The sequence below is a fragment of the Adiantum capillus-veneris genome, chromosome 26 (genome assembly GCF_014529385.1).
Source record: "Adiantum capillus-veneris isolate H3 chromosome 26, ASM1452938v2, whole genome shotgun sequence".
Classification (NCBI taxonomy): Eukaryota; Viridiplantae; Streptophyta; class Polypodiopsida; order Polypodiales; family Pteridaceae; genus Adiantum; species Adiantum capillus-veneris.
In genome coordinates, this window is record NC_140956.1 from 124209777 (window position 1) to 124281865 (window position 72089).

Here is a 72089-nt window from a genome sequence, read left to right on the forward strand (position 1 = left end):
GATCTTGTTCGATGATGACAAACAAGATGGAGACAACTGTCCATTGGGGGCTTTCATGATGCGGCATGCAACATATTTGTTTTGAGAATACAATAATGACCAAAACAAACTCATCGATAATGAACCAAAATACTTGACACTCAATAAACCATCTGTCAAGCAACCAAATGATCAAATTAATGGTGTAGTTGTAAACCTTTTTAGTATATTTTTGCTTGATGAGATATTTTTTTATGGGATATGTCTATCCACAAAATCAATGCTTATAAAAAGCACTTCTGGGATAGTGTCAACAAGAGTTGGAAAACCATTGACCTTATGATTGCCCAGTACCAACTCAATAGCTTGGAGGTCTTGCTTGTCCACAAAGTGATGAAAGAACTTGACAATCTAGTGATGCCAATCTGTGACTCGGAGTTGGACTAGAAAGCCTGGAAATGGCCCGGAAGCAGTCTCTTGGGGAAACCCCATACCAAAATCAATTATCAGACAATGATGCAAAAGAAGAATTGGTCTAGCCCCCTTAATAAGCTATGGAAAAAGCAATGGCCGGAGGAAAGGTGGGAGCATGTAATGGAGAACATATGGAAGCCAAAGGTTCCACAGTACATGAAGGTGTTCTTATGGAAGGTTATTTGGGGTGCTCTACCAACGGGGGTGAAGATTCAGGAGAGAGGGATTGGGTCAGATCGATGCTATTATTGAACTTTTCATGGACTGCCCAGCTATAAAAGGCCTCGCAGGGAAAGTATGCAAGTGGGTCCAAAGAACATGGAAAATTAGGTTTTTCAAGACTGACCTATGCTTTGGAGGTAAAAACTCGGGTAGTCCTGCACTCCTCGTCAGCACCCAGATTGTCAGATACTTCTTCTTTCATAATGTATGGCAAACAAGGAACCGCCGTATTTTTGAAGGATGATTTGAGGTGGCAAGCTTCGCAGAAATTATACAAGAAAGCAAAGTGCTAATATGGGCACTCGGGCGCAAGCATCACTCGGAGGATTGGTCTAGGACTACTTGTGCCTTGTTGTCAGCAGACGGAATACCCGGGACGGGGGCAAACCTTGGCCATCGGTAGGAGTGGCTACCCTAATAGCCGTTGTAATTATGATTCCTGGATGTTGTCATGGCTTAACATGAGCATGACAAAACCTTGTAATTTTTTTGGCTGCTTAATATAATTCACTCACAATTGTGAGTTATGCTTTTTTTTTTTTTTTAAAGCATCATGGGGCTTTTGTGCTTATCTATGCTAGAAGAGGCAATGATGTTGTGATCTTGAGCACACTAATGATTAATTCCTTATTGCTAAGGTTACCTCCCATGAAGCCAACCAACCTACTCTCTTGCTTCCACCATTCCATCCCCTCTTGGTGATAGTTTTTGAAAGATCACCAAAGGATATCTTGTTGTAACTTATGGAATTAGATTTGGAACATTTTATAAGCTACATGTATCTAGTGTTATGAACCATATGATTTGAAGCTATATTGAAGAATGACAAGATTAATTGGGAGAGAGCCAAGCAATCTTAGATGGATTATTTCAATAGGAATCATAGTTGGGGCTTAGAACCTTTGTAGAAAGGACTGGATGTTTTGCCTTGTAAATGGGCTTATTAGTTGAAGATCGTGTCCAATGATGCTAAGCCTCACTATAAGGCTAGATTGATTGCCAAAGGTTTTAAGCAAGAGGAGGGTGTCAACATTGATGAGATCCTCTCAGATTGTCAAGATGACTACTCTTTGGTGTATCCGTGCTTTGTTAGAGAGGAATTAAAATTTATCCAAATGGATGTTAAGACAACATTTTTACATGGTGATCTTCACGAGGACATCTATATGCAATAGCCAAAGGTCTTTGGTATGAAAGGCAAAGAGATTTTGGCATGTAAGCTTAAGAAAGGCCTATATGATTTCAAACAAGCACAAAGGGAATGGTTTCATAAGTTCGATGCATTCATGCAATGTCAAAGATATATAAGGATCAAAGAAGATCATTGCCTCTATACAAAGAGATCTAAGGATGCTAGTGTGCTGTTTTTAATCCTTTATGTGGATGGCATGCTTATAGCTAGAAAGAATCGTATGACATGGATGCATTGAAAAAGTTACATGAGAACCTTGATATGAAGGATTTGAGAGAAGCTAGTATGTTATGCGAGATAGATATAAACCGTTGCTTTACTTATTTCAAACAGAGGCTTGACTTTGAAATATCAATGTCGTGTTTGGGCTCTTGAAAGTTTCTTGGGCTTAATGAAGCTAGAGCCAAGGCGGACTTTTGTGAACATTTGAGGAGAATGTGCAAATCGTTGCAAATGATTCTACCTGAAGTACCCAGACAGTTGGAAGGCCTGAACAAATGGCCGAGGCCTTCCGTTGGGTTTGACACGGTTTGCTTACCATATATGAAGTGTGTCTATTGTATTGGATTCAAACTCCAAAAATGGGAGATAACAGCTGGAACATTGGTGTGGAGAAACTAACCATGAAACTGCAAATGACCTCAAAAAGGAAGACGTCGATCGCAAAGACAATGGTTCTGTCTCTCTATTAACATTGTAACGAATGGTAAAATTGACCACATGCATGAACAGAGCTCAAAGGAAGTATGGGAAACCTTAGAGCATTTGTAATTCAAAAGCCTAAAAGCTTCAACTTAAGAACAAGATGAGCAACATGAAGAAGGTCAACAACATGCCTCTGCAATCTGAGTAATTTGAAAAATAAAGATACATAATTTGAGCTACATACAAAAGTGCATGTGGACATGTGGGGTTTTGTGGCATAGTGGGCAGTTCAAATTTTGAACTAACATTTGCTCTTCAAAAACAATTCAGACCATACAAGCATAAAGATATGTTTGCAACTCTGAAACTATGTGGCCAATCCTTCGGACCACATCTCCTTCAAATCATCCTGTTGACATCCTGTTTCGCAGGCACAGACAAGTTCAAGAAATCTTTGAGCTCATCAAACAGATCCAAAGTCACCACACCCCATCTCCTCAAACATGTTAGAAAGCGCTGAGTAATTGAATTTTGGACGTAAAATTGTTCTTACAAAAACAATTCACACAGACTGTACAAGTGAGAGCATGTGTTTGACACGCCGGATGACGAGGCCAAATTTTGCCCCTCGTCTCCTTCAAATCTTCCTTTTGGCACTCTCTTTCACAGGCACAGACCAGTTCATGAAGTATTTGAGCTCATCGTAAAGAACCAAGATCAATGCAGCTCCGGTCCCCCGAAACATGTTAGACACAGCACCCCGGTAGAAGGAGCGGACACCTTCCGTCTTGTAAATCTTCTTCCAGCAATCCAAAGTGCTCAAATACATACGTCTATCCAAGCCTGCCTGCATCATCATGCGTCTACGTACAGTATCTAGGGGGTAGGAAATCAATCCAGCTGATGTTGTGACTGCTTGAGCAGCTAGCCACCGTTTCCAAATCGGAATGCTTGGTGACTCTTTCAACATGACATCTTTGGCTGTATCAAACCCCCCAAAATATACGCTACGGTGAACTACCATACCCTGGATCGATGCTGGTAACCCTCTATATAGACCCCGCACACCATCCTTCTTGTAGATGGTGCTCATAAAATGTAGTAAACCTTTAAATTGTCGGGCTTCAGTTCTACCCATATCAGCTGCTAGTCGGGTGTGCGCAATATCCAAAGGATAAACTACCACAAGAGCTGTGCAACCAGCTGCAGCTCCTGCAATAAAATTATGCCGCGCTGACTTGAGTATATCTGCTGTACCTTGCTCACCTGAAGAAAGTAGTGTTCTATACAGATCCTGAAAAAAGAGGGCATAAGACTTTTTCAAAATGATATATGGGACAAATCTAAAGAAGTCAAATGTGTTTACTGTATTGCTGGGAAATGATACATATAGCTTCTCTGCCATTAGTATATGTTTCCAAAAACCATTTTATTAGCGAGTACATACAGACGCCTCACTTCCCGGCAGTGCTTTCGATATTAACCAAAACAGAAACTAAGGATCACAAAAAATGACATATAACCCGGTTTCATTTTCTTGGATTCTTCCAGGTTCTTTCTTTGCCAGAGCATATACCCACCCTGCCCAAAAAAAAAAAAAGATCAGCTGTACTAGCCTCTATTCCCCAATGCTTAAGCTGAGAACCAGCATTTTTGTATCCATCCTTGGATCCGATTTATCTACTCCAAGGCCACCTAAAAGCAGTCACACAGTTTGTTGAGTAGCTGGAAAGCACCACCGCCATTCTCTCTGGTCCATTGATTAGTCTTCATCGAATGTACCGACGTACCGTCTTCAATGCAGATAGGGTGGGTTAAGACCCCCACTGTGATGGAGAGTGGACAAACAAGAAGTAGGCAGGGCACACGGAAGCCCATAAACATCTTCAACTAGCAGGACAAATAGATGACCAAAGGAGAGAGCCAACAACGTAGCTTGCGTAACTATCTTTACAGGACAACTCGATGAAGAACCATTCTTGCATGTACATCTTCAACCCCACAGGAAAAGACTTCGGGAGAGAGAGACCCTCCTCACACTCCCCACAACCACTGAACACCCACCGTCCCTAACCTCAAGCTCCCACGAAAACAGGGGAAAACAGAAAAAAAAAGCAAGCAACTCAAGCAGGCAACAAAGCAAGCACACACGCACACCACAGGACAACCAGGGAGAACCCACAGACATGCACAAGCATAAGACAAGGGCACGAAACTTCTTTGATAAAAAGTCTGAGAGAGGTCCTTTGGGTTCTTGATTCTGCTTCAGTTCCGATTCTTTCCTGAAGCCAAAGCACGTCCAGAGCTTTGATACCAATGTTACAAGAACAAGGGGAGGCTGGACAGGCCCTTCTTTCTTGGGTTTCCTGTAACTCTTCAAAAACACGATTGCCCAAGAGGACTTGGGTTACGTGTGACACAGAACACTGCCAAAGCTCTGATACCAATGTAAGGGTGCAGGGAAGTGAATGTTGAACTTTGCTCAAGATGAGTGCTCCGAACTGTGCTCAAGGGTTCCTTTTACTTACGGAAGGGAGAGCCTTCCGTTCCTTTAGTGAGAGAGTGCAAATGATCACAAACAAAGTGGTAAACACTGAATGAAGGTGCGGAGACTGAGAGATAGAGAGAGAAGAATACGACACCAGAAAAGTTGTCAAACCCTCCTCCGAAGGCCCAACTCTCTATGGCAAGCGGTCTACTATTAATTGCACAAATCTCTACAATGCAATGGACTTGCCGACGATGTTGACGATAATGAGGACAGCAACGAGACGGGCTGAAATCTGAAAACGCTAAGGGCTGAAATCTGCAAAACTTGTATCTGCTGAATTCTAACTCTTATGTCGGTAATGACGACGACGCGACAACGATGCGCTGAAAACGCAGATGATGAAATCTGCGAATAGCGGGCTGAATCTACAAACTTTGGCTGATCTAACCGTGCGGCGAGAATCTGTTGCGGGAAGGTGAGGTTTGCGAGGTTTGGGGCTGCTCTGCGGTGTCTATATGCTGAAAATGCAAAACGCTGATGCTATGGCTGAATCTGTCGCCGGGAATCTGCAAAACTTTGAGGTTGGTCTGCAATTGCAAAAACGCTAGGCCTGTTGCTGTGGTTCTGCTAACGCCAGGGCTGATTTGTGATCTGTTGCAAAAACGCTATGGGTTCTGATGTTGCCAGGCTGATCTGCACTTGGTGAAAACGCCAGGGTGATTCTGATGGCTGAAAACGCTAGGTGTTCCGCCGGGAAGTCTTGCTAAGAACGTGCTCTGTTGGACACTTGATCCCTGCTGCCTCTTCTGCCAGAAAGTGCTAGCACTAGGTTTTCTTATATATTGCCCGAGTCAAATTGCCCTACCCAGTTTCCCAACAAAGTCACTTATTAATAATAAATGAAAATTGGCTAAATACGTATGTGCACTGTAAAAATGCTCCTGATGGGTTCTAATGATGGTAATCCGATGATCATGCTGTGTGCAACCAGAGGATATGCATCTACTCTAAGTGCCTGGACATGCACGGTTTGTGAACAGACTCACAAAAGTGCCAGAACACTTCCTAAGCTAACTGAAGTGAACCCTTGTCATGAAGTCGCTTGTCCACGTACACATAGGGTTAGATGTGCACGTGACACCACAGGTACAGATTTTGCAGATATTTTCACTCGGATACGGAATGGGGAGGTAGTAGTGGTATATTCCATTCGGGATGGCTACTTGATAAAGAAAACCATGTTGTGCGTTACACAGCCATTGAGGAAAAAGGTTCTAACCGAATGCCATTGCCCACCTTTTACGGGTCACCGCGGCATTGCTACCGCCTTGAAAGGTGTGGAGAGATAACTTCTTTTAGCCGAGACTCAAGAAGGACGTGGACGATTTTGTACGCAATTACTTGGTATGCCAGAAGGTCAAGTTTGACGGGCATAAAGCACAGGGATTGTTACAGACTTTACCCATACCCTCCTGCCCCTGGGAAAGTATTGCAATGGATTTCATTTTTGATCTCTCGAGAGCACATAGTGGTCATGATGGTATCTGAACTGTTATTGAAAGATTTAGCAAGCAAGCTCATTTCATTCCAGTGAAGAAAACAATCAAGCCGGATCACTTAGCGAGACTGTTTGTGGCCCAGATCTTCAGATTACATGGCATGCCTGAGACGATCGTCTCCGACAGAGACCCTAGATTCACGAGTTTGATTTGGAAGGCTATTTGGGAGAACATTGGCACGCGGTTGCAGTTCTCGTCATCGTTCCACCTACAGACTGACGGGCAATCAGAGATTGCAAATTCAGTGGTACTAGATTTATTGAAGTCTTACATCTCATATCAGAAGACTCAATGGGAAAAGTACTTACCTTTGGTGGAATTTGCCTACAATAACACGATACACTCTTCGACAGGGAAGGCACCATTTGAGATTATTAAAGTTGCTACGAAAGTTCCACCCTTCCTAAGCACGAAAGATAAAATTTTTGAAGCCGCCGAGTACACACGGGACTTGGATACGGCTTTTGCCAAGGTCAGCAAGGCTTTGCAGAAATCTCAAGAAAGACACAAAAAGATAGCAGATCGACATCGTCGCGATTTGAAATTAAAGGAGAACGATTGGGTGCTCTTTCGTTTTGAGAAGGCACGCCTGAGAAAGAAAAAAGGAAAGGAGCGGCTTTTTCCAAAGCTTAGCATGAGATACTATGGACCTTTCCAGATTTCCGAAAAGATAAATGATGTCTCCTTTCGACTGAAGCTGCCCAATACTTGAGGATTCCAATGCTTTTCATGTGAGTCTCTTGAAGCCTTTAAAGGCGATGTGCCCGATGATGGGGAGCTTGATGAGCAACCCGAAGTGGAGAAAACGAGGAGATACTCGTTCCAGAACAGATTTTGGCACATAAAGATAGAAAGGTAAAAGGTGAAATGATAAGGCGATATTTGGTTAAATTCAAAAACTATCCCGCATTGGATACGAAGTGGATGGAGCAGGAGGACCTGGCAGGTACTCCTCAGATTGTGAACCTTTACCTTGATGCATTTGGTTTAGCATAGTCTATTCCAAAATTGAACCCTGAACTCAGTTGGGCGGAATTTGGTGCAGCGGATATGCACAAGAGGAGAGTCGCTCCTTTGTCAACAGATTGCCCCGATTTTTGAAACTAAAGTCACTGATGTCTCTTTTGATGCATTTGGTTTAGCATAGTCTAATCCAAAATTGAACCCTGAACTCAGCTGGGCGGAATTTGGTGCAGCAGATATGCACAAGAGGAGAGTCGCTCCTTTGTCAACAGATTGCCCCGATTTTTTAAACTAAAGTCATTGATGTCTCTTTTGAGTTTCAGGTATACTGTGTGGCAGATACTCCTCAGATAGTGAACCTTTACCTTGATGCATTCGGTTTAGCATAGTCTATTCCAAAATTGAACCCTGAACTCAGCTGGGCAGAATTTAGTGCAGCAGGTATGCAAAAGAGAGGAGTCGCTCCTTTGTCAACAGATTGCCCCGATTTTTTATACTAAAGTCACTGATGTGTCTTTTGAGTTTCAGGGACGAACTAATAGACGAAAGGACTGCACCAATTTGGTCTGAAAGATCTCGATAGACGTGATTGCAAGAAGGATTGGTTAATCAAGCATCTACGAGGTCTCGAGTGGATCTAGATGCAATTGCTAAATACGTTGCCGATTAATCATGGTCTGAGATCTGAATGAATTTTGAATGTGATTTGTCATGTGATGTCCTGTGATGTCAAGACTCAAGTGATGTCCTGTGATGTCCTTTGATGTGACTTCGATTGGTACATGTGCTAGATGTGTTTTCCTAGTGCGTCGGTACTAACAGTCAGTGTCTACTAAGACAGTTTATGGCCTTTGTCTGTTTTGCAGGCGTAATCGAGGGCGATTACAATACTTATAAGAGAGGGGTATGTCACAAATTGGTGACGTGGCATGGCCTGGACAAGGGGCAACAGAGCACCCACACACACACACACCCGGCTGGCAGACCTGTGAAAGGCGGCAGAGACGCGTGGCAGAAAATCCGAAAATCACGCTGAGTGGTGATGTGGGATGTTGTACGGAATTATTCCGCGTTTTGCGACGTAAATCACAGTAGCTGTACATACAGCTTTTTCTACGCAAAAAGCTGGGCAAAATTTTGCGTGGGCTGATATTCTACGCAAACTTTTGGAGAGGCTTGGGATAAGATGCTTTATTTTAAAATTGCTTTAAACTTGGAAGCTTTTGGTGCTCTGCTTTTAGCATCCCTTGTAAACCTTTATATGCGTGGACAGGGCTCCCACTCTGCAGAGCATCTGGACGCAGAGTCTGAGAGTGAGACCCCTCCCACTCCTTGTACTTTGAGCACAGACTTAATACAAAAAGAAATACCGAAAGGGGCGCCAGTCTTTGGGGCCAATATCTCGAGGCACGGAACTCCGCCGGGCTGTGTCGAATCAATTGTGAACTGTGAACTGTTTTGAAGTGAATTCCTGTCGTTTCGCGATAGAATCTTGACTTGGAGTGTCCAAGTTTGTTACAGCAAGTTATGTCTTGAGATTTTTCCTTGCTCCTACTCTTGCCCTTGCCCCTATTAGCCACATTGTTCCTTTTATCTTACCTACCCCTTACATAATAAGTTGTGCCACTGCCTTCACCATTGGCTTTTCTCCTAATCTCCTCATTGAGAATGGAGCCTCTTACACCATCATAGGTTAAAGAAGCATTGTTTGACAATGACACAACAAGGCTTCCCAACTGTCAGGCAAAGTCAACAAACGAAAAACAGCTTTCAACTTGTCATCAAATGGCTGCAGCCCTGAATCCTGAAGCTGACTCAAAACACCTATGTACGCATTCAAGTGCTCAGATGCATGCTTTGCCTCATCTAATTCCATGTTTACAAGCTTCCACATGAGATGAACTTGATTCACAAGAGTTTTATTCTTATACGAACTAGTCAACTTCTCCCAGATAGCATGTGCAGTGTCAAGACGCTTAATGTCAGTAAGCACATCATCTGACACAGCCATTTTGATATAAGCAATAGCCTTTTTGTTCAGCTTTGCCCAATCTGTATCTGTTAAGTTTTCAGGTTTTGCCGCAAGCAATGCATCTTCGCAATCTTTAAGGAATAGAATATCTTGCATTCTTTCCTTCCACAAATCAAAGCCTTTGCCATCAAATCTTTTGATTTCCATCAAAGACTTTGACTCACTACTACTGTAGATGCATTTGAAACCATTTTCAAGGCAAAACACGCAAAAATATGTTGCTGAAATTTTATGACAGCATATAAATAGGTGAGAAAACAGCCTATTTACTGCCCAAAAAACAGCACAAATAAGCCAGGAACAAAGGCACTGTATAGAGGACAGTGTAAATATATATAAGCAGCATAAAACAGGGGTAAATTTCAGCTATAAATAGAGCGAAACCACCAATTTTGTGGGTGAATTGGTGTTGCCCAAAGTGTCCCAAAAGTGCCTGTAATACATGTGCTTGCTGTAATTAACAGAAAAACACCTGCTTTCGAGGAAAAACAGCCCAAAATGACCTGTTTTCAGCCTGTTTTCAGGGTTTAAACACCTGTAGGCTGAGGTATCGTCGTTCTCGAGTTCAGGGAGGAGAGAGAAAGTACCTGCGCTGCTGTTTTTAGAGAGAGAAAACTGTGCAGGAGAGAGAAAATGTTGATTCTTCGCGAGGGGTTGCGCCCAGGAGTTGGCAACCAAGCTCTGATACCAGTTTGTAGGAAGGAGAGGGGCTAGCGATGGATGTTGGGAGGTCAACAAGCAGAGAGAGAGAGAGAGAGAGAGAGAGAGAGAGAGAGAGAGAGAGAGAGAGAGAGAGCTGTACCAAGAGAGAGGAGAGAAAACTTACGCTCAAGTTTCGTGTGATGTTCGGCACACTTATCAAAATGTTATGTCTAGGATACAACTTATAAGGGTCACTTAAGAGACCCTAGGGATGGTTCACACCCAAAGTATAAAAGAATAAAAATATGTGTATGAGAGGTGTCCAGAGGGCCTTTAGACCCAACATTGTTCAGCATTAGGTGCTAAGAGGGGGTGTTAGATTTACACCACTCTGCTGCTTCACAGGTCTAGGGCATGCATGTACGGCTAGTGTGCCTTCGGGCTGACCACCCATAGCATATGCATATAGGTTGCACTTTTGTCCAGACACCCAAGTTTGGGGCGGCCGCCCACCCGGTATGGGCTCCCTTGGGCACCTATATATGGAGCCAAGGGGGTACCCATTTCATACATTGTATTTGCACGTCTTGTGGTTGATGGTAGTCATGGGGGATCTCTCTCTCTCTCTCTCTCTCTCTCTCTCTCTCTCTCTCTCTCTCTCTCTCTCTCTCTCTCTCGCTCTCTCTCTCTCTCTTCTCTCTCTCTCTCTCTCTCTCTCTCTCTCTCTCTCTCTCTCTCTCTCTCTCTCTCTCTCATGCGTGAGTTCCATCGTGAAGAAGTGCGTACGGTGGTGCAGCCAATGTGTGTCGATCCTAGCAGAGCGCGCAGACGATGATGCGTATGCTTACAGATGCATCGCAGAGGGCTAGAGCAAATGGGAAAAGCTGGGCAGGCAAGTGGCAGTGGAGGTGTATCTTTTATATGGTTACAGGCCATTTCCAATCAACAGCTACAACGTGAAATGTGGGGGTTCCTGCACCTGCAAAACAAGGTGTGTGTGTGTGTGTGTGTGTGTGTACATTGGGCAGCCACGTCACATTCCTGCGCCTGCAAAACAGGGTGTGTGTGTGTACACTGGGCAGCCACGTCACCAGTTTGTGACACTGCTCTCTCTTTCTCTCTCACACACAAAGGCCCGAGGAGGCACACACATCTCAAACACCAACATCATACAATTGGAACAAAGCAAAGAGAACAGGGGAGAAAAGGGGAAGAAACGGCAACAGATTCGGCTATGGTTTGCTTCAATACTGGCAAAACCATCCTCTGCTACAACAATCCAAAAACACCTGCTACCATCCGGCTCGGCATGAAACACTGTCGAGCAACAACAAAATACCAGGCAATCACAGGCCCCACCCTCGTATGACTCTCCTCGCTCAGAGCGACAAGCAAGAACTGTTTGATGGCGCCCTTGTTGGCTCCGATCCTCTCCTCCAAAGCTCACCCAAGCTGATGCAAGAAGCCCCTCCGAGAGCCCTTTCTTGGCCTCTGCCCTCTCCTCCAAGGAAGCCTCCTTCTTCTTCCCCGGCTCCAAAAGGAAGACCCCCCACCTCTATTCTCGTCCACATCCTTCCTTTTCTTCGCATGGCGCGTGAAGGCCGTCTTCTATTCTCGGCTGGCTTGAGCCTTACGTTACCACGCAAACTCACCCTTAAGAGGGGCATCGACAGCGTCGTCGGTGCTCTCTCTCTCTCTCTCTCTCTCTCTCTCTCTCTCTCTCTCTCTCTCTCTTCAAAAGTATTGGCGCCGGGACACGACCCCATACAGGGTGCCACGTCACCACTGTCGCGCAAGCCACCGCCGCCCAAAGTCGCCCACTACCGCCAACGGCCGCTCAAAACCAGCGCGTTACCGCCTGCCAAGGCAAGGCGCGCCAAGAAGGCCGCCAAAGCAACGCTAGGATTCGCTACGCCATAGCCATAGAGCTCCAACGTGAGCTCCCTCAACTCTTTGCGGCGCTGAGTTTGATGACGTGGCTAAGTGTACGGAAAAGCCTACGCAAAAGCAGCGCGCAGATTTACGGGCCAGCTTTTTCTTCTACGTAAGGCTTTTACGTAAAGGTTGGACTCTACGCAAGAGGAGAGAGGGCTTTTATTTTTTTTTAAGGCTTGCTTTATGTTTGCCAAGCTGTGGCTTGAGAGAGAGAAACCTCTTTTGCTTTTAACTGGAAGCTTTTTATGAGAAAGAGCTTTTGGCGGTTATCCATGCTCTTACTCAGTGGCGGCACTACCTACTCGGAGCGGATTTTACTGTCTTAACAGACCACCCGAGTTTACGCTTCTTCTTGTCACAGAAGCAGCTATCGGAAAAGCAGATGCGGTGGGCGAACATCTTGTCACAGTTTCACTTCTAGATTGTCCATGTTCAGGGACAGAAGAATTTGGTGGCAGATGCTTTGTCTCAGAAGCCGCTGGTTCTGGCTATTTCCGCGATACACCATAGGAGCTTAGAGGATATGGTCGACCAGTATGCCACAAATACGGATTTTGCAGACAGTTTCACACGGATACGGATGGGGGAAACAGTAGCGGGATATTCCATTCGGGATGGCTACTTGATGAGGAAAACCATGTTTTGTGTTACACAGCTGTTGAGGGAAAAGGTTATGACTGTGTCACATGACACATCCAACCCTATGTGTCCATGGACAAGCTACAGCATAACAAGGGTTCAATTCAGTCAAGTCAGTCTAGAATAGGAAGTAATCTGGCCCTTTTGTGAGTCTGTTCGCAGACCGTGCATGTCCAGACACTCAGATTAGATGCATATCCTCTGGTTGCACACAACATGATCATCAGATTTCCATCACAACCCATCCGGAGCATTTTGACAGTGCATAGACCTATTTTCCCTATTTTTGACATTTTTCACTTATTATTTTTAATTGACTTTTGTTGGGAACTAGGTAGAGCAATTTTGCTAATGAAATATATAAGCAACCTAGCACTAGCACTATCTGGGAGAGGAGGAGAAAGGGCATAAGGCAATTTATCGCAATACGATTCTCTCTCCCACTCTCAGCACAGAACAAGGACCCCCTCAGCCTGGCGTTTTCAGCAAAGGACTCCAGCGATTTCAGCAGCGTTTCCACAAGCAACTTCAGCCTGCAAGTGGCGCTTCCAGTAGCATGTGATTGCAACAACGATTACAGCCTCAGCCAGCGTTTTTATCAGCAGCAAACTCAGCGTTTTTAACAGCAGCCTATTCAACGTTTCTGGCCAGCGATACCCAGCATTTTGAACAGCCCTATTCAGCATTTCTGGCAGCCCCGCTCAGTGTTTTGAACAGCAGTACAACAGCGTTTTCAGCAGCACTTAAGAGAGCAGCAGATGGCGTTTTTGAAGGAGCAGAATTCAGCCAGATCAGCGTTTTCCTTCAGCACCATTTTCAGCAGAAGGTAGAGTCAAGTCGTCGCCGTCGACTTCATTCTAGTCACACATTGCATCAGCATCTTGTACTAGATTGTGCAATCAATATCATAGACTTCTCTCGCCATCAAGAGAAGGGCCTTCGGAGGAGGGTTTGACAACTTCCCGGTGTCGTATTCTCTTCTCTCTCTATCTCTCAGTCTCAACACCTTCACTCACAGTGTCCATTCACTTTGTTTGTGACCATTGCACTCTCTCATTAAAGAACGGAAGGCTCTCCCTTCCGTAAGTAAAAGGAACCCTTGAGCACAGTTCGGAGCACTCATCTTGAGCAAAGTTCAACATTCACATTCCGCTGCACCTTACAGACTAAATGCCACTGTCCGCCTTTTAGGGGTCACCGCGGCATTGCTACCACCTTGAAAGGGGTAGAGAGATACTTCTTTTGGCCGAGACTCAAGAAGGATGTGAACGAGTTTGTGCGCAGTTGCTTGGTGTGCCAGAAGGTCAAGTTTGACAGGAATAAAGCACAGGGATTGTTACAGCCTTTGCCCATACCCACCCGCCCCTGGGAAAGTATTGCAATGGATTTCATTTTTGATCTCCCGAGAACACAGAGTGGTCACGATGGTATCTGGACTGTTATTGACAAATTTAGCAAGCAGGCTCATTTCATTCCAGTGAAAAAAACAGTCAAGCCCAATCATTTAGCGAGACTGTTTGTGGCCCAAATTTTCAGATTACATGGCATGCCCGAGACGAATGTCTCCGACAAGGACCCCAAATTTACGAGTTTGTTTTGGAAGGCAATTTGGGAGAACATTGGCACGCGGTTGCACTTCTCCTCATCTTTCCACCCGCAAACTGACGGGCAAACTGAGATTGCCAATTCAATGGTTTTAGATTTATTGAAGTCTTATATCTCGGATCAAAAGACTCAATGGGAAAAGTATCTACCTTTGGTGGAATTTGCCTACAACAACACGATACACTCTTCGACGGGGAAGGCGCCATTTGAGATTATTGAAGGTGGTGCGAAGGTTCCACCCTTCCTAAGCACGAAAGATAAGATTTTTGAAGCTAATGAGTATACGCGCGACTTAGACACGGCTTTTGCCAAGGTCCGCGAGGCTTTGCAGAAATCTCAGGAAAGACGATTAAAGGCAGCAGATTGCCATCGTCACGATTTGAAATTGAAGGAGAATGATTGAAGGAGCACCATTTGTCTGAGAGCCGCATTCGGCGATGTGGTCAGATTTTGCGTGGACGTTATGATACCTTTTGGTCAGCTGCTTTTGGACCTGGAGGCATCCAGGGTGGGGTATGTATGACTATTGCGGACTCATTGCAGCAAGCCATTGTGGGCAGAGGGATTATTGTGCCAGGCAGGGCTCAGTGGATTACTATGCAGGTTCAGGGTGGCCTTGTGGGCTTCCTGAACATCTATGCGCCCAATGTGGCGAGTGCTCGTGCAGAGTTTTGGTCACAGATTGTTGAGTCTTTGCCACAGGTTGACCATTGGTGTGTAGGAGGGGACTTCAACATGTTGGAGGACCCTGCTAACAGGATCAGAGGCAGCCATGCTACTGTGCATGGAGTCGAGTTAGCAGCTTGGGAGAGGTTGTGTATGACTTTGAGGGTCTCGGATACATGGCAGCATTCTGGCTTTGTGAGGCCTCCAGAGAGTCTTGCCTTCTCTAGATCGGACCGCAGAGTGGGAGGAGTGAATCTATCGCGGATAGATCGCTTCTACACTAGTGACCACTTCAATGACTTGGGGGGGATCAATGGGCATCTTGGCAGGGACATCCTTCTCTGACCATGCACCAGTGATCCTCACAGTGGCAGACAGGCAGAGGAGTGGGAGCACGATGCTTCGCATCCCAGAGCGGGTCTTGTTGGACTCAGCACTCAGAGAGAGGGTAGAGGCTCTCTGGACAGAGGGCATGGACAGCCAGGCTCTATCTGCAGACAGAGTGGCCTTAGGCCTAGCTCAGCTTAGCCACTTTTTTCTCCAGGAGTCTCTGGCTCGACGGGCTGCAGCGAGAGAGGAGGAGCAGCGTCTCAGACGAGGCATAGCTTCACTACAGAGGATGCAGGAGCAGCATCCAGACAGTCCATGGTTGGAGGAGCAGTTACAGCAGGCTCGACAGGAGCTTGCTTGCACAGAGGAGAGGCGTCATGAGTTTGCCATTCACCGACAGGCATCTCAGTGGACTCAGGTGGGTGACAGAGCGACAAGCGCTTTTTTTGAGACAGTGGGACCTCGGCACTCGCATGCCAAGGTCAATCAGTTGAGGAGACCCGATGGGTCAGTTGTTTGTGAGCCCGAGGATATGCGTACAGTTGCTACTGACTTTTACCGTGAGTTACTATCGGCCGAGCCCCAGTCAGAGCAACAGGATGCATGCAGGGAGCAGGTTTGGGCACAGATGCCTTGTCTTGTGACTGAGGAGATGCGCCAGAGGCTAGAGATGCCTCTTCAGCTTGAGGAGCTGCACACGGCTCTTAGGGCCCTCCCTCGTGGTAGCTGTCCAGGTGAGGATGGGCTGACTCCCAGCTTCTTCTTGGAGTACTGGGACCTGCTTGGTCCAGATCTTTGTAGTGTCTTTCAGTACATTCTGCACACAGGAGTGATGCCGGATAGCATGAGTGAGGGCCTGATTTACCTCATTCCAAAGGAGGGTGGCTCCTTGGATGAGATTCGACAGTGGCGCCCCATCACCATCCTCAACTCAGCCTACAACATTCTTGCCAAGGCTCTGAGTTTGAGGATTCAGCCACTTTTGGAGAGCCTTATACATGGGACTCAGACAGGTTTTGTCAAGGAACGCAGTATCCTTGACAACATCTTCACTTTCTGGGAGGCTTCTGCCCTGGCATGGCTCCGTGGGGAGGACCTTGTGATTCTTCTTCTCGATTTTGAGAAGGCATACGACAGAGTCGACTGGGACTTTCTAGAGGGCACGCTTCGCAGGATGGGCTTCTCAAATGCTTGGATCAAAGGGGTGTCAGCTTTGTACAGACAGGCTCACAATCAGGTGCTTTTGGCAGGAGGTAGAGGTGAGCGCTTCATGCTCACACGATCGCTCAGACAGGGTTGTCCTCTTGCCCCCTTTCTCTTTCTGTTCTATGCGGAGGCGATGAGCAAATTTTTGGTGTCACAGCAAGTTGGTCTGAGGGGCTTAGCACTCCCTATACGGGGAGATGAGCTTCTGGACGCTGAGTTTGTCGACGACTCAGCCTTGTACTTAGAGGGCCAGGAGGCCAATCTACACAGATGTGAGCAGGCTTTGGAGACCTTCTGCTATGCATCGGGCGCACTGATCAACTGGAGAAAGACAGTGGCTTTCTCGGTTGGCAGTGCTCCTGTGCCAGATTGGATGCCAGGAGAGGGTTTCAGGTGGATTCCTCCAGGGACTGCAGTTCAGTACTTGGGTTGTCAGGTTGGTTTGGACTTGTCCCCCGAGCAGCAGATTGCTCCTCTTCTCCTGTCCATCAGGAGAAAGCTGTTACATTGGAGCTCAGCACGACTTTCGCTGGCTGGTAGAGTAGTAGTTGCCAACCAGGTGTTGTTGGCGACTATGTGGTACATCACTTCTTGCTGGATCTTCTCGAGTTCTTGTATCAGCCAGGTAGAGAGGCTGATCAGGAACTTCCTTTGGTCAGGTCGCGACACTCAGATTGCCCGAGCCAAGGTGGCTTGGTCGGTCATCACACTTCCCTTGTTCTCAGCGAGGGCTTGGGATCATTGATCCAGCACAGCAGAGCAGAGCCCTTCTTGGGAAGTTCGTCGTCAGAGCACTTCTTCCAGGCGAGGAGCCCTGGAAGGAGTTCTTGCTGCAGAGGCTTCGTGCCAGGGTGCCTCAGTCAAGAGGCCCTTGGCAACCTTCGACCAGATGGATCTTTACAGAGTTGCGCCGAGTTGGTTTGAGCAGGAGACTGGAGGAACGATTCGCTGTGAGTTTGCTTCGATCTTGGGAGCTCTTACGGCGTGGCCTAGAGCGGAGACAGCCGACGTGCACAGAGGAGCGCCTACGGCAGCCCCTCGTCTGGAACCCCATGGTTAGCACTCAGAGAGGCCACTTGGTTGGGAGTCGGCCTCATGTTTCTTGGGGTCCCATGGCAACAGGTCCAGCGCGCTCTCTAGGTGACTTGCTAGAGTTCACAGGTTTGTCAGAGGAGGTGCAGGCTGTCCAGCTCTACAGGGCATGAGAGGGGTGCAGAGCATGTGTCAAGACATCTCAGAGTCAGTTCCAGCTGAGTGGCTCACGCCTCTCGAGCCAGTAGCACCCCGGTGGATGGGAGCCTTCACACGACTGGGGGTTCTCATTTCAGTCAGGGCTTGCTCAGAGACTGTCCCAACCCTGTTCTTCGAGCTTCAGGGTGGGGGACGATTACAGCGAGTTGCAGTAGAGGCCCCGCAAGTAGCAGAGTGTTGTTTCCAGAGGATCCGAGTTGTGGGCATCTGTGGGAGGACTTGCGTCATAGACCCTGACCCAGCAGCTCTTGAGACTGGACACTGGAGGCTATGGGCTTGCACAGGTGAATTCGGAGAGGGTTCACGCCAAAAATCTCGTCCGATTCAAAGGGGTAGCCCTACAGGTACGAGAGCTCGAGGACTTGCTACGGATGCGACCGGCACGCGAAACGGAGCCCGAAACAGTAAATTACAGCCTGCTGTGTATTTTTGCAGGTTTAGGGTTTTGGCCCTAAACGGTCCCCAGAAGGTTCGGGGACGCGAGGGGACCGCTGTACAGGTGATCTGGCACATTTTCAGGGCTGAAACAGAGAATTCAGCGTGCTGCAGATTCTCGCCAGGTTTTGCAAAGTGCCCGTATGCGTCGGGAAAGTCATTCAATGCGTGGGAATACTGACTGTGAAGGGTCCTAGTACAGTTATGCTGCCGAAATCGGGCTGGAACAGTTGAAATTCAGCCAAGCTTGTGCAGGGTAGCTTGTAGGAACCACAGCGTTTATTCCCTCTTTTAAACAATAAAGAAATACCGAAAGGGGCGCCTAGGTTAGGGGCCAATCTGGTGTCGGTCTTCTCATACAGGTGCAATCTAGTAGCCTGTATCCCATTCCCCTTTGTTGTGTCTTGGAAGTACGGGTAAAGTGGGCGACAAATTAAATGGGTGAAAGCAAATAAGGTTAAGTCTAAAGTCTACCGCCCTTTTTGAAAGTACAGGCCGGTTTCACAAGCCGATGCCTGGGGAGCTTTCCATTGTATGCTTGTAAAATAATTGTTGTTGCGACTCCCGGCCCGGACCTGGATGGTTATGCGGGAGGAGTATTAAGAAGTCTCAGCAATGGTTACTCTCAACACCTCCAAACGACGCAGGCTGCAGTCTGGGGGGCGTTTGGTTGTAAAAGGCCTCTATATCTCCCGGCCCGGACCTTTTTAGGTTATGCGAAAGGAGTGATTAGGGAGTCGTTGAATATCTCCCCACCCGGACCTTGTTAGGTTATGCGGGAGGAGTGTTCATCGGCGGCTTTATGTTTCTATGTCTTGTAACATGCATATGTCAGCATTTGTGTTGCATTGTGATGTGCCAACCACTGAATATTCCTAATTGGATGAGATTGCCTGGGTATGTAATTTTAGTGCATCAAGACACCCATGGAAGATCAGTACGGTCTGGGTGTGATGGCTAATTTTATACGCCGGAATATCAAGAGTTCCGATCTAGACAAAAAGAGAAGCTAACTCCTTGATCAAAACAGCCGAAAGAAGAAGCTAACTCCTTGATCAAAAGAGCAGAAAGGAGAAGCTAACTCGTTTATAAAAAGAGCAAGCTGATTGTCCCTCGGAATGACCCCAGAAATTTTTGAGCTAACTTGAGTTGTTTTGCAGATATGCTGTAATCGCGGACGATTACTCTCTTTCAAGAAGGGGAGATGTAACAAATTGCTGACGTGTCAAAGCCTAAAGAATGGAGCCAACTTACAGATATGGCCGAGGTGCCTAAACTGTCACAAAGTGATGACATGGCTGCCCGAGAGTAAAAACCCTAACCCTAATTTTTGCCAGAAACCCTGACTGTTGAAACCCTAATTCTAGAAAAAAAACCCTAAAACCTGCAAACCTTAATTCTGAAAACCCTAACCCTAAAACCTGCAAACCCTAAGTTTGAAAACCCTAACCCTAAAAATGCAGAAACCCTACTAACCCAAACCCTAAGAAGAAGCAACAGAAGAACAAGAAGAAGTTTTACAGACTTACAAAGTCTTGACGAGTGGCCTATTTTTAAAGAAGAGTTCCCACCAACTTACGCGACCCCGTCCGATGGGGCCCAAGTGACATAAAGGCATTAAAACTAAAGCAGAATACACTCAAAGGACTTTGCACATCAAAATATGATGACGTGGCACCTGTACGGACGTTCCGGAATTCGCGGTAGGAAATCCCGAAATTTTAGGAAAGTGACTTTTTGGGGTCAGCTTTTCATATTTGATGCTTTTGGGCTTTGGGCCTTTAAATATGAGTGAGCCTTGGGGACCCTCTCTGGCACTCTTTAGCGCGCAGATTGCAGAGGAGGTGCTCCTCAGTTATTGTACTTTGCGAATCAGCAGTAATATAGAGAAATACCGAAAGGGGCGCCAAGGTTTGGGGCCAATACTCTCTGGGGTGGAATTCCACCACTCCATGTCGCATGTCGTTTCTCTCTATTTCAATTGAGTTGTTATTTGAAGTGCTTAAAGTTGTTCAGTCTGTTCTTTTCTATTGGCACGTGGTGCCCGCCTTGTGATAGTAGGTCACAAACTGGTGATGGGGGTGCCCAATGTACACACACACACACCCTGTTTTGCAGGTGCAAGAACCCCCCCATTTCACGTTGTAGCTGCTGACGAGAAATTGCCTGTACGGCGCTAAATTTGATGACGTGGCTGAGTGTACGGAAAAGCCTACGCAAAAGCAACGGGCATATTTACGGGCCAACTTTTTCTTCTACGTAAGGCTTTTACGTAAAGGCTGGACTCTATGCAAGAGGAGAGGGCTTTTATTTTTAAAAGGCTAGACTCTACACAAGAGGAGAGAGGGCTTTAATTTTTTTTAAAGGCTTGCTTTATTTTTGCCAAGCTATGGCTTGAGAGAGAGAAACCTCTTTTGCTTTTAACTGGAAGCTTTTTATGGACAACTTTTGGGGCTCTGCTTTTGGCATCCCTTGTAAACTTATTTAAGAGTCTCTGGGCTCTCACTTCTCAGAGCATCTGGACGCAGAGTCTGAGAGTGAGTCCCGAAGACTCGCTTGTACTTTGAGCACAAATGAATACAAAAAGAAATATCGAAAGGGGCGCCAGTCTTTGGGGCTAATATCTCTAGGCACAGATACTCTGCCGGGCCAGTGTCGAATCAATTGTGAACTGTTTTGAAGTGATTATTTGTGGTGCCGCGGTAGATTCTCAACTTGGAGTGTCCAAGTCTGTTACAGAGCGGTGTGTGCTGCGGCACGGTCGTAAACGGGCAAGATCGGTGTGGACTACTGCCAATTGTGTGAGTTTTGAAGGTGAACTCTAGTGGATTGGGGTGCAGTGATTATCCTGGGCTATAGAGAGGCAGACTGCTTGGGTTCCGGGTGTGTTCCCCTCTCCCCCTATCCATCTTTTGGTGCCCCCACTGAGGAGCGCGCCGATACTCCGATTTAAAGGTTAAAGCGGTGTTGGGTTTCCAGAACAGATTGAAGAGGAAGAGCCTGTTCTTGTAGAGAGTCTGTACGAAAGGGTAGCAAGGTGCAATCAAGTTGCAAAAACCGAGGGTTCAGAAGGAGATGAAGAAAATAAGCAAAGCCCAGATGAAAATCAAGCTTTTGTGGAGCAGCAAGCAGTTGAAGATGCTGATATGAGTCAGTGTATGATGTTGATGAAGATGGAGAGGCCAGTTCCAATTTCTGGGAGACAAGCGAAGAAGATAGATCGGATGAGCCCACACCCTATGGCGAGGAGAACGAGTTTGATGAGCCGGTGATGGTAAAGGTAAAGGTGTCTGCTTGTTTAGCTAATGATGTGGTCATAGCCAATGTGGAAGAACAGCAGGTTGAAGTGCAAAAGCAAATGAGAGAGAATGTGTTATCAAAGGGAGCATGCAATGCTCTATTGGCTGCCATGTTGATGAAGGTAGCAGTGGAAATTGTTGTGGCAGTGCAATTGGTTCAAAGCTTTACAAAGGAGGATAAATCTGAGTCTATAGATAACCAAGCTGGCCTACCAAGTCGACAGGAGGATGGTGATGAAGTGGAAACCAAAGGGGTTGGGCATATTTCTGATGCTCATGATGTGATGGATGCTGACCCAAGGGAGAAACAGTTGAAGGTGGAGAGTCTAGTGCAGCAAACATGTCCTATGGAGAAGGAAAGAGATGTCCAGAGTGGGTCCAAGCTGTCAAAAGAGGTATGTCATACATGGTTGAAATGTATGTTGGTAAGTGCATCAGTGAGGTGTGTTATCTGCCATATACGGAGTTCCATTGAGAGGAACTCCGCTTTACGTGGTTGGGAGATAGGGTCACAATTATTGGTCCGTACAGATGATGTGATTGCAAAGCCGGATGCATTAGTTGGTTCGGGTAAAATGCTAGCAAGTCCAGGTATGTTGATAAGGCAGGTAAATGTGCGAAGAGATGCTAGAGTGCTTTGGGCATATTGTGTGCATGGATGACTACGGACATGGATGAAGCACTGTTGGAAGGTGCTACAGATGGATGGAGAAGACCAGTGCCAGGTTTTTAACCCAGGTGGAAGCTATGTGATGTAGGGGGTGGGGCAACCCACTTGAGGTTTGACAGTTGTGTACATATGCTAGTTTTTTTGTGGTTCGCTCACAGTTTTGGATAGTGTTTGCCAGTTTTTGCAGTTGGTAGAACAATAAAGCAGTTTTTTGGTTGAACATGAATGTTCAACAAGGGGGTGAGCAATGATAGTGCAGCCAAAGTGTGTCGATCCTAGCAGAGGGCGCAGACAGTAATTTGTATGCTTATAGATGCATGGCAAAGGGCTATAGCAGATGGGAAGAGCCTAGGCAGGCAAGTGGCAACGGAGATGTATGTTTTATGTGGTTTTTTAGACCATATGGGTTCCAGTTTGGTCTGGACAGGGTGGCAAGTGAAGGAGGTTCTCGATGCTAGTTTTTTGCTTAGAAGTGTAGAGCTTGAAGTGTTGAAGGAACAGGTCTAGACGGCTCACCAAACAGAGCCACGGTGTGAAAGATATGGCAATTTAAAGCTGGAGGTGTTTGCAGATCTGAGACGGACAGGGCAGGCGATGCTAAGTGGTCAAAGTGGTCAAGTGGGTTTCAACGTATGGATGTGTAGAGCTCAATTTATGGAGCCTGCTGGTCTTTTCAGATCCTCGTTTGGAGTCTTGGATGCCAAGATATGGTCAGTCGAAGTTTTGCCAGGGACCAGGTTTGTGTCGAGTTGGTCGCCTAGATGATTTTGGAGCTTCCCTAGGGATTGTATGCATTCTATACGGCAAGTGAAGGCCATGGGAAGTTATGACTCGTCAATTGAACATCGGATCGGCAAGATACTAAAGGTTGAAGCTGGCAGCAGTTGTAAACAGTGCAGTGCCATATGTTTTTTTTTTGAGTTTTTGTCGCATTGGTTGGAGTGCCCAGGAAAGTCAAGAGGCGGCAGGGTCTGCACATGCTGGAGCCGGGAACCAAGGCTTCCACTGGAATTCGACGGCCCAGTCATTGAATTGATGAGCACCGAACTGCAGGAGGTCAAAATTGGGGGGGGGGAAGGGTTGTTTTTTAAAAAAATTGATGTTTATGGAGGTTTGGGAGGCTTTGTGGGATGCAATCAACAGAAAGCTACCACGTGGCCGTCTAAGATCCCATATGCAAGATATGAAGCCGGCTAAGCAGGGTATATGACCCGCAGGAGAGCATCCCATAAAGCAACAAGTTGAGGGAGCTCACGTTGTCCAGAGGCGAGAACCTTGATTCTCGAGGATTCAGAATAAGGAACAGAAGTTCCTTGGAATAGGGTTCGGCCCTAGGAATAGGAAGCTGAGGCTTCCGGGAACCATCGAGTCTAATTATAGAACGGATGTGGTAATACGTTCGGTTAAAGTGCTCGTATAGACTTCTCCTAGTAATAAAGATACTATTGCGGCGCGGCGGGGGGGGGGGGGACACCAACCCATCTTCTGGTCCCTGCACTGTCAATCTTCTCACTCTCTCTCTCTCTCTCTCGCTCTCTCTATTTCTTTCTATATCCTTTGGCTTAAGTATCAAATGATAAATTCTATTTATCGGAGTATATTTTATAGTGCTATGCGCTCCCAAATGTGACAACCCACCGTGACAATGCACTATCCTTGAGAAAAGATGGAACTCTGAGCAACTTTGATTCTTCGATAAAGTTCCCATTACTGAATAGGACATCAAATTCCTGTAGAAATTTGAGAGCGTTGTGAGCATCTTGGGACGCCTAAGAATGCAAGAAACTTTATTGTAGCACCCCCATCTTTAAAAGTTTTTGGACAAGCATCCGTTGTCGAAGGTGCGGAATAGTAGTAATAGTGGTGATGCTCTCCATCTGTCGCATACGTAGGTGGAACACGGGCCACTGGTAGTGGAGAGGGAGTAGTAATGTAAGGTGGAGGTCCAAGGGGCCTAGGAGGTAAAATCTCCCAAAGACGTTCTCTTGAAGCCATATGCTTAAAAATGCCTCCTAAAAATTGAGAGATCTCGAGAATTCTCTCGAGACGAGGCCCAAAGAGGATTTTGTGGTACAGAAGAATACATTTGGGAAACATATTGAGGGAGAATTGGGGCTACCGAAGGATGTAAAGAGCCCAAGTAATTGTGCAAGGCTTCTAAATAAATTCGATCATCTATCAGGTTCTTCTTCTGTTGTTCTGCCAAGTACACCAGTTATTGAACCACATATTGTGCATGGGTCTAGTCAGGTTGCCTTTGCGTAGAAGGGCTGGAAGGATTCTCTTGTTGTGCAGTGTGGTCAACGTGTTCGCCATCCATGTCGATAAGACCTTGGATTCTTTATGGCTTATGCCCTTGAAGACAGAGCGATGAAGACGGAAGCACCCGATGCGCAATGGACTAAGGGTGGAATGGCTAATAAGTCCAGTGCAAGGACGCGAAGATGCAGAATCTTGCTATGCTTGCTCTTTTGGTAGGACTGGTATGCTTTTAGAAAAGCACACGCCTAAAGCTTTGATACCATTGTAATCACTTCCGGCAAGTGATCGGACAAAAAGACAAACAGAGCGGCAATCTACACACTTGACAACACTTTTAGTACTTCAAAACAACTAAAAGAGAGAGAAGACGACACGACGCGACGGAGTTCCGTGCCAAGAGGTATTGGCCCCAAAGACTAACGCCCCTTTCGGTACTTCTTTATTCATTGATCTCCAAAGGATACAACTCCCGTCGGAACCAATCTTCCAGTTCTCCGTCCAGATGCGCGGAAGACTAGCCCATAGGGCACTTAATCAAGAGTACATTGCTAAAAGCAGAGCCCCAAGAGAATAGGTTCTAAAAGCACTTAACTCAAAAAGCAACTGCTCCAAACACTAGCGCTCTTAATGCCCTAAATCAGCACTGCAAAACGCGGAAATCCATACAAGTGCCACGTCTCGGCTTGCTAGCGCAAGAAGCGAAAATTCCATACAATCAGCCACATGTCATCAGCCAGCGTATTTTGCGGGATTTTCGTACAACAATCTGCCACGTCAGCAATTCAACGTAATTTGCGAGGGTCCGTACAATTGCCACGACATCAGCTTGTCACACCCATACACCCTCGAGCGCCCCCACGGTACCACTTTCTGAGTTTGCCTTGTGGCTAGCTCAGCTTCAATTTCTCTACCCTTTGGATCATAATCAAAGTGCATCAGCTTCAAAAAATCAAAAAAAATTGGATGGATGAAGTTCTCTGTAGCTCCGGGGTCAAAGAAAATAAGGGCTTTGAAGCCATTGACTTTGCCATATGCTCAGCACAATTCATTTGTACTCTCAAGGCGTATGCCATAGATATCAGGGACTAGTCCAATAGCTGGTCTGGCTCTCTTAGCTAGAGGTGGCGTTGGTGTTCTATCGACCGTTGATGCAGGCGTTGGCTCTGTTGGTCTATCAGTGCGATGGGGACAACTAGAATGGTATGCCCTGTTTGAAAGCATCCAAAGCATCGGCCTTCTTGTAGTAAGGTGTCTCGTTGTTGAGGCGTCAAACGAGGCCTTTGCGGTTGATTTTCACGAGACTCTAGAGAATTTGTTCGTTGTTGCCAAGAGTTGTGGTTAGTGGCTGGAGGTTCTTCCGAGGTAAACTCTAGCTTTCCCTTCATCAGTTTGTAGCCGACAGCAGCATGGTCCATAAGCTCTTGCACGGTGGAGACTTGCTTGGAGAGAGAATATTCCAGCAATGGTGATGGTAGTCCAATGTAGTATCGCTAGCATTGGGCCTCCAAGGGAACGATCCTAGAGGACACCGGAATGTACACGTCGAGAAATCTTTAGTTGTCCATGGTTTCGGTGGCAAGCATTTTCAAGTTGCCTCATTCTGCCAAAATCCGGACTTCAAACATAGAAGTCATGTAACTACGTGCAAAAACTGCCTTGAAAGCTTGCTAGGTCCTTGGAGCATGCAGTTGTGTCGCGATTGAACTCCACCATTGCATAGCATTATGTAACAGACTTGGACACTCCCAAGTCCAGAATCAATCGCGACAGCACCAAATAACCACTTCAAAACAATTCACTAATCACAATAGATTTGCACTGGCCCGACGGAGTTCTGTGCCTAGAGATATTGGCCCCAAAGACTGGCGCCCCTTTCGGTATTTCTTTTTATATTAATCAGTTCAAAGTACGAGAGTGGATCAGGATTCACTCTTAGACTCTGCGTCCAGATGCTCTGAGAAGTGAGGCCCTCACCACGTATTTAAAGGTATTTAGAGCCCCAAAAGCATAAAACGCATCAGTTCTCTCTCTCTTAGAGACTCTTTTTTTTTTTAAAAGTAAGTTCTCTCTCTTTCTCATGGCATGGAGAAAAAGCAAGATTCGCGTCGCTCATCATTAAAAAATAAAAAATAAAAAAAATAAAAATAAAAATAAAAAGTCTCCGCGATTTTCGGAAATTAGGGTTTCTGGCAGAAATTAGGGTTTCTGTTGTTCGCCACGTCATCACTTTGTGACATACCCCCCTCTTGAAAGCATTGTAATCGACCGCGATTACGCCTGCAAAACCGACAAAAGCCATAAACCGTCTTAGCAGACACTGACTGTTAGTACCTACGTACTAGGAACACACATCTAGCACATGTACAAAATCGACAGTCACATCACACGACATCACAGGACATCACCAGACATCACATGACATTCAACATTCATTCGGATCTTAGACCATGATTTATCAGTGTAGCTAGCAATCACATCTAGGTCCAATCGAGACCTCATCGATGTCCGATTGACTAACCGCTATTGCAACCATGTCTATTCGAGATCAAGTAGACCAAAATGTTGCAGTCATTTCGTCTGTCAGTTCCTACACTCACAAGAAGTCAAGAACAAATCAGTATCATTATCAGGGATTCCATTTCATAAAGTCATTCAGCTAAATATTGTCCGCTCTCAGTATCCCTGAAGCTCAAAGAGACATCAGTGACCTTAGTATCAAAATCGAGGCATCTGTTGACAAGGGAGCGGAGTGACTCCCCTCTTGTGCATCCCACTGCACTGTCATCTCCGGCCTAGAGAACAAACGGCTCTCGTATGCTATGACATGGCCTTCTTGCATCAAGACCGCACCCAGACTACGACCACAAGCATCACAATATACTTCAAATGACTTCTGCAAGTCCGGCAAAGTCAAAATAGGTCTTGTAGTCAATTTCTCTTTCAATGTCTAAAAGGCGACTTCTATGGGTCCCCACGAAAAAGGTACTCCTTTCTGTGTCAAGGTATGCAAAGGGGAAGCAACCTCTGCAAACTTTCATATGAACCGCCTGAACCGCCTGTAGTACAAACACAGTCCCAAGAAGCTTCTAACTTCATGGACATTCCTCAAATCAGGCCAATCACTGATAGTCTCTATCTTGGCCGGGTCCATTTGCACTCCTGCTGCTGACACAATGTGTCCCAAAAAGTGTATCTCTGGTAGGAAAAATTCACTTTTCTTTGCATTAATCACTAACTTGTGATCTCGTAATGCCTGAAAGACCTGAAGCAGATGATCTCTGTGTTCTGTCTCATTCTTGGAGAAAACAATGATGTCGTCAAAGAAAGTGCCAACAAATAGCATGTACTCTCGAAAAATCTTGTCCATCATCCGGTTAAATGTCGCAGGAGCATTGGTTAGGCCAAAAGGCATCACCAAAAACTCTAATAACCGAAAAGTCGTCCGAAAAGCTGTCTTATAGACGTCTCCCGGCGCTATCCTGATCTGATGATATCCACTCTTCAAGTCAATCCTGCTAAAGCACGAGGATCCCTGTAACCCGTCGAGTATATCATCGATCCTAGGAATCGAAAATCTGTTCTTTATGGTGATTTTGTTGAGAGCGCTATAATCGATGCACATTCTCCAAGATCCGTCTTTCTTCAAAACCAACAACGATGGAGAGCAATACGGTGAAGTACTAGGCTGGACACGACCCTTTTCCAAGAGGTCTTTCACTTGGTTCATAATCTCTTCATTATGTGCTCGGCTCACACGGTAGGGTGGCCGGTTCGATGGTGTGCTTCCAGGTATCAGATCAATGGTTTGATCTTCAGGCCCTCTGAAAAGCAATCGGCATGAGTGTGGAGAAAAATCTTGGCGTTCTTTTGATCAGGTCAAAACATATTCAACCTTTATCCATCGTTCAGTTCTCTCCCAAAAGAATGAGTAAGAAACTGAAGTTCATCAAGTACAATTTATCAAAGACGCTTTCTCGACCCGGTAGTCAACCACGGCGTAGTCCTTGTGGTACCAAGGGATCCTGAGTAGAACGACAGTCGCGTGCCCTGAACACCCCTGTCATTGCAAACGAAGTTTGCCAATGCTCGGTGTAATGGCAACATCCCATCCGGGTGCCAATCGAACCACCTCCGCCTATGGCGTCAATCTGTCGGGCGTAATTCCAAATCGAGCCACCAATTCCAAGTGAAAAGAAGTTGGCCTTGGCTCCTTCAAAAGAGCTTCCTGATCCTTCACTTTGCCCCAAAAGCGACAAAGTTTGTACTTTCATTCATTAGATTGGTTCCACGCCATGTGGTACCAGTTCTACTTTTCTATCTCTCTTTTCTACCACGTTCCTCAGCTGCTCTCGCCTTTTGTCGTCTTTATCATTCTGTTCTTTCTGTGCCTTTTTAGGACACTTCGCGGAGATATGTCCTTGTTCCCCGCATCCAAAGCACTTCCCCTCTCTGATGAAGTGAGCTCTCTCCTCACGAGTAAGCTTGGGTCGTGCATCCTTTTTCTCTGGGTTGCTCTTTTTTCGTTCTACTTTCATTCCCAGAAGTCTGTTCGGCTCGTTGTTTCATGGCCTCATCTGTGGGGTAGGTCAGACTGCCAGAGTGAATGGCAAAGCCCCGCTTCGCATGACTCATCAACTCGTGAATAGAAGTTGACTTTTGTTCCAAGCAGTGATCTCAGATCTCTGTAGGTAGACCCAAGGTAAACCGCTCAATCTATTCTCTGAACGAGATCTTGAAAAGAGGCGGGTAGAAAAGAGCTCCAGAATCTTTCACAGTAAGCATTGATTGTATCTTTCTTGGTCATCCGAAGATGGTTCCAAGCAGCTCGTATATCTCGTTCATATTCTTGCGTCAACCAAGAAGAAATAAAAAGCTTCTTGAATTTCAGCCATTTAAATGGAAGCATGGACCACCAAGTACGAGCATTCCTCTTAAAGTAAGAGACAGCTCTCCGAATCTTGGAGTGCTCTGAATAGCGTCCTCCCGCGAAAGCGATGTCAAACTGTTGTATAAAAGACAAAGCCTTCGAAGCATCTAAGTATCCTAAAAAATTATCAAACTTGATAAAGTGGCCACCTTCCTTAAACTCTCGGACTTCCTTGCTTTTATCTTCGAGAAAGTCATACTGGTTGGCTTCGTAAAAATTCTTCGTGTTCGCTTTAAAGTTTCCGTTGTCAGAGTCTGAACTGTCCATAGACGAGTCCTCTGTAGAAGTGTCACTCACTGGGCGAGACTTAGACTTCCTTGCCTTTTTCTTGCCCTTTCTGAAGCGTTGTTTCTTGCTTTGCTTTTTGCTTTTCCTGTCTTCTTCGCTCAAGTCTGAAGAGCTAGAAGAACTGTCAGAAGAAGAAGAAGAAGAAGAACTGGGTAAGCCTTCAAACTTGACACGCTTCTTCAGTTTCTTTGCCTTGTCGAATGTCGACCGACGACCCAAATATCCCGGGAAGTCAGTGCCTTTCTTCTGCTTTTGGCCGTGCTTTTTGTCTTTCTTTAGCACGTAGAAAAGCTGAGCAATCCGTGCATCAACCACGTTCTCCAGTTCCTTCTCCGTATATTTCTTGGAGGCAGAAGGTTTCTTGAGACCGGGTTTCTAAAGTGGTGTTGTGGTTCTCTGCCACTCCGTCTGTACCTCTTCCAAAGAGGTCTCGTTCATATATTTTGCCATCTTCGGGTCCTTGGCAAAATTGAGCATCATCTTTGTTGCATCGCCAATCAATTGACGACGCTCCATCTCTCTTTGCTCCACCTGAGTAGGCCGAGGTGGGCCATACTCTCTGTCTGAATCTTCGTTGTGATCCCAACCCGCATCTCCAAATGCAGAGGGAGCCGACTGGTCATTGCCTGAAGCCGTAGGTGCCGCGGAAAAAAAATTCGAGGATCGGATTTCTCGTAGAAGAGAAATCGGCCATGCTCTGATACACTGTAACAAACTTGGACACTCCCAAGTCAAGAATCAATCGCGACAACACCAAATAACCACTTCAAAACAATTCACTAATCACAATAGATTTGCACTGGCCCAGCGGAGTTCCGTGCCTAGAGATATTGGCCCCAAAGACTGGCACCCCTTTCGGTATTTCTTTTTATATTAATCAGTTCAAAGTACAAGAGAGTGGATCGGGATTCACTCTCAGACTCTGCGTCCAGATGCTCTGAGAAGTGAGGCCCTCACCACGTATTTCAAGGTACAAGGGTTGCCCAAAGCAGAGCCCCAAAAGCTTTTAAAAATAAAAAATCATCAGTTCTTTCTCTCTTAGAGAGTCTCTTTTTTTTTTAAAAAGCAAGTTCTCTCTTTCTCATGGCATGGAGAAAAAGCAAGATTCGCGTCGCTCATCATTTTTTTTATTTTATTTTTAAATTAGCCTCCGCGATTTCCAGAAATTATGGTTTCTGGCAGAAATTAGGGTTTGCAGGAATTTAGGGTTTCTAGCAGAAATTAGGGTTTTTGCTGTTCGCCACGTCATCACTTTGTGACACATTATCTTTAAGAAATCCCGCTACTCGAGAAATCTTGGATTCTTCTGTATAGTTTCCCAAAGCATAGATGTTGTCGAATTGTTGTATGAACTGCAATGCTTTCTTTCGGTCTCACCCCGGAAAAAGTAAAAGTCATCCTTGAAATCTTTGGGTTGGTTAGGCATGCATCCCAGGTACAAATAATAAGGGTATCCATATGGGCTCCAACCATTGTAGCCGGGGGAGATGGGGGCAACAACGGTGACAAAGGCGATTGCACTGGATTGGGGTCAAATGGCTGCACCATATTCCTAAAGATTCCCCCGATCAGAACAGACAGCTGAGAAGGTTGTCTGTTGGAAGCCCTCGTACTTTCTGGTGTCGGAGGAAGAGGTACCACCTGAGGCATCAGAGGGGGTAACATGTAATTCAAAAATTGTTGAAAACTTTGCAGCATCGGAAGATTCTACTGAGGACGCCGGAAAAGAATGTCGGCCGAGAAGGTTGTCGGTTGGAAGCCCTCGTACTTTCAGGTGTCGGAGGAGGAGGTACCACCTGAGGCATCAGAGGGGGTAACATGTAATTCAAAAATTGTTGAAAACTTTGCAGCATCGGAAGATTCTACTGAGGATGCCGCAAAAGAATGTCGTGAAGCTCATCGAGAAGAAACTACAAATATTCTGTTGAATCCATGAACGCCATGTCTTGGGTTCTTTATGGCTTATGCCCTGTAAGACAGAGCGGTGAAGACAAGAGCGCGCCCGATGCGCGATGAAGTAAGGGTGGGAGTGGCTAATAAGTCCGGGGTCGGGACCCGAAGATAGTTCAAATAAAATTCCGATAGCCTCCAGTTTGCTCTGTCTTCTCTTTTGTAGAACCGGTATGCTTTCAGAAAAGCAGACGCCTGATGCTCTGATACCATTGTCACAAGACAAGCACCACGTGCCAATGGAAAAGAACAAACTGAACAGAGTTTTAGCACTTCAACTGAAAGAGAGAGAGCACACGCAACACGGGGTGGCGGAATTCCACCCCAGAGAGTATTGGCCCCAAACCTTGGCACCCCTTTCCATAGCTACAGGGAATGACCATTTTTAAGTCGCTGTTCCCCGTTCCCAATCTAGCTTCCCCTTCTAAATCCCCGTTCCGTGTTTCAGATGTGAGTGTTCAAAACAGGGAATGGCAGTTCCTACCGATTGTTGTTCCCCATTCCCCGTTCCGGGTAACTATGGCCCTTTCGGTATTTCTTTATATTATATATACCTTCATAAGTTCAGAATAGTCTGAACTCACGAATTATAAGAGGGAATAAAGCACTCATAAAACTATAAAAGCAAGGGACGCAAGAAAAGAAAAGAAAAACAAAAACAAACAAACTAAATCACTTAGTTTGCTACGAAACAAAACTAGATAAAACAAAATATTATTAACTTAAAAATGTTTTTAGAAAAGGCATGTGTAAAATAAGTTGACGCAAGTTACTTGGCTTAAAACAAGTACTCAACTTTAAGCAAAAAAGAATAAGACATCTTAAAAACTTAATCCTAGAAATCAAACTTCACACAACAACTTCTAAAGGAACACATTCTTAAGTCCTCGGGTAAGCTAAATACGAAATCGAAAAATGAATACTACTACAAACCTACGAAGAGCAAAGAACCAAACTTGACAATATGTGATCTCAACTTCGCTGCTTGTCCAAACAGGAAGAATAAGATTATCACCTTATCATGCATAGCTTGGACAACAGCTATAACATCCCTACTCACGTCGTCAGTGCCCAAGAGTAGGTGCAGATTTATATAGAGGTCATTCATGCTTTGAACCTACTCTACAAAACCAAGAGCTGAGTTTCTATCACCCTCCGGAGGTGATGGGCATACTCAGCCATGATAAAGGCTAACATTTGTCGAGCTATAGTAAAGATACTAGAAGCGCTAAAGATCAAAACAACAACATAAGGTGTTATTAAATCAAACAATAAGTGGGCTTTTTAGCTCCCCACTTCTATTGAATTTACTACTAATTATCTTGAACATTCCAAAGGAAGAAACATTAAAAATAAACTTACTACGATGTAAAAATGAACGAACCTTTTTCATGATTCTTTTGAATGAGTATCCTTTTTCAACTAGTAAAGAAATAAGATGGCAAGATTGAACAACAAAAGCAAATTTACTAGAACAAAGACGAGAAAATCTAAATAGTTGAGAGCAAATGACACCATACTTAGCTAAAAGAGAAATGTTCGAAGAAATGTGAGGCATACGGATGATATTTAGATTGGCATATTCTGGTTCAAGGCGCTTATCATAGATATCTACCTCTAATTCCAAGGGACTCTAAAAAATCTTAAGGTCTAAAAAGGCACAACAATCACTCTTTGTGGTACACTTAAGTTCACAAAACTCCTTGGGATAAATTCCTCCACCTACAGAACTTGAATTCAAGTACATAAAATCTTGAAAAGAAGGAACGTTAGGGACAAAAAGATTATCTACAAAGCGTCTTACATTGCATAACTTCTGCAAAAATATTGGGCAAGTGTTAGCAAGGACAAGACGCTCCATAAAATCAAACTCATAAGTAAAAAGATAAAAATTAGCAAGAAAAACAGCACAATTGATGCCCATAGGGATACCAATTGTTTGCTTGAAAAGAGAGTCGCCGATGGTTATATATAAATTGTCCAAAAGAAAACCTAACCAAGATATGATGTCAATGTCATCTATAATCCTAGTGAATCTCTTTCTTCCTTTGTCTACATCTATATTCTTACTTTTCAACCATAAGTAGTCAAAGTTCAAGGCTGACTTTTCTACTAGCAATGCCTTGTACCTATCCTTCTCAAGCTTGTACGCAAAAACTTTTGAAATAAGAGACTTGAACGTAAAATCAAAAAATCCATACAAGCTGTTAGCACGAATTCCGGGAATCGCTACGGCTGCCACGTCATCTTCTCCGCGAGTGTGTGTGGGCTTTCTTTACTTTAATGTCTTTGTCACTTGGGCCCCATTAGATGGGGTCCCATAAGTTGGTGGGAACTTCAACTTCTTCTGCTTCTTAGGGCTTAGGCCCCTCGGCAAGGAGATACAAGTTGGCTCAGGTCTTCAGTGGCTTGACATGTCAACAATTTGAGACAACTTGCCCCCTCTCTGCCGCTCATGTCCCTCTGTCTAGTTGAAGCATGTTACATCATATCCCAATGAATCAAAAAGCTGGAGCTGTTGCCAATGTATTTTGCACCACACTAGCGGACTTGGTTGAGCTTCTCCATCACCGATATAACTGGCTGGTCTACTTACTATCCATAATGGATAGCAAAAAAAGAATTTTCAAGCTTCAATAATGATGAAGAAGATGAGTATTCAGCTCGCAGACCATCTCCCAAGAGAAGCTTTCTAACAATTTCCTTACTAATTCAAGAAATAAATACCCACACTAGACGCCTCAGGGGCCAGTGCTATGTAGGAGAGGAACTACGCTTCTCCATCTCTCCCCATCCCTCTCTCATTTTCTCGCATTCTATCTCATGATCTCTACTACCTATTACATGCTAAGTGTTTCTTGACTCTTATCTATTATTTGTGAGCTGAATATTCATCTCCTTCATCGTAATTGTCGATTGAAGCCTGAAATTTCTGGTTTTGCTGTCCATTACAGCATGGGCACTAGACCAGCCAGAACCATCATAGCCAATCCGCAAATCCGATAGGAAGTCCAAGTCGCGTGACTCCACTGTCGCAAAAGGAGCAAGCAGATACATGCCGTAGAAGGTGTATGGCTGAGTAGTTGCAGATCGGGTGCGGAGAGAAGAAGATGCCTGTTAGGTGCAGCGGAATGAATGTTTGCGCTTTGCTCAAGATGAGTGCTCCGAACTGTGCTCAAGGTTCCTTTGTTCTTATGGAAGGTAGAGCCTTCCGTTCTTAATGGGAGAATGCTATGATCACAAACAAAGTGAATAGACACTGTGCGTGCAAGTGTATGAGACTGAGAGATAGAGAGAAGAGAGATATGACACCAAAGACGTTGTAAAACCCTCCTCCGAAGGCCCCCCTCTCGTCGGCGAGAGTGGTCTACTTATGATTGCACAAATGGGTACAATGATGATGCATGGAAACTGATGCAACTTGTGACTATGTCGGTGACGACGACGGGGACGGCGACGATGACCTAAGGGCTGAAATCTGCAACCTTCTAACTGCTGAAAATCTGCTGAACTTAGGCTGTTTTGGGTGGCTGAAAAACGCAGGTTTTGGCTGAGAAAAGCGCTGGTTGTGGCTGCGTTTTTCGAGGCTGAATTTGCTGTTTTGCTGCTGCGTTTTTAGGCTGAATTTGCTCCAATCTGCTACTGCTCCATGCACCTCTGCTACTGCTGTAAAACGCTGGGCTGAGATGCTATCCAGGCAAAAACGCTAGCAACTGCACAAGGCTGAAAACGATAGCTGCTCTGCGACTCTGCAAAAACGCTAAGGCTGATGTGCTGAGCTTGGGCGATTCTGCTACACATGCAAAAACGATGATCCCTTCTGCTGGTTTGAGAAAACGCTAGGGCTGTGTGGGTGTAATCGCCAAGTCTAAGGGGTTCTTGATGGTTCTTGTTGAGAAGGTGCCTGTTGAGCGGTGTAGCTCCTGCTACCTCTTCTGCCATTTAGTGCTAACTTTGGTTTGCTTATATATTTTCTTAGCAAAATTGCCCTACCTACTTTTGTTGGGAAGTCACTTAAATTAATAAGTGAAAAATGTCAAAAATAGGGAAAATAGGCTAAATGCACTGGAAAAATCCCCTAACTGATTCTAATGGTTCTGATGGGAATATTGATGATCATGCTGTGTGCAACCAGAGGATATGCATCTATACTAAGTGACTGGGCATGCACGGTCTACGAATAGACTCACAAAATGTGCCAGACCACTTCTAATCTAGACTGACTAGACTGACTGAACCCTGATCATGCTATAGCTTGTCCACGGACACATACAGTTGGATGTGTCACGTGATAATGCCGATGATGAAGACTCCTCGAAGGGGCTACCATAGACATGCCTAGAGAAAATGTTAAGAGTGCTGAAAACCAGCCAGCTGATTAGCCACAGGTAGGTATCCTGATCAGTGAGAGGAGAGCAATGCCAACATATCTGAATCACCTGCTGATCTCAATCACCCAGGCGAGTGAAACCATGTCAGAGTGGCATAATGGAGGCAAGAACACAAGGGAGAGATGTGAGAGAGAGAGAGAGAGAGAGAGAAAATGCCATAGATGGAGAATGGGTTGAATAGCCCCATGTGACCAAGGAGAGGTGCACCCTTCTGCACATATAGCTGCCTATATAACTCAAAAGCGCAGGTCGCCCAGCGTCAAATAGTCCCCCACGATCTCCACAAGAAAATGCAAGATAAGCCCAATAAGTGGGCACCCATAAACTGGGGAGTCGGGACACTCGACAACATCTGGTCCGGCCGTCCAACGTGCCCAGCCCAGACAACATGCAGCCTACATTCTATGCAAGGGTGGGCAGCCCGGGTGCACACTAGCCATACAAGTATACAAGGAACCTAAGTGAAGCAACAGAGTGGTGTAACTCTATCAACATCCTGAGACTTGAAAGACAGCTTGATCCACAAAGCCTTGGGCATGAACTTAAAGCGAAAGTGAATGTTGAACTTTGCTCAAGATGAGTGCTCCGAACTGTGCTCAAGGGTTCCTTTTACTTACGGAAAAGAGAGCCTTCCGTTCCTTTAGTGAGAGAGTGCAATGGACACAAACAAAGTGGATAAACACTGTGAGTGAAGGTGCAGAGACTGAGAGATAGAAAGAGAAGAGAATACGACACCAGAGATGTTGTCAAATCCTCCTCCAAGGACCCCACTCTCGATGGCGAGAGTGGTCTACTATTGATTGCACAAATCTCTACAATGCTTGGACTTGCCGACGATGTCAACGACAATGAGGACGACGACGAGACGGGCTGAAATCTGAAAATGCTAAGGGCTGAAATCTGCAAATCTTTATCTGCGTCTCTATGTCGATGACGATGACGATGTCGATGGCGACGATGCGACAACGACGCGCTGAAAACGCAGATGCTGAAATCTGCGTTTTCCGGGCTGAAACTGCAAACTTCGATGGATCCCACCGTGCGGCGAGGAACTGCTGCGGGAAGGTGATATCTGCAAGGTTCGGGACTTATTCTGCGAGTGCTAAAGGCTGAAGACTGAAAACGCTGGTCCTATGGCTGATTCTGTCGCGATGATCTGCAAAAACGCTGAGGTTGATCTGCAAACCAAAAACGCTAGGGCTGAAAACTGCTTTGCTGTCGCCAGATGTCCTGCAAATGCAAAACGCTAGGCTGATCTGTTGTGTTGTGATGACGCCGGGCTGATCTGCTGAGCACATATCGCCAAGGCTAGTCTTGCAGATGAAGACGCTAGGGTTGTCCTGCTCATGCAGAAAACGCTAGGCCTCTTGGGTTCTGCTGAGAAGTTGCCTATTGAGCGAGTGCTCCTGCTGCCTCTTCTGCCAGAAAGTGCTAGCGCTAGGTTTCTATATATACAAACTTAGTAAATTTGCCCTACCTAGTTCCCAGCAAAAATCACTTGAATAATAAGTGAAAAATGTCAAAAATAGGGAAAATAGGTTCTGTGCATTGGAAAATGCTCCTGATGGATTCTGATGGTAATGTTGATGATCATGTTGTGTGCAACCAGAGGATATACATCTACTCTAAGTGTCTGGACATGCATGGTCTGAGAACAGACTCACAAAAGTGCCAGATCACTTCCTATTCTAGACTGACTTGTCTAAACTGAACCCTGGTCATGCTGTAGCTTGTCCACGAACACATAGGGTTGGATGTGTCACGTGACACTGAGGAAGATAAAATCTTCTCGCTGTCTTTCCCTTTATTCACAAGGTTGGGAGCGAGTGGAAGAGGATATACGTGCCACATCTAGCGCGTAGTAATTTGGATCGCCATCGCATCCCTTGCAAGAGATCTACATTGGCATGCATATGTCTATTGTTGCCAGCTGATTTGAAGCGAGATTTACAGCGACACATCGAGGGCAGGTGGCTGTTCATCCAAAGAGGATTGTCATCACCACCTGTTGCCGATTCATCTTTCCCACTAGTCGCACATAGGCAACCACCACTGAAATCTCCATGTATTCTCACAGTGAAATGATACCTCACCGGCCAGATTTAAGGCCTCTTCTTGGTGAAGAGCAACATCTAGTCTACTCGCTGCACTGGTGATAGTAGACATCTCTCTATTCATGTTCGAAACCTGCACAGCAGCAGGTGTGCTTGGGGGTGACAAATTGCCCAATCTTTTCTTGTAGAGGCTCTCACTTGATTTTGAATCCAGTGCGTATCCAGCCCATATCTTGCACAACTTCAGGCTCATGAGGGGGTCATCAGTTCTGGAATGCTTCTGCTATTGCACTTGGGCAAGGAGTCCCTCCTGCTATAGAATCCTCAAAAACTTCCATTCATGAACGCCCCCCTACCCATATACTACCAGACATAAAATGGGATACAAGCCAGTACATGGACAAATCATTGAACCAAACCTACATTCGCATACTACGGTTTCTCCCGGTTGCTTCTACCAAAAAATGGACTTAAGAGGTCTCATCCTTCAAATTCTGTGCTAAATATCCTTTACTCTACTTGAATAGAAAGAGTAACCCATACCATTTTTGCTTATTAATGACGAATCTTAAAATGGCTAAAGCTGTCGCACCAGTCATAAACGGGTATCTCCATTCATCCCAAAAAAAAGCAATTAACTTGAAAAAATATCCAAACGTGAAGACAGACTCAAAAGATTTTTGACCGTCTACACATTGCCAGGAAACGTTCTGTTCGAAGCTAACCTTACACGAAAAGTTGAGAGCAACAGAGGGATAATATCGCATGACACTGCTGCCGTTACCTCTCCACAAAGATGAAACTCCTTCTTCTTTTACAATTCTTATCATGCAATCGAGCATTCCATTGTAACGCTTGTGGTGACCACCCATGATGGCCATATTGCTGTCTTGTGTCTGAAGAAGAAGTTTGGTCCTCTCTATGGGGGCCACAATTGTATGTGCAACTCCACCCATGAGAGCTCCTGCCACCAAATCTCTTGAAAAGTTTGTCCATGCCTGCTTTGTCCAAGCTGTGGAAGGTGCTCTTGTTATGCTTAATGGCTCTTTCTGAAAGCCTGCTTCTCGCAGAGAAGAGTAGACGGAGGGTGCTGGCATGGGCGACTGGCCCGCCTCAACACGAGCACCAGGGGGCAAGGATGCCTTTCCCCATCCTGGTACCATGAAAGGCTTACGCTAAAAACCCGAGATGAGAGTTTTGCAGCTTCAAGATCCGAGGCTGGTGAACAAAAAAAGAACAAGGTAAGATCAAACGTCTTCTTGTGTGTGAAACACAAAAATGAAGCAGGCATGCTTGCAACAACAGAAAAAGTACAGAAAGCTGTGTAATCGTGCAAAATGCCATCTGCTGCTAACCTGATGCAAGGATCGCAAAAATGAGGTGGCTCCCTGCAGAAGGGGCGAGCTGAAAAAGCGCGAAGAGGAGAAAAAGAAGGTGATACGTTTCTGCAATGGTGGACTATTTCCGCGGAATGCTTTGCGTGTCCCCACAAGCTTTTGCTTTCAGGTCTACACAGGAGAAGGTCGATACGGTTCCGTCCTATTTATATATACAGACTCTATACATACTCCTGGCAAGAACTTCTTCTGTGCTAGTAGACCTCCACATCAGCATGCTTACCGTGTCTCTCACAAACGAGATAAGCACTTGGGTTTTTAAAAGTCCTTTAGAAGACGTTTTCTTGGGCATTTGTTCTTGTGTAAGTCGTGACTGTTAAAACCTAAGTCCAAGAAGTTAATCTTCACTTAGCTAAGTGTCTATCCCATAGACGTCAAACCAACCACAGCGCGTTAGCTCAACTGGTAAAAATTTGAGTAAGACCTAGAGAATGTCTTGGGCTCGAACACTCAAGTGGCTACCTTGATGTGATATTATGCCTCAAGGTTTCTTGGAAATAAAAAACCAATATTTTGCAGGTTAGACATGAAGGACTAATGATCCCACCATGTAATAGCGTTATTTAGAAAAGTAACTAAAAATATCAACGGCATGCAAAGTGCTTTGGGGGAAAAAAAAGGATAAACTAAAATCCCATGACAAATTAACCAAAATTACAAATTTAAGAGGTGAGAAGACCCACAAAATTTGAAGAATGTTGGATAAAACCTCCAACTTAGTCAATTTACTCCAACTTTTCACACAAATATATATTCTTCTTCTAAGGGAAAAATATATTTTTTGATCGTCACATTGTATGCAATGGTTGGCTTTGAACTCTTGCTAGGACTCGCGAACCTCCAGGGCTTGGGCTTATGTGACCAAAAGGAGGGAACAATGTAATGACATAGTAACAAGCAATGTAGTGGTAGCATGTAAGTGAGAGCGATGAGGTGTGTATCCATTTGTGGAGATGCCCTACAAATGCATCCATTGGAACCAATATGTCAATGTATGTATAATATTGACAGTCAATTTCTTCTATGTTGCCTCATTTGAAGATATATCCATCGTCGCTCATTACAAGGCTCACCAAATCAAAGGCTGCTGAAAATTAGTGTCATGCTTAGTGGTGATGTGTATGCTAAGCTATTTAAGGTGTTCATTTTTATGTGTCTTGCAAATTTTCGTGTTTCTAATTTTGCAGGAGGCATAGTGAGAGAAACTAACATCCTCCTTAGTGGAACTTTGGTTGACATGTATTGTATGTGTGGAAGGTGTAGCAAGACAATGTTGTGAAACATGCACACTTATACATGAGACACACATATAGAGTGACTTGCAAGTCGAGGGCAAAAATTCGATGATTTTTTTATTCCAAGAGGGTGTTTAAATGGTAGGCTTTGGCAGTTACAAGCTGATAGTTCTAATATCCGGGGAATGCCGTGGGATTTCAATTTACTAAAAGGCCTAATCATTTAATTAGGCCATGCATTCCCCCCCCCCCCCCCCCCCCCAAAAAAAGCACAATTCCCATTACAAAGGTTTTAAGCCAAGCTTTTGATACCTCTCAATGTTTTCAGCTTTTGGGAGTGGTTTAGTGAGGAAACCTGCCCATTGTTGCTCTATGCATATGTGGAACAAATTGATTGATCCTTCTTGCACCAATCCCCTTATGAACCACAGCTTCTTTGCGATATGCTTCGTCTCATCGGCATGCTTCAAGTTGTTTGCCAAAGTTATGGCAAAAATGTTATCCACAAACAGGGTTGTTTCCATCCAAGGATGCTTAAGGCAAATGCCTTCTTTAAGTACAATGTCATTGCAACATATTCAACTTGCGTTGAGGACAAGGTGACTCTATCTTGTTTCTTGCTCTGCCATGCAATCTCAACGCCATCTAAGATGAACGCATAACTTGATGTTGATTGCATTTGTAGCTTGATCGCCCCCAATCTACATCAAATATAGCCCACGAGGAAGGGTGAGGGCAAGGGATTAGTGGCGGAATAGGTATGAAGGCATGCCGCATCATGAATTTGCTTTCCCTTGTCAATTGATTTGGTCCCAATTAAGGTTCAAAGATGTACACATATTAGTGGGGGACCGAGGTGACGCTACCACAACTGCATAGAACAAGAGCGAGGGAGATGTTTGTATCAACCATTTGTCTTGCCAGGTCCGACTTGAAAGTAAAACTCATATCCATGCCAAGAGGCAATAAAAAAACAAACTTTTGAAAAACTTACCTATAGGTTGCCATTGTAAAGAGAACGCAAAATGAGAACTCGGGATGGTCTTCCAACATACACAAATCATTAATAGAGAAACGCGTACTACTCCCCTACTGGGAGAGTTGAAAAGAAATTGAATCTTTCAAATTTCCTAAGCATCTTAATAAGCTTGTTGGAAAGTATGGCACAACCATGGGAATGTGTAAATGGGGACATCATGTACTTCATAAATTTCTTCATTCGTAGAAACACACATTACAAAATTTCCACAGCCCCAGACAATGTAGTGATGAAGAGGTAGGTGGAAATATTCATGGTTGCAGCACCCATATTCACATACTTCGGGCAACGTAGTTCAAAAGGATCTTCTCTCGAGGGGAGCATTCAACACGTTCAATATTACAAGGGAAATGAAAGTTTTTGAATAAAAAATTTGCATTGTAAGTCAGCAAAGAAATTTATTACTAATATTATTCAACCGGGTTACAATTGCATTCAACCTATTAAGTTGCACCTTAAGGGATGAGACCTCGGTGCGCAAAGAATGAATTTGCTCTTGCAATTGCAAAGTTTGGACATCCGTTACATTGATTTCATATTCGCTAATCATGGTTTTAATACTATCTATTGAGTTATTAATAAAAGTGCAGAGGGTCGTTGAGTCCTCAGGATTGTCTCCACGCAGCTGGCGCCACATTTGAATGAGTATGTCATGGAGTCTGTTGAGAGTTGCATCCTCCTCCAACACTTGCGTTCTGGAGGCTGTGTCTCCTCGCTTCCATGGGGATTGGATGCCTCCATTGAACTTCAAAACATCATAGACGTTTTCAAAGGATTAGGCGAAGACGTTACATGTGAAGGAGTTCATAACATGCTATATACATCGTTCTAACTAGCAACAGTAGTGACCCCGCTCCTAGTAAGAAGAGGGATGAAGTATGTGCCCAGGGCTACGTCATCTTCATCGTCACTATCCAGTACGACAATGGGTTCTTTGCCTTTCCAGGTTGAAGTGTTGCCCACCAAGCCCTGACGAGCATCTTCTAGGGAGGCGAAGGCGTGCGCTTTTGCAGGCGTGATGCCTGAAAGTGAGCTGTTGATGAGGAGTTGGCCAGTTAACGTGGTTACTGTGAAAAAGGTGGTGACAGCGAAGTCGGCCATCACTGAATGGAAGAATTGCAACACAAGTAACGAGAGGAAGGAATGAACATACATGTGGGTTTCTTGCCACCTTCTGAGGAACCAATCGATTCGAGGTTGTGCATTTGTGTAGGCCTCATCGAGGATGAAAATATCGACGACATCTTGGTATGTGGTAGAGGAAGGGAAAATCATGCTCTTCCACAACACTTTGATCTTCTTGAGCTGCATCCCATTCCCTTGAAAAGGTGTTATCCACGAGGAGGACAGGTAGTACTTTCCAGACTTTAGCATGTGGTGCAATGTCGATAAGAAATTGTTACCAATTGGGTGTTGCAAATGGAACTTCCAAAACATCAGTGCACGGTTGAAAATATTTGCATGTGTCAAGCAAACCATGTTCTTTAGCTCATCAGCCATGTACTGTGTGTACAATTCAATTCCCTTGTCGATATCATATGTTGTCACGTTGTAGGAGAAGTTCTTGTAATGTGGCTAGTCCATGTCCTTCATGCAGTACCCCATCATGCCATGGAAGGTGTGCATGTTCTTCTGCTTTAGGGCATGACATAGAATGTTTGCTCCGACAGGACTGTCAGCATCCCACACTAGGTATTGTTTTATCTTCTCGTTCACTGCAACAATGGACGTCGCCATGATTCAAATGACCATCTGGAAGTGGAGGTGGAAGACAATGCCATCACGCTTGATCGAGGACATGCTAGTGACCGCTTCCTCCTCCACAAAGGCTTTCAACCTCAGAAACAAAGCAATGTCCACATTGTTGCCGCCTATAGATATTGTTACGCTTAGCTCGAGTAATTTTTTGGGCTTGTTGGCTTCTATACGAGAAACTCTCTCCTGTTTGGAGAGCCTTGGTCTACCTCAGCCTCTCCTCGAACTAGAGGGAGCAGCCTCCGTTGACCGGGCGAGATGCTTCATCCTCGCCATCACAAAATAACCCTAAAAACGTAAGGCAGGTGACAAGCACACCACTGACACACATAAACAACAACACTTTGTGTGCGGCAACCCTACCGAACAAACACACACACAACAACAACAACAACAAAAGGGAAGCGCATTTACTTCCTCGCACGAACGCGATGCAAGCAATAAGAGGGGCGACCTTTGTACACTTCTGTGTTCGAATAAAAAAAATGCTTCCTTTGCTACCCTGATTCACCAACCTGTGGTGACAAATGCCTCCACTAATGCTTCAATCAGATAGCGCGCACGACAATTTTCAACGATTGAAATGGCTTTGCAAAAAAACGTTTTTAGCTTGTGCAGCATACATTTTTCAGATGGATAATGCGTTCAACAGTCGGCAATAGCCTTCATAAAGCACATGATTGGAGTCGTAAGTGGTGCAGTGCAATGTTTCGGGCAGCGATATTGGCAGCGTGTACACAACCTTTCAAAAAAATCTCATGTGCCCCTTGCACTACAAGAGGCTATTCATATTAGCGACGCTCAAAAAATAAATTTCCCGACGTCGCTATGAGCGTCGCAAATTTACAAGTAAATTTGCGACGCTCATAGCGACGCCGGCTGGGCTAAACTGGGCTAAAAAAAAATAACAGAGAGCGCCCAAAAACTCAGATCTCAGATCTGAGTTTTTCGGCGCCCTCAAGCAAGGAGCAGGTAACGCTCTCCCTCTCTCTCTCTCTCTCTCTCTTTCTTCTCCACACACACACACACACACACATACGCGCGAGGAGAGGAAGGAGAGCCAGGTATGCTTCTTCCCTCTCCTCACTCTCATGTTCCCTTCCCCTCTTTCTCTCTCCCTCTCTCTCTCTCTCTCTCACACACACACACACGTAGTGTTTTTGAGAGAGAGAGAGAGAGAGAGAGAGAGAGAGAGAGAGAGTACAAACATAAACAAAAACGCACACACACATACATAAACAAAGAATGCACACACACATTGAGAGAGGAAAAGAGAGAGAGAGAGAGCATGCATAAACAAAAAACGCACACATTGAGAGAGGAAAAGAGAGAGAGAACATGCATAAACAAAAAACGCACACATTGAGAGAGGAAAAGAGAGAGAAAACATGCATAAACAAAAAAAATGCACACACATTGAGAGAGAAAGAGAGAGAAACTAATTTAACGTCGTAGGAAACTAATTAAAATTAAAAGACCTAAAGATCTAGCCGACGAGGAGTTGAACTCAAGACCTATTATTCAAGAGGGAAATGGCATAACCAATCTATCATACTTGGCATGGGTGATAGAAAGGTTATACCATTTATCTCTTTTTATTGGCACACACATCCACACACGCGCACACACACAAGAAGAAGAGAGTTATAACGTCGTAGGAAACTATCCTAAAAGACGTTAAAGATTAGGTTAGATGTAGACTTACGTTAAATTAGATTTATGTTTATTTAAGTTAAATTAGATTAGATTTAGGTTTATTTTTAGTTAGATTACGTTTATTTACGCTAGATTTAGATTTACGTTATATTAGATTAGATTTAGGTCTCCATAGACTGCGATGCCTGCATGAAGCGGGTGAAGAAAGCCCTCAATGGAATATAGGGTATTGCTGCCTTCACTCATGGTGGGCTCCGTCGATCCAAAAGTACTCGTGAAATGTCTTCAGAAGATAGGGAAGAAGGTGGATCTTCAGGGCGGCAAGAGTCACTACATCCCCGACAATGACCATCTAGGCAACCTCTAGTCATTCAACAGCAACTTCAAAGTTAGTAAGAGCAAGAACGGTCCAAAGGGCCAATTGCTGTCGTCAGATGTGGATGGAGATGAGGCAGCGTCACCGCCGGAAGTTAACTCTCACATCTTTAGTGATGAGAATGCCAACTCTTGCCGAGTTATGTGAAAAATTATGTGTTAAATCAGTTTTAAGGTTCTTATAATCCCTGTTAGTTTAGTTCTTTGTTTTTAATATAACATAATTTACGTTAGATTTAGATTTATGTTATATTAGATTAGACTTAGGTTTATTTAGGTTTACCCACACACACACACACACACAAAAGAAGAAGAGAGTTTTAACGTCGTAGGAAACTATCCCAAAAGACGTTAAAGATTAGGTTAGATGTAGACTTACGTTAAATTAGATTTAGGTTTATTTTTAGTTCAATTTACGTTTATTTAGATTTACGCTTATGTACGTTAGATCGAGTCTACGCAAGAATTACTTACGGTTTAGGGTTTAGAGTTAGACGAACAGTGAAAAGATCTACTGTGAAAAGATGTTAAGATGCTGTGAAGTGCTACAGCTAGAGAAGAGGCAAAGGGGTTTTGTCCACTACATGCAGTATCATGTAGACGTGGGTCTGTAGATTTCTTGTACCCACAAATATAGGTATTGACCAATAAAGACGAGATTATAACCCGGTGGTTCTGATCTCCGTGCACCTCTAGACCGAGGTGTGCGGGGATTGGACATGACTAGAGAGAGAGAGAGAGAGAGAGAGAGAGAGAGAGAGAGATAAGACGAAGAATGCCAATAGAATATTAAATTTGTTGTCCAGGTTATAAGATTTTTATCCTCATTATGAGTAGTGACGAGGATGTGGGACCGTCCAACCGAAACACCTATCTTTCAACGAGGGTCTTATGTCCTTGTAATCAATGCAAGCATGCTGTGCGACGGACAAGACGTGTTTCTTTGCAGCACGTTCGCGAATTTGGCGAGTTCAATCCATCTATTATAGATCGAGTTGTTGCCAATTATAACTCGTCGGACTCTGACGCTGGCCAACAAGCAGCAATCTTGCAACCCAATAGACGTGTTCGCAGGCGCTTTGGTCAAGCAGCATATGTGAGGCCACAAGATGTAGCCTCTGACAGCTCGGGGGATGATCATGCAGAGCACATTCCCAACGAGGCAATGTTTGAGCCCGAGATTGATGAAATGATCGAGACGATCATGGATTCAGAAAGGCTTATCTATGATGATATGAAAAGTGAAGCCGATACGCCATTGTATAATGGAGCACGTATGTCTAGATTGAAAGCACTCCTGGTTCTTCTCAACATGCAGGCAAAGTTTGGATGGAGTGACACTAGCGTCACAGCGCTTTTCAGGTGATCTATTACAATTAGTTTACTTTAATAAAACTCTAAATGTATAATGATCTGATAGATTTTTACACGACTGTATCGTATTTTTATGTTGTGTAGATTGCTTAAAGAGCGCATACTACCAGCTGACAATGTGATGCCAGATTCCCGAGATGAAGCAAGAAAGATTTTGCGAAACTTGGGGATGGATTACAATTCTATCCACGCTTGTCCTAATGACTACATTCTTTTCAGAGGGGAATACATAGACATGGAGAAGTGTCCGAAATGTGATTCCGAAAGATATCGAGTAGATCTCCACGGGACAAAAATTCCACAAAAGGTTTTGCGACATTTTCCTCTGCTTCCTCGCATCAAGCATTTCTTCGAATGTAAGTCCATGGCCGCCCTAGCATCATGGCATGAGGAGAATAAATCTTCGGATGGTGTGCTACGAATCCCTGTAGATTGCGCAGCCTGGAAACATATAGATGGAACATGGTCGGATTTTGCCAGGGAAGCTTGAAATTTGCGCTTAGACCTGGCTATGGATGGCGTAAATCCATTTGGTCAAAGATCAACATCTTACAGTGTATGGCCCGTTGTCATCGTCAACTACAACATTCCCCCGTGGTTGACTACGAAGAAGGGGCACCTATGGCTAAGCTTGATTGTGCCAGGGTGATATAAAGTGGAGAATATGGATGTGTATCTTCGTCCACTATTGGAAGAGCTACAACAATTGTGGATTGGCATAGAGGTGGTGGATATGAGCCGACACACAGGACGACGGAATGCTTTGATCAGAGGCATTCTAATGTGGACCATGCATGACTATCCCGGGCTAACAGAATGCTCAGGTGATCTATTGACACTCCTCACTCAGACACTGTAAATCTTGTTTTTTTCCCATAGTTGATCTATTATCATGTGTATACATGCAGGGCTTCAAACAAGCGGATACAGAGCATGTGTCACATGTGGACCTAGACTGAATGCACGTAGGGCGCCCTCACTGAAGAAGCAAATCTACGAAGGTCATCAAGCGTATCTTCCAGAGAATCATGTGTTACGCGATGGCTTTTTGGGAAGAGAGCCACCAAGGATGTCTGCACAAGCATGGTTAGAGCAGAAGGAGATTTGCGATGATGGATTGCCTCCAGGGATGAAGAGACTATCTCTATGGTACGAGTTACCATATTGGCCCCGACTCATGATCAATCACTTGCTCGATCCAATGCACATATTCAAGAATGTGGGTAATCTACTATGGGACCATCTGACCGGCAAGAAAGATACTTTGGGAGCCAGAGTTGACCTTAGAAATGTGGATCATATGGAGAAATATTGGCCGCAAACAGCGTGTGATGGATTGATAAAACTCCCTAAAGCACCATGGATTTTCACAATATGAGGATGCAAAGCAAGAGCGACAAAGGGCACGAATCGAGTGGAGATGCGGAAGACGACCACCGATGCACTATCCGACGGGTCTGGAGAGCCTACCAACATTCGTGAGCTTAAGATGGTTGCACAACCAATTGAAAAGCGCACAACAATGTGGTGACAAGTGATTGAGGAAGAGTGGGAGTACTCTCGGGGTTGCGCGACCAAGGTAAGTTTGCAATGTACAACTAGCTAGTGACTTTATTTCTAAACGTTTGAACGGCCACTCATAATCTTTGTTCGTTGTAGTATAAGTCATACACAGCAGCATGGTGTAAAGGTCGACATTTTAGGGTGGAACGGATCGACAAAAAGCGTTTTACTCAAGATTGTGGAATCATGGCAAAATTTGAACAGTCTAGTCGACGACATTCCTCTGATGCAGATCCTGTGGTGGCGGAACTCACTTACTTCGGCACGCTACAAGAGATTTTGAGGATCGATTATAGAGGATTTTTTGTCGACTTGTTCGACGTACAATGGTTCAAGATAATCATGGAGGGTCGCAACACTACTGTGCGTAGAGGAGAGTCTGGTTTTCTTGAGGTGGATTCTACTAAGAAATGGACTGACCTAAGAGACACTTTCGTACTACCCGAGCATTGTGAACAAGTAAGTATGTAAATAGTTAACATCCCCCTTTTACAAGTTATGTGCTTGAAAGCTCTCATGTAAGTTATGTGGCTCTGGCAGGTAATATTTCATCCTACAAAGTCTACATCAAACTGGTGGTACGTCATAGAGGTAGCCCCTCGTAGTGCAAGGACGTATGAAGGCTACCATGTGCCAATCACAACGGCATCAATGGAGGAGATCAGAGAAGATGCTCAATCAGAAGCCGCTGCGGTGGTGCCAGACGAGCATCAAGATGCTACTACTCTATATGGGGTGCATGCAGAGGAGCTACAAAATGAAACAGAGGATATGTGTTTAAACTGAGAGCTCTATATAGATATAGGAATTTATGCTGAGTTATGCGAGGATGAGAGAGAGATCTCTTAAAGCCACAAATATTGTATTTGAACAATTTTGCTCCGTGTTGTAAAAGCTCTGGCTCTCTAAGTACCTTCCATGGTGTATAACGCTCTTTTCTACTCGCGCTCACATCTTTTGATTGAAAATTCTGAGTTTTCGACTTGCCTCTTCTATCACTCAATTCATTGCGTCATTGTATTTATATGCGTCATTACGTTATTGTATTTAATGGTCTTTGCGTCATTGTCTACTCTATTCATTCAATATTAAGTTTAAATATTCGTGTGTTTAATGCAGGTATGGATGATGAGGAGTTTCTTTCTTCTTTGTCACCGCAGCAGAGACAGTGGTACGTGGAGCGTCATCGCTCTGGCGCATCATCGCGCGTTCCTACTCCATCCACATCTCCATCTCTTTCGGAGCATTCGGCGCGCTCCGAAGCTTCGGTGTCGACGAGACGATCTTCACACTCGTCTAGACACCGGCGCTCTAGTGGTGGCGGTGGCGGTTGTTGTGGGGATTCCGCCGCCGATGCCTCCACACCGCCTCGTGTTCGACGAGGCTCTTTACCCTCCCCTTCTTTGCCCGCCCCCACACCAGCCACAGCATCGCCATCTACGCCAGGTTTTGCGCGGCTGACTGTTCCTAGCAGCTACACACCTCTACCTACTCCACCAGGAGCCACCCTACTCGACACTCCTCGCTTCGGGGCCTAGACGCCAGTGGAGACACCTGACGTCCGTACCCCCATCGACACGCCGCTAGAGACCCCTGCCGGGACACCCAGGTTCACGTGTCACCGGCCAGAGGGCTTGCCTTACTCCGTCGACTTCAGCGGCGGCATCATCATGGATGATGACAGCAAGAAGGTGATCTCGCGCATGCGTGGTCTTTGCTCTCAGCTGTTTAGACACTACATACTAAACAAATGGAGTGAAGTACCAAGTGATTTAAAAGCCAGAGTCATCAGCATACTTCATGATGAGTTTCCCGTTCCAACACGGGATCAACGCTTCAATGAAGACCTGATGAAGATTCGAATGCGCGAATACTACAAACACAAGCGTTCCGAAGTGCAAAAAGCAATCAAGCATGGGTGGAACAGGCCAAATTGGCTGGCCAAAGAAGATTGGAAGAATGCGAAGAAAGCAGCGCGCGAGAATCCCGACAAGTGGAAGCAACAAAAGGATGCAGCCATAGCGCGAGTAGAGGCAGGGAGCTCCCACCACTTGGGGAGCGGTGGATGGGCATCATTTGAGGCCGATTTTGTAAGTGTTTTCGCATTGCTCTTTATGTTCGATAGTTTAGGGTTTATGAGTTTTTTAATTCTAACATAATGAAATCTTTGTATGTTTTGACAGTGGTCGATGACAGGACGTGATCCCACACCATACGAGCGCGAGTACGCAGGCAGGAAGGGCTTAAACGCCCTGATGGACATTCTCAGTTCTCGCGGCGGCATGGTTCGTATTAGGGTTTACTCTTTTCTATTTTTTGTATTGTTTTATAAATGTCGTTATATGTTTATACTTACTGAAAGCTGTCTTATTGTCTTTTTTTGCAGAATCCGACAGATACGCCGCTTGGACGCGATGAGACGTCTGACTAGACGACGTCAGTTTAGCCGTAGCTAGATAGCATTAGTTTAGGGTTTCTCATAGCTTATGTATCATGAGATGGATTTTATACGTCTTTTTGAACCATGTATATTATTACATTTGTCACTGCAGTTCATTTTGCCAATCAATTCTTTATGCCTATGATATTGTACAATTGTCATTATTACATTTGCCAATAAATTCATTTTGCCTATGATGTGTACAATTGTCAATTTTACGCTTGTCAATTTTGCAAACAATGCGTCTTGTGGGTGACTATTTTGGGTCTATTATCTACCCTTGCACTTTTTTTAAAAAGTGAATCAAGTACAATATGGTTGATGGGTGGCAGGGCATTCAATGCCCTGTCACCAAAAAGAAATTCTCTCGGGCGTCGCTATAACCGTCGCTATTTATGGCTCTGTAGCGTCGCTATGAGCGTCGCTATAGACTTCTGTGTAAACGTCGCTATGAGCGTCTCTATATAGCGACGCCTATAGCGACGCTATTAGCGACGCCGGGGGTTATAAAAACCTAGTGTATTTCCGTCGCTAACAGCGTCACAAGAGCACACAACCTCTTGTAGTGTTACATGCAAACTCAAAAACAAACTCCAACAAGAGTACACCATCGAATGGCTTTTCCAAAAGAGACTCCACCCACTGGAGCCTCCACTTTCACCCTTCGACTTTCAATTCTTCCCAGGTTTATTACATTACCCCCTACTGAGTTGTTGAAATATTTTGTCATGAAATATAATATCTAACTTTACCAAATGATTTTCTTATATTAAACCGATCACTTAATATGGGAAGATAAAAGGGGAACAAGAGTTAGGATAAAGATATGTGCTTCTAGACGTATGTCAACAAGGGACCAAAGGAGGAATGGTCGCATCTCAATAGGGGTCCAAAAGGAGATGGTCTACCAAAGATCAATGTGCAATAAGTGATTCTAGATTTACCTTAGCAAGGGACCAAGAGGAGAGATGGTTACATCATAATAGAGGTCCAAAAGGAGGTAGTCTATCAAAGAGCAACGGGCATCTAATGGAGCTTCAAATACCTTAGGGTTAGCTTCATTAAAGACCTCCAAAAGTTAGTGTTAAAAAGTCCTTTGACCTTAGGCAAGTTAGGGTTGACCTTGAGGTGGGACTCCTACTCAAGCATGAGGTGCTTGTCGGCTTGCTAAAGTGCTTAAAGTGTTTGTGGGAACCTTGCCCAAAACTTGAAGTGATTTGTATGCTTAAATGACTAAGGTTCTTGAAGTGTTCAATTCAAAGATAAACTCTCAAGAGGCATAAACTGTTGTCATGCTTAATTGACTAAGTGGTTGAAGTGTTCAATTCAAACCAAATGACTTAAGAAGCATAAAAGATACATGTCAAAATCATCCATATGTGGCCCTCATGATGTGCTCGAATCCTATTGGATAGGTTTTAAAGGGGTCCAATGATAATTTAGATGCATAAACATAAACAATTAAGTTCTTTCTTTCAAAGAAGAAAAAGAGGACACATGTCCAACTAATATAATAAATAATACGAGAGAGAGAGAGAGAGAGAGAGAGAGAGAGAGAGAGAGAGAGAGAGGATATACTCCCCCCCCCCCCCCCCCCCCCCCCCCCCACACAACACACACACTCATTATGTGAAGTGCAAAGTGCAAGAGCTCCATCTCCTTCTCCAAGCTTGTTGAGAAGTGGAGAGCCTACACCAACACTCTTGGCTATGGAATGCAAATCCAACCAAGAGCCATGCTTCAATGCTTAAGCTTGCCATCTTCTTCATCTTCATTACTATGCTATTATGCTATGCTAAGCAAGAAGAGTGATGATAAGTGAGGAACTATTTCTTTCTCCTATGGATCATTCTTCTTCCTCTTCCCTACCCTCACTCCCCGCTAGCTCTCTCCACCTTCGAAGGTGTTTGAGGCCTTGGGACTGAGGCTTAGGATAGTTAATTCTTTTTGCAAAGTTTATGTTATGCTCGATGCATGAAGCTTTCCATCTTCATAGCATCCCCAAGGTCACAAGGAACACAAAGATTGTATTGTACCAAGTCTCTCTTGATGGAAGAATCTATAATACAAACGCCTTTTGGAGGGGGGGGACCCACTCCAAGTAAATCCAGTCCTCAACTATTGTCATGTTCTCTAATACTCTCTCTCTCTTACAAAAGTATTGTTCATGCCAAGTAATTAAGTACTATGTTGCTACCATCAATTAAATTCACCCTCTATGTTCTCAAAGCGATCTCACAAAAATGCTCACTTTAATTCCTCTTAATTTCGCTATTCTCGAAGTTCATAGGCCATTTTCATTACAGATTTTAATAAACTTGGTCACATAAGTATTCGGTTATCCTAACATCCATATATAGAAGCCTAGCATCTCCTCAAGCACAACTCTTTTGGAGGCAACTTTTTGATGTGGGATCAAATGTCTAAGGGAAGGTATTTTGATGTGAAATATTGGGTGCACTTTGAGAGTTAACACATGATATTTTCCCGCTAGGCTATCAATTTAGAATACTCTGTCATGCCTAGATGGGATTTGTAAACTAGTAAGAGGGCCATAGAAAATTTGAGCTATGCTAAAAGACTTTTGACATGTTCCATCTACACTTTCAAATGGTCGTCCAATTGTGGACAAGACAACCTCATTGATAGCCACATACAAAAAAATTAAGCAATACCTAGGATGGGAAAAAGTTGCTCCGTCAGGAGCCATGGTGCTTTGTCTGGCTTTGAAGCAACACAACATGCAGATATTTAAAGGCATGGTTGGTTATTGTCTGAAAGACCAGGATCAACCACACTTCCGGATAGTCATGCATAATATCCAACCAAATGATGTGAACAAAGGCGTTGAATTGTATAGCTTGTATGGTGCTGATGATTTGAAAAAAAAAATATGCCACAAATATCTTTGATAGAGCATTCATGTTTTGGAAGTTTACATTAGGACACCCACTAGGTAACGACTTCTTATCAACATTGCTCAAAATGCTCAAGAGTGGAAAATTTTATCCCTCGTCATCGTGGGTTACACCATACCAAGGACATGGCATGGAATTGGATAAAACTAAGTCTCTCTAGAGATGTATGGTCCATCCGTCAACAACAACATATGAAGACATCGTTAGTATTTTCGTCAACAGTCAAATGTATGGAACCTCTCATCCACGTGTTGATTGGTTAATTTCATGATGGCAAGACATGCGAAGGTAGGTTCATAGACATATGGAAAGAGCAATCTAGCCTCTGTAGGTATTGATTTTCAAGCATGTTGCATGCAATCCACCAAATCTAGTTGCAAATGATAAGGACAAAGATAGTGAAGAAAGAGGCTATGAGATACCTAGCCAGTGATGAGGATCGATATAGCGAACAAGGGGGCCCTGAGATAGGTGATGAGTAAATACCATTGGTTCATCAAGTCAGGTTGACAACCGTTGCATAATGCAATGTATGGATTTTATATTTTTTTGTTTTGCTTGCTTGGATTTGAATCAAGTGTGCTTACAGTTTCCCTATGTCCATGCAGAATGGAGGAAAACCATTTGTCGCTTACTATGGGAGAGACATAGCCACATGAACTACTGGACCAGATTGAAGATCCACGATTGGAAAACATAGAAGAGATGACATCACAAATTTTGCACAAGTTGTCTGGCGACTAGGTTCATGGTTACACATCTCTTCACTCGGAAGTCATAATGGCAATACGCACTCTAAAAGACACAATCAAAACCTATGAAGCAAACCTTGCTTATGTTCAAGTCTACAGGCTCGAAGAACAGATTTTCTTGCTGCGAACAGAAGTCTCCAGCCTAAAAAGCAAATTAAATAAATTAAATGCACTAACAATGAAAATATCAAATGTCTTGAGCAGGAACGATGTTCAATAGACAAAAATTGTATATGTAAATAGAATGTTATTTCTTGACAAACACCAATTTTGGATGCTCAAGATTGCTTTTGGTTTATTTGTCGACTATCAGATGTGTTGGTTGTACACAGTCGTTGCTATAATTTTGGCTACTACAAATTGTACTTCTTGTGCGTGGCTTCGACTTTGAGACGTTCAAACCAGCCTTTGAATCATCTGTACACTCTCAAATGCCTTGTACTTTTTCTTTCCGCCAATTCAATGGGATGAACTCTTGCGTTTGATGTCTCTCGTGTGGTCGCCGTGAATAATGTTAAGCTCTGTGTCGAGAACAACCAGTATATGGACAACCAATATAAGAACCAACTGCAATTTCTTTGAGTGCAAGCCAAATGTGCCCCTTGTGCATGGCTTCAACTTTGAGATGTTCAAACCAGCTTTTCAATCATCTGTACACTCTCAAATTTCTTGTACTTTTGGTTTTTGTCAATTCGATGGGCTAAAGTCTTGTGTTTGATGTCCCTTATGTGGTATTAAACAAAGAACGTAGCATATAGATGTTACAAAAGAAATTAAAATCGAATGTGACATAGAAACACACAAGAAAGAATAATGTTAGAAAAAGTTATAAGCTTGGAATTTGGAAACTAGACTAAACTCTAACTTGAGTAGAAATTATCCAGAGTGTAATTTTGAGCATCATATGTTGTTGTTGCAAAGCTTGAACTTAAAGTTTGAGCTACTATTTGTTCAAAACTCTTTTCTAGTCTAAAACCTAGTGAGGAATCTACTTCTAGAGAAGCTTGAACTTAGGTGCGCATCATTTCAAAAGTATCACGGGTCTAGTATTTTAAATTAGAGCATCTATTGATTTAAAACAATTTTCTAGTCTAAAATCAATAAGGCACTTATTTTTAGCAGAGCTTGAGCTTAAGGCTTCGTGACTTCATGCATATTCCTTGGTTTGATGCCTCTTAGCATGTCAAGGCTCAAAACTTAGTTTTTCACCTATCATTAGTATAGCAAGGCACACTTACCTCTGAAGGACCTCAAGTTTAAGGCATATACTTTATTGCAAAATGGGACTTAAGAACCTTGTTTGGCAAATGAAGAGGAATTATGTTGCCCATGATACATATGTTCTCTCATATACATATCTTTTCATAATCTATACTATATATTAAGGAGACTGGTTTTCCAGTGTCACGTGTCAAAGTTTGCTGCATCCGATGAGTTCCGGTTTATATGAACGAGGGGGAGAGAGAGAGGCCGCCGAAAGCGACTGGCTATACTAGTAGTGCACATATAGCTTCATGGTTTATATGAGTGAGGGGGAGAGAGAGAGGCCGCCGAAAGCGACCGGCCGTACTAGTAGTGCATATATAGCTTCATGGCTATGGAAGCTTGAAAAGGAAAGAGAGTAGACGAGCTCCACAAAGAGCTTTTATGCATGAGAAACTGAATATAAATAATCCCTACATGGTCCAAATCGACTTGCACCAAACATCAACTATAAACTAGGCAAAAGAGCCCCACTTTATGGGTGAAAAGGAGCGGCTTTCTCGGAGAATGAGGTTGCTTGACCCACACTCAATCTAGGGCATCCCCGAGCGACTTTCTCGGAGAATTAGGTTGCTTGACCCACACTCAATCTAGGTCACCCCCTATTAGGTTTGGTTCCCACATCTTGCCACCATGCACCAACTCACCTCGTGGTGACTTGTTATCCAAGCCTACCCAAGAGCAAAGGAAAAGGCATGGGAAGGGGCATGTGCCTTCATTGGAGGCCATCCATTTAATGAAGGAAAACCTATTTGTTTTTGGACCCACTAGAAAATCGGGTCCATGTAGCCTCGCCCCTTGAAAGGTTGTTTTACCACTTTCTATTATGGCCCAAGGTTTCCCAGGCGCCTTTGAGGGTAGAAGCCTTCTTTTGGCATTAATTAATAGGCCATGAATGCACCACCTTCTCCTAGCTCTTCAATAGACTCTTGGATTCTTTATTCTTTTTTTTTTAAATTTATAGCAAAACTCACAATTGTGAGTGGATTATATTGAGCAACCCAAAAAATTACAAGGATTTGTCATGCTCATGTTAAGCCATGACAACATCTAGGGATCAAAATTACAACGGCTAATAGGGCAGCCACCCCTACCACCCTGCCTCCACATCCTTGATACACAAAGCCCATACTCTAGTCATTCTGAGATCTTTAATTTACCGATGGCCAAGAATTTCCCCCATCCTAGGCATTCCATTTGCTGACAACAAGGCACCAGTAGTCGTAGACCAATCCTCGGGGTGATGCTTGCGCCCGAGTGCCCATATTAGCACTTTGCTTTCTTGTATTATTTCTGCGAAGCTTGCCACCTCAAATTCTCCTTCAAAAACACGGCGGTTCCTTGTCTGCCATACATTATGAAAGAAGAAGTATCTGACGATCTGAGTGCTGACGAGGAGTGCAGAACTACCTAAATTTTTACTTCCAAGGTACAGGCCAGTCTTGAAAAACCTAATTTTCCATGTTCTCTAGACCCACTTGCATACTTTCCCTGCTAGGCCTTTTATAGCTGGGAGTCCATGAACAGGTGGGCCAGATCTTCACTAGCTAACCTGCACCCCAAGCATCGATCTGACCCAATCCCTCTCTCTTGAATCTTCACCCCCGTCGGTAGAGCAGCCCAAATAACCTTCCATAAGAAAACCTTCATGTACTGCGGAACCTTTGGCTTCCATATGTTCTCCATTACATGCTCCCACCTTTCCTCCAGCCATTGCTTTTCCTATAGCTTGTTAAGGGGGCTAGACCAATTCTTCATTTGCATCATTGCCTGATAAATGATTTTAGTATGGGGTTTCCACAAGAGACTGCTTCCGGGCCATTTCAAGGCATTCTAGTCCAACTCCGAATCACAGATAGGCATCACTAGATTGTCAAGCTCTTTCATCACTTTGTGGACAAGCAAGACCTCCAAGCTATGTAGTTGGTACTGGGCAACCATAAGGTCAATGGTTTTCCAGCTCTTGTTGACACTGTCCCAGAAGTGCTCAAGTCGATTCAAACCCTTATTATTCAGCTTCCTGGCTATCTCAATCCAATAGGGAGTTTGCGGCGGATCTACAACTTTGGAGAGCCAGGGGGACCAATGCAGGATGGAGTTCTGGATTCTTGATTCTTCATTGCAATGTACAGACATGAAAATTATCTACGGCCTTTAAAAGCCACTTTATGGAAATACAAGAATGTGGAAGATAGTTGACAAGTTTAGCAAACGAGCTCAATTTTTACTAGTAAAAATAAGAATATCAAGGCACATCATACAACAACCTTCTTCATTTCTCAAATATTTAAGTGCATGGTTTACCAATGTGGATTGTTTTGGCTAGAGATCCTAGAATGACCACTAATTTTTGGAGGGAATTATTTGCAAAGTTGTAAATAAAGCTCAACATCTCTTTGGCCTATTGCCACCTGTTGGGTCTATTCCACTTTCATTAAATAATTAGTGCTACAGATTCCTTGGAATCGTGAAAAGTGGAAGCAAAAGTAGAGCATATTTTCATCATCATGCATAGCCGCACAGTGTTTCCCTCTGTTGCTCTCTCGCACAGCTTCATGCGCCAATCCCCTCCCCACCCTTTTTCCCTTCACTTGTTGCAAACGGACAGAGGCAGACTGTGCACATTGTTGCCCTGTAGCGTCAACGTTTACCCTGCTTTCCGAGAGAGAGAGAGAGAGAGAGAGAGAGAGAGAGAGAGAGAGAGAGAGAGAGAGAGAACTCTGCTTGCCAATTTTTCCCCATAATAAACGTTAAATGAGTTTTAGGAAACTTTAAGATTACCCAATCATCTTCTTAAAACTAAGAGAGTTCTTCTCTTGCTTGTCAATTGCAACCTTATGATTTTGTCGTGCAAAGGACAAAGCTTATTTCATTAACTTAAAATGTGTCTTACCTATAAAAGTCCCATAAAAGTATGAATAGTGCTATTCTATGCATAATCTACACGACAACTATTGTTCCCATTGGTTGTGTCGATTAACTTTTGTTACATAGGCTTTAGTAGTTCAAGTATGGTGGTATCACACTTTCAGTTTGGACATCCATTTGATGGCACTAAGCATACCCAATTTTGGCTTGGGGCTTTATTAGAAGGCATCTACAAAGATCCCTTGGTTTGCATGGGAAGGAAAAGGCGAAGGATGAGGATAAGGTGGCTAGTTGGAGGACGAGCTGTACTTCTATCAGTGTGCCAAAATTCTTTTTGGTTTGAATAGATGACAACCAACAAGTCTAAGAATGTATTGTTGATCGGTTGCCAGGCCTCACTGTATCAATGTTGGCAAAGCAAGAGCCACATATATAAAATGTCAATCCATGGGATGTAGCTAACCGGACTATTGCATGGGGGCTACAAGAGATAGATAATGTCTTAAAAAACCCAAGTCTAGTGTGCTCTCACCTAGATCGATCAGATGGTGGTTGATCTCCACCTCAACGTAGACAACCCCACACCAAGGCTAATGCAAAAGTACCTAAGCACAGAGCTTCAAGCTTTAGCCAGAGCTTCAGTCGAAACCGGCACGCCAACCAAAAACAGGTCGAGACCCTTGCACACAAACACCTATCACCAGACCCTACTTGCGTAAGGAGTCAAGGACACACAACACCTAAAAAATTTAGACGCTTGGGAACCCCTCGCATAGACCAAGCCCAAGAACGTGCAGATCCAAACACTCTCTGCGCTCACGAGACCATCGCCTTCACTCAAACCATCGCCTTCACTCAAACCAGGTCCTCCTTCCAATCCAATCTTTTGATAGGTTCCTTTTTTTTGATACCCTAGCCAAGGTTTAAGAAATGGATCCCTAGCTAATTTGGCTCAGTGATAAGGCTTAGGATTTGCAATTATTTACAACTTTGGAAGCCCCTAGCTCCTTTACACTCTTTGACAATCAATTGTGATACAAGAGATTTAGACTTTTATGAAATTTCTCATTAATAAATGAGGTTTTGATACAATAAGTGGGAATAAAAAAATGATGATGGCATCCTTTTGATGCTTTTGTTAGCTGAGCAGCTAACATTCCGTCCCTCCTTGACTGTGTCATCTGTGACACATCTACTTAGGGTGCTAAGTAGTGGTAGGGCTTCCTTGCTTTAGTCCACTTTGCGTGTTACTCCAATCCTTGTCGATACTTGAGCCGAAGTTCCTTGTCTTCTATAAACATGAACTACATAGTAATTTTATTCTTTTGCTCAATGGTTGAGTAGCTCACAAAGCAAGTTCTCAAATTTGTAATGATTGGGCCAAAGAATTTTCTTTGGTGTGTGAAGAAGCCCTTTAGAATGCTTCTTCAAAGGTTTGCATGTAATATGAGAGTAAGAACATTACCCTTTTGTAGAATCCATGGAGTAATTCTTTTGAAGGTTTCCCTCACAAATCGTAGCATAGACCTTGATTGCTTTCAAGAAAGGACATCCAGACAACATCTATCTACTCGGCATGATCGAAGGTTTGTAGGTAGGTGAGTAACATCTTTGAAATCTTGACCAACATAATGCAGGCCAAGTCCGATATTCCATGAAATAGCTTGATTGTCAAAGAGAGATTCTCCACCATGTAATCTTCAACAAATCTTCCTTGTGGTGGCGGTGGGAATCGAGGGTAGTTAAGCCATGTGGGCCGCTCATGCTTTATGATAGAGTGTTGCTACCAACTACACATCCTTGTAATAGGGCACTCAGTCGTTGATGGCTCATGGTGCATTTGTGAAGAGGATGAGGTACCTTGGGTGTTGATTTAACCAAATTTCCCACCACTTGGGATGTACCATTATTAGAATTGGTGGCAAGATCCTTGAGTAATCTTTCTTTTATTTGCAGCACTTCAAGTTTGATATGCGGTGAAGCGGTCCGGGGCGGGCAACAAGAAGAGCAACCTCTCGACACCCTTCAAGGCTCCCGTGCTGCTCAATGGGGCTGGGGCACAACACAACACAAACCAAAACAACAAACCCCCAGCCAAATCCCAACTACACAAGGGGCATCACCTAGTTTAAGAGCGAACTAGGACGCAAAAGAGGAGAATCGTTAGAGCAACCCACAAACAAGCAAGGAATTTACACTAACCCTAACACCAATGGAACACTCTCACACACACACACACACACACACACACACAGAGAGAGAGAGAGAGAGAGAGAGAGAGAGAGAGAGAGAGATGGTGCTCGGGCTGCTTTGAAGTGTATCGTTAATGATCAAGCAAACATAAATATATATATGTAAGAAAGAGAGAGAAGGGGGAAGGGGGTGCTTGTTGCACTAATGCCTTCTTACAAATCTGTCATGACCAATCAAAGTGAGATTAGTATTTGTTCAACATAGCCTGAGTAAATTACACCACAACACATCACAAGAAAAAATCCACCCCAATCACTGTCTTAAGGCCAGGGGAGTCCTCTCCACCCTGTCGCCCTCTTACAGCATGTGGGATTTATGGCTAAATTGATAACAATACCCTGAGACAAGCTATCAAGAACTTAAATAAAACACCAAGACACTTACATATCATTATTGTCCATGACTTCACGTTGGAAGGGAGACAAGGTATCCATGCTTAGTCCAAATTCACCCTCCTTGATTCAGCAAATGTTGGGCTCACTCTGGTAGGAGAAATGATAGATTTCCTACTCTCAATTTAATGATCACTCTCTCTTACAATGGCATAGAGTTCCCTTGCTAATCACCCCTAATACAACACATACATATGCCTAATGCCAATGAGATTCCACTCAAGAGCTCCTTCTCAAGAGGTTGAGCTTGGCTTCTCACTGCACACACATTCCCAGTTAGAACAAATGATCGTTTTTTTGTTTCTTGTAACAACTTGGACAAAGAAAAAAACAAACATACACATTATTTTGCCGGGCTGCACTTCATTTTAAAATAAAATGAACATATGTACATCAAAAGAAGTGTGGTAGTTGATGAGAGGTAGAATGACAGGGTTTGGTGATGCAAGAATTTCTCCTACTCTTTGGGCACCAAACATGAACACCATTCGTTGTTGAAAATGGATCTTTCTACTAATTGCAACGTTTATTCTAATGTGTGGAGTAAAATGAAAGGGAAAAACCTCTATTCCTGGGCCATTATCCATGGCCTATGCATGTCCTAATGCTTAAAATAACACAAAAATATAGACGTCCAAGCTAATATCGTACCGAATGAGAGGCAAAATAAAAGGATTTACCGAAGTGTTCATCTCGGCTAACCTAAGAGGACCTAAAATTCTACGAATTACTTGCTGAAATTGCAACTTAGTACTAACAATTATGTGTACCTTTTGCCTTGCAATGGGAATGAAGGGATCATACAAAATTCTCGTGATTCATGCAAGCTACTTGATTATGATAAAGGTTGAGCCTTCACAAAACACACACAAGCCTGTCCTCCGTGGGGGCACCAATTTGAAGCGGTCCGGGGCGGGCAACAAGAAGAGCAACCTCTAGACACCCTTCAAGGCTCCCGTGCTGCTCAATGGGGCTGGGGCACAACACAACACAAACCAAAACAACAAACCCCTAGCCAAATCCCAACTACACAAGGGGCACCACCTAGTTTAAGAGCGAACTAGGACGCAAAAGAGGAGAATCGTTAGAGCAACCCACAAACAAGCAAGGAATTTACACTAACCCTAACACCAATGGAACACTCACACACACACACACACACACACACACACACAGAGAGAGAGAGAGAGAGAGAGAGAGAGAGAGAGAGAGAGAGAGAGAGAGAGAGAGAGAGAGAGAGAGAGAGAGATGGTGCTCGGGCTGCTTTGAAGTGTATCGTTAATGATCAAGCAAACATAAATATATATATGTAAGAAAGAGAGAGAAGGGGGAAGGAGGTGCTTGTTGCACTAATGTCTTCTTACAAATCTGTCATGACCAATCAAAGTGAGATTAGTATTTGTTCAACATAGCCTGAGTAAATTACACCACAACACATCGCAAGAAAAAAGCCACCCCAATCACTGTCTTAAGGCCAGGGGAGTCCTCTCCACCCTGTCGCCCTCTTACAGCATGTGGGATTTATGGCTAAATTGATAACAATACCCGGAGACAAGCTATCAAGAACTTAAATAAAACACCAAGACACTTACACATCATTATTGTCCATGACTTCACGTTGGAAGGGAGACAAGGTATCCATGCTTAGTCCAAATTCACCCTCCTTGATTCAGCAAATGTTGGGCTTACTCTAATAGGAGAAATGATAGATTTCCTACTCTCAATTTAATGACCACTCTCTCTTACAATGGCATAGAGTTCCCTTGCTAATCACCCCTAATACAACACATACATATGCCTAATGCCAATGAGATTCCACTCAAGATCTCCTTCTCAAGAGGTTGAGTTTGGCTTCTCAAGCTATAGCATAGTGCTCTTTCTTCTCCCCCCTTTTGTGCTAGCTACACCCTCCTTTTATAGCAATTTTGAAGGCTAGGGTTACTCCTCTAACCATGGTTGGGTTAGATTTTCAGCAATTTATCTAATTTCTTTTGCTTGGAATTATCAAGAAGTTGGTGGGGAAAGAGAGAGGAGAGAAATGGAGGTGATAGGACTTTTCATAGTGGGTTAGTGTTAGTAGAGTTAGTATTAATTTACAAATGGAATTGGATATTTATAATGGGAGTATCCATGTAGGATACAAATAAGGAAGAAAAACTCTTAAGAGGTAAGAAAAGGTGGATTTCTTACAAGGTTGATGCTCCAAGTGTCTTGAGTAGGGCCAATTTTGACGCTTGTTGACGGTCCACTAGCTTTGACGGTACATTTTTTCTCCACTCTTGACCTTCCTTGAGAGACAAGGTAATTGAAGCTGAGTAATCAACCACCATGATGCTGTCTTTTAAGAGAAGAGGCTGAATTTTGTGGTTTTTTTGATAGATATGGGTAATTTGGAGGAGGAAAAATGAGACTAGGTGGTCAATTTTGGAATGGAATTGTGTGTGGGAGGTATGAGTTCACCATGGTTTCTCTTATTCTTCAAGGTTGAGGAGAAGGTGAGTAGGGTGCAGAGAGGAGTGGTGAGAGAGGTGGGGATGATGAGTGGAGAAGTGTGTGTGAAAGAGGAAAATGTTAAAGTGGAAGAGAGAGTGTGGCTGCATAGCATGGGAAAACTGGGGTCCACTAATAAAATCATAGCTCACAGCTCGTAGCTCCAAAAAATATGAAAAAATTTGAGGCAAAAGTTCAGCCCACGAGCTACAACTTTTGTTTGTATCACCTTTTCAAATTCGGAGAGCAAGTGAACTTTAAAAATTCAGCAAAACCGATCGTTTTTTTCCACTGCACAAGGTCCTTGTGGGGTCCTTCTTTGGATGATTCTTTTGAATACCTCCAAGAGTGAGCCCTCCATAGTGCATGTATGCATGCCACCTACCCTTGACCTTATTTGGTAGGTCTATAATTGAAGATATTGTTGAGATCATGATATAAGTGAATAGTACAACTAAGAAAATCAAATATTGAGGGGTCTAAAAAATATGTACATGTCAAATATAAATAATATAAGTGGAAAAAATATAAAGGGGTCAAAAGAAATCTCTCTCATTATGAGGCTACCATAAAAAGATAAATATTTTTGGTGTTCTAATTTTTTAGAAAAAAAACAAAATAGATGTAGGAAGGGAAAAATCACAATAGTGAAAAAATATACACATAAATAAAACTAGTTTTTTTGGATTTTTGTTGGGGTGGAGTTACACCAAATATAAGAGAAGCTTACATGAAAATATTTCTATATGGAATAAAGAGTATGAAAAATGGTAAGAAAAATTGTGGTAATGGTGAGGCAATGTACAGAGCATAAATAACACACACCTAGGTAAAAATATTTAAATAAATACCAAAATAATTATGAAAAAATATTTTATTTAGGCCCTATATACAAAGAAATATTTACATACGCATGGGCCATAATATACTTATATTTTTTATATTTTTGGCTCAACTAGCCCAATGCCTAGCTAATTGAGGGTTTTTTATTTCAGTAAGGAGATATGGGAAAAGTCCCCTAACTCACATGCACCTATATACAGTGAAAGGGTGAGGGTAACCACAGTTTTTGAGTGATTTGATAGGGGGGGATAACTCACTATGGCAATCACAGAGAGCCGAAAAACGGCTATCATTAGCCCTCCCCCAGGATGATGGTATATTCATGTACCATCATAAAGAATCTTTTCCAAAGAGAGTGCTTCAGAGTCCTTGACAAGATCTTCATTGTTTGGCCCTTTGGAATTTTGGTTTGTGTTACACTCATGCTTCATGGAACAATACTTACATGGGATAGTTGCCTTTTGCTCTGGTAGATCCTTTGGTAGAAGGCGACTCAAGTAAGGCTTCAAGCGATAGCTGTTTACCTTTCTGGAGTGCTCTTTCCCATTCAAGTCCATAAGTTGATACCTGCCATCTTGTTTCAAATTTGGCATCAAAACGATTATTGAGTCGATTGTCATACCTTAGCACAAGATCTCCTTCATTGATGCCTTTGTCCTTCAGTTTCTTGTCAAGCTTTTCCTTTGTCTGTGTGGCTTTCCTCTTATAGCACTCGTATGCTGCTTCTCTTTTCCACTCAAGCTCAGCTAAGGTAATAAGTCGATCCATCCATGCTTCTTGATCATCTTGTGCTGATTTGCCATGAAGTCGCATTGTTGGAATGTTTAGTTCAATTGGCTGTAAAGACTCTTGACCATAGACCAAGTGAAATGGTGTGAACTCCGTGGCTTCCCTGTATGTGGTTCGATACGCCCACAAGGCACCATCCAAGAAGTCATCCCACAACTTTGTCTTGTTTTTCACCATCTTTCTAATGATGCCTGCAATGACACCATTAGCTTTTTCTACCAAACCATTTGATTGGGGATAGTAGGGTGTACTGTGACGATGTAGAATGCGAAGTTCTTCACAGAATTCTGTGAGCAATCCCTTTCTAAACCCTGGACCATTATCAGAAACAATCTCCAAAGGTGTGCCAAATCTACAACAAATGTGAGTGTAGACGAATTTACTCACTGTCCTCTCATTTACCTTTGCCACACTTTGTGCTTCCACCCACCTAGTCATATAGTCTACAGCCACTAGAATGTAGAGTTTACCATTTTTTGTCCTAGCCAGAGGACCCATAGCATCAATGCCCCACTTTTCAAAGGGTCCATTTGCAAGCACGATTTGCCTTGGACCATAAATCAATCTTCTATTCCCATTTACCTGACAATTGTGACAACTTTTACACCAATGTTGGACATCCACATGCAGACTTGGCCAAACATACCCCGCAAGCAAAATCTTCTTCACAGTTAATTCTTGGGAAAAATGACCACCACATGCCTCCTCATGCAAACCTTTTAGAATGGTTGGAATTTCCGCGATAGTTGGTACTCTTCTGTACACTTTATCCTTCCCTCTTTGATGGAGGGAGCCTTCTAGGAAGAGATACATGCTTGCCTTCTTCATGAGTCTCCTCTTCTGAGCTTTTGTGAAGTATGGTGGAAACTCACCCTCCAAAATGTAGCCAATGATGCGAGCCAATGACTCCAATCCCTGGTACCTCGGTTGCTTCACAGCTGCTGCCACCATGATGACCTGCACTTCTCTCTCAACACATGTAACTGCTTGTTGTGCAAGTAAATCGGCATCTTCATTTTGTTTCCTCGGAATATGATATAGTTGCACTTCTTCAAACTGATTAAACATCCTACGAATGGCATGAACTTTTGTCCTTAAGCTTTCATTCTTGCATGCCCAAATGCCTAAAATCTGTTTAACAATGAGAAGTGCATCTCCCTTTACCATGAGACGTTTTATCCCTTGGCCAATGCACATCTTCAAACCATGAAGTAGTGTGTCGTATTCTGCTTCATTGTTGCTAGTTGAACCTAGTAGATTGAACTTCTCTTTCATGACCACCTCTCCACTTGGGTTGAGCAACACTAGCCCTCCCCCTGCTTTTCCTGTGGCTCGACGAAAAGCTCCATCAAAGAACAAGGTAAAAGCATTAGGAATACTTTTTGGTGGTGGCAATGGTAGGGTCTTTACTTCAGGTACCTTAATCTCCTTTTCATGCACCCTATAAGTGAGAATCTCTGCCAATTGTGCACGCACACTATCTTCTACCTTGAAAGAGTATTGAAACTCTTGCAACTCCATAATCCACTTTGAGATCCTAGTACTAAGATTCATTTGAGATGACACCCAAGGGAACAAATTCTCTGCGGTGAGGATTACAAAAGGTTTTGGGAGCAAGTAGGATCTAAACTTCCTTATCGCAAACATGAGAGAAAGCATCATGAGTTCTGCCTCCGTGTAGCCTCTCTCTAAAGCATTCATGACCCTACTAGCAAAGTAGATGGGCCGCATCCTGGTACTATAGGGATCTTGTTGTAACAAAACTGCACCAATTGTTTCTTTCCCAGCACTACAGCTAACAAAGAATGTGTACTCCCAACAAGGAGGCATGAGTGTTGGTAGCTCTGACAAAATGGCTTTAATGTTACAAAAGTACTCTTCAAGCTCATCAGACCATGCAAATTCTACTTGTTGTGTCAACTTTTGCAAAGGGTGAAGTAACTCCGAGGCTAAGTGAATGAAGCGTGACATATACTTCACCTTTTGAATGAATGAGATGACCTCCTTAAGACTCTTGGGTGATGGTAGCTCAATAAGAGCCTTTGCCTTTGAAGGATCCACTTCAATGCCTTTGTAAGAAACTTTATGACCAAGCAAGATTACTTCATCCTCACCTATATGGCACTTGTCGGGGTTGAGTTGACCTCCCATGTCGTAGAGCTTCTTTAAACCTTCTTCTACCCTTTGTAGATGCAATGATTTTGAGCTATAAATACAGAAATCATCAATGAGCACCCTAATTGACTTTCCAAAGAATGCTTGAAACACCATATTCATGAAACGTTGGAATGTTGCAAGAGCATTTGTCAGACCAAATGGCATGACTCTAAAAGCATAACAACGCCAAGGAGTGATAAAGGTTGTTTTCAATTGATCCTCCAATGAAATCCCTATTTGAAAGTAACCTGAGTAACCATCGCACACAATGTACTTCTCATGACCAGCTACCTCATTTAGTATCTCATCCTGGAATGGGAGGGGAAAGTGATCTCTCTTTGTTGCCTCATTGAGGGGACGGTAATCCACACACACCCTCCACTTCCCATTTTTCTTAGGAGTGACAACAACAGGAGAGACCCACTCTGAATTCTCCACTGGATAAATGAAACCTGCTGCTAGAAGCTTTCTTACCTCCTTAAGTAGAGCCTGTTCCTTTATAACTCCTAGCCTTCGTAGCTTCTGAGCTTTAGGTGTGGCCTCAGGCTTTAACTCAATCTTGTGTTGAACAACATCTACCCCATGCACGTCGGTGTAGTCTTTAGCAAAAAGCCTAGGAAACTTCCTTAGCACACATTTGAACTCCTCTCTTTCATCCTTTGTAAGTGTTGTTGATAGCATACCTTCCAGCATCCCTTCATCTTGAACACCTTCGTTCTCTTGAGGACCTACCTCCTCCAAGCCTTGACAAGAGGTCTCTTGGTTGCTTGGCTTAAACCTTACCCCCATGACTTCGATGGAAGACTCCTCTTCAGTAATGCTGCCGCTACTTTCTTCTTCTGAAGTGCTATCGGTCCAACCTTCTTCCGTCTCACTTTGAGATGATTCTTCATGGAGCTCCTCTTGGCGTTGCTCCTTCATGTCAAAGACAACCTTCTTATGATTGTCATTCCTGCAAATTAATTTCCCACTCTCCCAATCTTGCAAAGCTCGCATTTTCATTAGCCATGGTCTTCCTAGGATAAATGGATAACCACTTCCCTTGGTCGACATAACATAAAAATCCACCGCTTTCTTAATGCCAAAGGCCTCTACAAAGACATTTTTACAAATGCCTACACACCTAGCCTTGCTATTGTTTGCCATCTTGACTTTGATTTCAGGTGTCTCATGGATGTGCATGCCTAGTCTTTGCATGAGTCCCTCTGTCATGATGCAAATTTGTGCACCCCCATCCACTAGACCTTTCCTAACCAATCTTCCTTTGATGTAACAGTCTAGCACCGGTGTAATGTCCTCATTCATTTCAGCTTGTGCAATTTTTACAACAGGCACACTCTCTTTTACCTTTCTCCTAGTGCTAACTGCCCTTGTTAAATCCCTCCTAACTTGTGGACATAATGCAAGAAATTGAGGCCATGAAATATCAGGACCCTTACCTCTCATGTATTCCAACAAGTTGTACGGAGCCATACCATGTCCAAGAGGGAAGTCTTGGAGGTTGATACGACGTCGAGTCCTCTTGGTTTCCTTGGTCTCCTTTGCCTTTTTGCCTTGTCCATGGTCACTCTGTGATGTGACTCCTTCTTTCTCTTTACCTTTCCCTCGGCCACCCTTAATGCCATTGGCTTCCATGTCAACCTCATTTGAATTTGTCACCTCTACCACATGCACATTTGGATCTGGCAAAGGTGGAACTCCTTCTACCCCTTGTGGAGGTGGTCTTGGTCCATTTGGCCTTTGTAGAAGCCTTGGTTGTTGACCAGCTCCTTCTCCTGCATTCATCACTAGGTAATTCAAGTTAGGTCTCCCTGGCTCTCCACGGGGCCAAGGACAATTATACATCCCATGTCCAGACTCTCCGCAATTCCAACATTGCAAGACTCTCCTAGTTCGTGGCTCTCTCTCTTCTGACTTCTTTGCTTGTCCCTTTGGACCTACAGCTTGTGCAAGGTGAATTGACAGGCTGCTTAAAGATTCATTTAACTTCTCAATCACTTCAGCCGTTACCTCAGGAAGCTCCCTAGATGTTGATGCTTGTGACTTACCTTTGGGTCTAAGACCTTCTATTGGAACCTCTCCCCTTAAGCACTTGAGTTTCCTATACTTCTCAGCAGCCCTAGTTTCCGCTGCATCAAAAGTAGCAGGTGCACCCGCCTCAACTTTTACCTTAAGGTCAGGAAAGAGTCCGGCTATGAACCTCTCCTTCTTTAAAAATTCTGCACCATCACCAGGGTTAGCAACATTTCGTATCCATAGAGCCCAAAGACGTAGAAACTCTTGCTTGTACAAGTAGCAGTCATCTAAGTCTTTTTGCTTATGAGAAACAATGTCTTGCCATAGTTTTTGAGTGTTTTGGGGATCAAAGAAGTATCTCTTAAAACGATTCAAAACTTCTGTGTAATTCCCCTTAACTTCCTCAGGCAAAGAGTCAAACCAAGTACTAGCATCTTTCCTAAGGACCACCTCAAACATTTCTACACGTTCTTGATCGGTTACTATCCTCTTGATACGGCAAGACATCTTGAAATTTGCTAAAAATAATTCTGCATCCTCTCCAGGCTCTCAAAAGAAAAGAGGATATCCAGACATTTGGCGTTGGCTCTCCATTATTATGGAAGTTTACAACACGAGTTACAATAAGGGATACAATAGAGATTTAGAACCACTCACCTGCAAATGAAGAAGTAAGAAAATACCACTCTAGGTTTTCTTCTTCAGCTATCCAAGCTTCAATGAGGTCTCGATTTGTTTGATCAAAACAAAAAGGTAAACTATTGATGAGCTCTAAGAAGGGTTGAAATTCTTCAAAGCTAAGGCGATAAACAGAAATATCTAGAACTTCATTTTCTGGATCCAAAAGAGCAACCACGTCCCAAGTGATAAATTGCACTTGCTCTACAATTCCCAACGCACAAGCGGTTTGTATAAAAACTAGATCTTCATGCTCGTCGAAGGCCGTGAGAAAGTAGCAATTGACTAGGAGCTCCTTTCCTTCGAGTTCCACACAGTCGGAGTGAGGCAACCTTCTCACAATTTCATAAAGAACATCCTCATCAAGTCCAATCAAGTTTGCAAGATTTATAGACTCCACTTGTGCTACAAAATTCCTGGACAAAAACTCCTTAGGATTATGGTTAAATCATTCAAAAGCATAAAGAGATTTACAATGTCTCTATGAACAAAGTGTCATAGAAAGTAGAGAAGGATGAGAATTTATACAAATTTGCAATCTTCTCTATGCTCTCTTTATTAAAACAAGCTCTGAATAGCTCCCTATCTCCTTTGTTGAAAGCGAAAGGAAGACTATTAATAAGACGCAAATGAGGGAAAAATTCACTAAATGTGAGTCTATGAAGCATGAACTCTGGCCGCAAGTTTCCTGAAGAGTCTTCCTCAATGGTGAAATGCACTCGCCAAACGCCAAATTTCACTCTATTTACCAATCTTAGGGCACACACTAGTTGGATGAATGCGCGGTCTTCCTTAGTGCCCAACAACAAGAGGAAAATGGAATCCACGCGTAGGACCTTCTGTCTTAACTTCACCACCCTCTTGTTATGAGGGAGACGCCTTACTACTTGCTCCTGCAACTCAATTGGTAATAGATCTAGATCTCTAAGGATTGAACTTTCACTGCACACACATTCCCAGTTAGAACAAATGATCGTTTTTTTGTTTCTTGTAACAACTTGGACAAAGAAAAAAACAAACATACACACTATTTTGTCGGGCTGCACTTCATTTTAAAATAAAATGAACACATGTACATCAAAAGAAGTGTGGTAGTTGATGAGAGGTAGAATGACAGGGTTTGGTGATGCAAGAATTTCTCCTACTCTTTGGGCACCAAACATGAACACCATTCGTTGTTGAAAATGGATCTTTCTACTAATTGCAACGTTTATTCTAATGTGTGGAGTAAAATGAAAGGGAAAAACCTCTATTCCTGGGCCATTATCCATGGCCTATGCATGTCCTAATGCTTAAAATAACACAAAAATATAGACGTCCAAGCTAATATCGTACCTAATGAGAGGAAAAATAAAAGGATTTACCGAAGTGTTTATCTCGGCTAACCTAAGAGGACCTAAAATTCTACGAATTACTTGCTGAAATTGCAACTTAGTACTAACAATTATGTGTACCTTTTGCATTGCAATGGGAATGAAGGGATCATACAAATTCTCGTGATTCATGCAAGCTACTTGATTATGCTAAAGGTTGAGCCTTCACAAAACATACACAAGCCTGTCCTCCGTGGGGGCACCAATTTGAAGCGGTCCGGGGTGGGCAACAAGAAGAGCAACCTCTAGACACCCTTCAAGGCTCCCGTGCTGCTCAATGGGGCTGGGGCACAACACAACACAAACCAAAACAAAAAACCCCCAGCCAAATCCCAACTACACAAGGGGCACCACCT

General features: G+C 43.9%; 1 protein-coding gene across 1 annotated transcript; it reads right to left on the minus strand.

Annotated features, from left to right (window-relative positions):
- Positions 1–3006: 3006 nt before the first annotated feature.
- LOC147424134 (ADP/ATP translocase At5g56450-like) lies at positions 3007–39625 on the minus strand. The gene is made up of 3 exons (XM_086502051.1): positions 39463–39625; positions 38833–39325; positions 3007–3806 (listed from the first exon to the last, which is right to left on the minus strand). The coding sequence occupies exons 2-3, from the start codon at positions 39268–39270 to the stop codon at positions 3150–3152; spliced, it is 1095 nt and encodes a 364-aa protein (XP_086358177.1). The 5' UTR covers positions 39271–39325; positions 39463–39625; the 3' UTR covers positions 3007–3149.
- Between the last annotated feature and the right edge of the window lie 32464 nt (positions 39626–72089).

Coding starts and splice junctions, on each gene's coding strand:
- LOC147424134 (XM_086502051.1), bottom strand. CDS start 39,270: ATGGTACCAGGATGGGGAAAGGCATCCTTGCCCCCTGGTGCTCGTGTT. Junction 3,807..38,832: donor CTCTCAACTTTTCGTGTAAG/GTTAGCTTCGAA, acceptor CTCTTTTTTCAG/GATCTGTATAGAACACTACT.